Genomic DNA, 72,089 nt, shown 5'->3' with positions numbered 1-72,089 from the left:
AGGGCCATCAACAACATCACTGTAAAGTATAGGCACCCCATTCCTAGACTTGATGATTTTCTTGATGAGTTGCATGGTGCCAATATCTTTTCAAAAATTGATCTTAAAAGTGGTTATCACCAAATCAGGATGAAAAAGGGTGATGAGTGGAAAATCGCTTTCAAGACCAAGTTTGGTTTGTATGAATGGCTAGTGATGCCTTTTGGGCTCACTAATGCACCAAGCACCTTTATGAGGCTTATGCATCATGTCTTAAGGGATTTCATAGATAGATTTGTAGTTCTTTATTTTGATGATATTTTAGTGTATAGTAGGAGCCTAGATGATCACTTGGGACATCTCAGGCAAGTTCTTTCAGTCCTTAGGAAAAACACCCTCTATGCAAATATAGAGAAGTGTATTTTTTGTGTAGATAATATATTTTTCTTAGGGTTTGTAGTTGGTAGAAATGGGGTCCAAGTGGACCCTGAGAAAATCAAGGTCATCCAAGAATGGCCCACCCCAAAAAGTGTGGGAGATATTAGGAGCTTCCATGGGTTAGCAAGCTTCTATAGAAGGTTCGTTCCTAATTTCTCTACAATTGCATCACCTCTCAATGAGCTGGTGAAGAAGAATGTGGCATTTACCTGGGGTGAAAAACAAGAGCAAGCCTTTTCTTTGCTCAAAGAAAAGCTTACTAAGGCACCTGTTCTAGCTCTTCCTAACTTTTCTAAAACTTTGAGCTAGAATGTGATGCCTCTGGAGTGGGAGTTGGAGCTGTATTGTTACAAGGTGGGCACCCTATTGCTTATTTTAGTGAAAAACTTCATAGTGCCACCCTCAACTACCCCACCTATGATAAAGAGCCTTATGCCTTAATAAGAGCCCTCCAAACTTGGGAACATTACCTTGTTTCCAAGGAATTTGTCATTCATTGTGATCATCAATCACTTAAGTACATTAGAGGGCAAAGAAAGTTAAACAAAAGGCATGCAAAATGGGTAGAGTACCTAGAGCAATTTCCTTATGTTATCAAATACAAAAAGGGAAAAACAAATGTGGTAGTTGATACCCTCTCTAGGAGACACATATTGTTTTGCTCCCTAGGAGCTCAAATTTTAGGATTTGATAATATTAGGGACTTGTATGCTTTAGATGAACATTTCTCTCCTATTTATGAGATTTGTGGGAAAAAGGCCCAAGATGGATTCTATTTGGCTGAGGGGTATTTGTTCAAAGAGGGAAAGCTTTGCATACCCCAAGGATCCATTAGGAAATTACTTGTGAAAGAGAGCCATGAGGGTGGGCTCATGTGCCACTTTAGGATAGACAAGAACCTTGTCTTACTCAAAGAAAAGTTTTATTGGCCCCATATGAAGAAAGATGTCCATAAGCATTGCACTAGGTGTGTGGCTTGTTTACAAGCCAAGTCTAGGGTGATGCCTCATGGGCTATACACACCCTTACCCATCCCTTCTACACCTTGGGTAGACATTAGTATGGACTTTGTCCTTGGGCTTCCTAGAACCCAAAGAGGTGTAGACTCTATCTTTGTGGTGGTGGATAGGTTTAGCAAGATGGCACACTTTATACCATGCCACAAGGTGGATGATGCTTCCCATATCTCAAAACTCTTTTTCAGGGAAGTTGTGAGACTCCATGGTTTGCCTAGGACCATTGTGTCAGATAGAGATGCTAAGTTCCTTAGCCACTTTTGGAAAACCTTATGGGCTAAGCTAGGAACTAAACTTTTTTTCTCTACCACTTGTCATCCACAAACTGATGGGCAAACAGAGGTAGTGAGTAGGTCTTTATCCACCCTTTTAAGGGTTGTTCTGAAAGGCAACCATAAGTCTTGGGATGAGTATCTTCCTCATGTAGAATTTGCCTACAACAGGGGGGTTCATAGAACCACCAAGCAGTCCCCTTTTGAGGTTGTCTATGGGTTTAATCCCCTGACACCATTAGATCTCATTCCCCTCCCACTGGACACTTCTTTTATACATAAAGAAGAGGAATCTATGTCAGAGTTTGTAAAGAAGTTGCATTAGAGGGTTAAGAACCAAATAGAGAACCAAACAAAGGTGTATTCAACTAAAGGCAATAAAGGAAGAAAAGAGCTAGTTCTTAATGAGGGTGACTGGGTTTGGCTCTATCTTAGGAAGGATAGATTCCCTACTAAAAGGAAATCCAAGCTTAGCCCTAGAGGGGATGAACCTTTTCAAGTTTTGGAGAGGATCAATAACAATGCCTATAGGTTGGACCTTCCATAAAAGTATGGAGTCAGCACCACTTTTAACATTTCTGATTTAATTCCTTTTGTAGGTGGAGCTGATATTGAGGAGGAGGAACTAACAGATTTGAGGTCAAATTCTCTTCAAGGGGGGGGGGGATGATGCAATCCTCCCTAGGAAGGGACCAGTCACTAGAGTCATGAGCAAGAGGCTCCAAGAGGATTGGGCTAGAGCTGCTGAAGAAGGCCCTAGGGTTCTCATAAGCCTTAGGGTAGATTTCTGAGTCCATGGACCAAGGTTGGGTCCAATTATCTTTGTACATATTAGACTAGGATGTCATTATATTTGGTCCTTGTATTTAGGGCTCCATAATGTAGGTAGGGTACCCTAAAAATATAGGATTTTTCAGCCCTTGTATTTGAGGGCACCTAGACTAGTTTTTGTATTAGGGGTATTTTTGTAATTACATGTGCACTAAGTGAATATTTGATGTGTGTGTTGGGAAATAAATTTAATTGAATTGGTAAAAGCCCAATACAATTAAATTTTAGAGGGGGAGGTGAGCATTTGCTTACTACACCCTATTGCCACATCATATAGTCACACTTTGTGCATGTCCTTCATGCTTTACATGCCTCAAGACACCTAAGCACACTTAGTGGAGAATCTTGGAATTGATATTGGATTAGTGGGGTGAACCATAACTAAAATTCACTAATCATAATTAGTGAAATTTTGGCTCCACAAATTCAATTTCAAATTCAAGTGAAATTTGAATTGAAATTCAAATTTCCCTCCAATTTTGTGTGACACTTAGACTATAAATAAAGGTCATGTGTGTGCATTTTTTCAACTTTGATCATTTGAAAATTAAACTTCAGATTTCAAAGCTCTTTTAGAGCACAAAATTTTGTGCTCTTCTCTTCCTCTCCCTTTATTCATCTCCTTCTTCCTCCAAGCTCTTATCCATGGCCTCCTATGGTGGTGAGCTTCTTCTAGACTCATCTTCTCCTTGAAGTGGTGTCTCCTATCTCTCTCTCTTCCTTCTCCATTCTGCAGCCATTCATCTTCCAAGAAGCAAAGGAATCCATTGATGAAGAAGATCCTAGGCCTACAAGCTCTAATGGAGCTTACATCATGAACTCCTCCATGCTGATAATGGGCTGATGCTGAGCCAAGTCATGGATACTCTGCATCACCAGGCATAAGCCATGGTGGAGGCTCTGTAGCATCGGCATCAGGACGTTTATGCTCTGAGTGGAGGTGCCGAAGGGTGCTAGAGGTGTAGGAATAGGATCTGGTGGTGGTGGAGCTGATGTAGAAGCTGGAGCAGGGGTAGAAGTGGAAGAAGCAGAAGCGTCTGAGGGTCCTCGAGACCTAGCCTTGCGGGTCCTCGAAAAAGTAATCATGAGATCATTCGGGTTCCAGTAGTTCTTTCTAATATATGCCAAATTAATGGCAGGGCTAAGGGACTCGAAGGTCAATGAGTCTGGGACAACTCCTCTGGCGATGCATAAAGTAGTGATGAGGGCAGGGAAGCCAAGCCGAGAGGAGTTGGACTAGGCCATCTGAGAAATCTGGCCTGAAATAAAAGAGCCCACGTCCATGTCCATCTTTGTCACCAGACCGTACACTAATCTCGCCCTGTCTATATTAAGATCGGATGTATGAGAGGTGGGGGCAAGGTTAAAATAGGATAAAATGCTCCAGGTCTGTGCCAGGGTAGTGAGGTCCTTCCTCAGGAGCTTCTAGGGCGCTCCTTTAGCGTTTAAAACAAAACCACGCCCTAGAATACAGAGCTTGGAAGCAAGCTCTTGAGGATCTGGGTGTGTATGGCAGAACCTGGAGAAGGCAGAGTAGTGCTCCCCTGGCTCCAAAACCACTAGGGTCTCCAGAAAAGCGTTAAGCGTCTCCCCATCAAACTTTATCAGCTTTCCTCTCACCCTAACCTACCTTGGTGATTTGTCGTCTGGGTCATATAAATTTGCATAAAACTCCTTGACCAGGGCCACATTAATGCGACCATCAGGCTGCCTAGTCAAGGCTTTATGCCACCGCCTCCTTTCGAGCTCCCTTTAGAACTCGTCATACTCTGTCACATATAAAGTAACGTTTCTCTCCAGGAGGATGTTCTTGGAGTGAATGTTTTGTTCATAACGTTCCCATGCGACCTCTGAAATGAATCTAGTCGTGTCGTAGGGTTCTTGAGGTTTGGAGGCGGTTACTTTCCTTTTTCTAGAGGCCATCTACATCAAAATAATCACAAAGAAGAAAATTAGATAAGTTTTATTCAAGACTGAAAGTAGAAAATTGAAACAGAAAAAAAGGACTGGGCGCTTAGCGAGATTGGCTCGCTTAGCAAGCCTTAGGAAAATGACATGATACGCTTAACGCACAGGGCGCGCTTAGTGCGGCTACCGAAAAATAAAGACTCTGGCTAAGCGAGACACCCTCGCTTAGCTGAAGCAACATAGTGGCTAAGCGAGCATGGCTCGCTAAGCCTTATTCTCCAACAGAGAGCTAATTGCACTTAGCGAGACAGACTTGCTTAGCGCGACACACGATACAGGCTTAGCACCAGTAGGTGCTTAGAATGACTTGACCACTGGAACATAATTGGCTTAGCAAGCAGACTCACTAAGCCTTATTCAAAAATAGAGAAGAAATTGCGCTTAGCAAGCACGACTCGCTTAGCGCATGAATAAAATTTCAGAACAACTAAATTGCCTTGGGCTTATCGAGATTGACTCGCTTAGCCCAGGCTTATTCAAACATCAGAGGCATGGTGGCTTAGTGAGTGTGGCTCGCTTAGCCATGACCAGAATACCAATAGCCTCTATGACTTAGACCTAACTAAACTGACTCGCTAAGCGCGACATGCCGGCTTAGGAGTTCATACAAACTCAGAAATTAAAAACTTTTGAATTTATATACTCGCTATGCCTTAGTGCAGTGGCTTAGAGAGTTCATACATATAAGCATAAATTTAAACAAAAATGATGAACACGCTTAGCGGGACAGGACTAGCTTAGCGAGTTCATCAGAAAACCCAAAAATTCATCCAAAATGGATGAACTCGCTTAGCGAGTACATCGAAATTTCCAGAAAAATTAGGGCTTCGAAGCCTTAACTCCCTAGCCACTTTCAGGCATAGGAAATCTAAGCAAAACCCATCAAATGAACCTACATTATATGCTAAACTAAAGCCCTAACAACATACAATCAAACAACTAACTAATCAACAGCAACATCTGTGGAAGCAAAGCTTCCAAGCTTATTTTGATGATGCCAAAGACTCAAGTCAAGAATCAAGATTCAAGCAAGTTTCAAGAATCAAAGATACATTCAAACAAGATTAAAGAAATCAAGAAGATTCAAGTGAAGATTCAAGAGAAGACTTAAGATATACAAGAATCTCAAGAAAAACAGCATGATAAGTATAAAAAAAAAATTTCAAAGAAAAGATTGAATAGCACAATTTGTCCAAAAGAATTTTTCAAAGAAAAATCTTTTATTAGAGTTTTTACTACCTGGTAATCGATTACCATAAGGCAGTAATCAATTACCAGAAGCCCAAAACAGTTTTATAACTGTTTTACAAAGTAGTAACCGATTACCATGGGCGTGTAATCGATTACCAATGTTTTTTAACGTTGAATTTCAAATCTCAAGAGTCACAACTTGTGACAAAATATTTTCAAAATAGTGTAATCGATTACACAATATTTGTAATCGATTACCAGTGGTTTTTGAACGTTGGATTTCAAACCTCAACATGAAGAGTCACAACTTTTGATAAAATAAAGTGTGTAATCGATTACACCATTATGATAATCGATTACCAGTGACTGGTTTTGGAAAATAAATTGCCAAAGAGTCACAACTTTTAAAGTGATTAGTTTTTGCCAAGAGTCATAACTTTTAAGGTGACTGGTTTTTGAAGAAATTGCCAAGAGTCACAACTTTTTTAAAGTGACTGGTTTTGAAGAAATTGTCAACAGTCACAACTTTTAACATGGTTTCTTCAAGAGCCATCAAATGGCTATAAATATGTGACCATGACACAAATTTCAAGATGATCATTCATAACATCTTTCTAAGAGTTTTTGTTCAAACACTTGCTTTGTCAAGACAAGTTCATTGGGCAAAAACTTGTGCTATTCTATTTTCTTTCTCTCCTCCATTCTTACAAAAAAATTTTCAAGAGACCTACTCTTGGTGACTGTTTTCAAGAGAAGGTCTTCTTGGTTGCAAACACTGAACACAAGGGACCAACGTTCCTTGGGTTCATTGCAAGAAGCAGGATTTGCTTCTTGGTTGATCACTAGACACAAAAGACCAACGTCTTTTGGGTTCATTACAAGAAGTGGGTATAACTTCTTGGTTGTTATCACTGGACACAAGGGACCAATGTTCCTTAGGGTTCATTGCAAGAAGTTGGAATAACTTCTCGGTTGTAATCACTGAACACAAAGGAGGGAAGTCCTTTGTGTTTCATTGCTTGTAAAGGATTTTACAAGGATAGTGGAAATCTCAAGCAGGTTGCTTGGGGACTGGACATAGGCACGGGTTGTGGCCGAACCAATATAAATTCGGTTTTGCATTCTCTCTTCCCTTGATCTCTTTTACTTTCTGTTGTGTTTATATTTCTTTAAGTTTACTTCTCCTTATTTGTTATTCGAGTAACTTACAATTAAAGAAATAATTGAATCTAGGGAGTATCTAAGAAAGGGAAATTTTCAATTAGGAATAGTCAACAAAATCTTAATTCAACCCCCCTTTCTTAAAATTTCTGAGGCCACTTGTCCAACAACATCAACACAAAATCAAAAATCATAGAGAAAGAAAATGGCTTCTACCCTAGGGTTCAAAAACAAAATTAAAAAGAAAATAAATGGGTACTTACTTGGATTGTAGAGAAGTTACAAGCAAGACGGAGACAAAGAAGCAGAGAACACGAAAGCACAGTGCAGATGAATGCCAAAGTATTGCAAGGTATGTGTGTGGGAAGGTTATAATGTTGCACAAAAGTAACTACCTAAGGCAGTTATGTTTTATTTTTGGCAGTTTCAACTGTCTCGCTTAACGGGAGTGACTCGCTAAGTGAGCACTCAGTGACTTTTGTATTTTTAGATTTCAAACTCATGCACTTAGCGGGACAGACTCGCTTAGCCCAATTCAAGAATTAGAAAACCCGAGAAGGTTTTGGGCTTAGCACATAGGTGCGCGCTTAGCGAGTTATGCAGCTTTGATTGGTCTGCAACTTCCGCTAAGCTGAACATGGCTGGCTTATCGAATTAAATGCCTCAAGATGTAGTAGTGGGGTAGCACTTAGCGAGATGGTCTTGCTTAGCCCAATGCCATTCCAGAGAGAGATTTGGGCTTAGTGGGTATGACCCGCTTAGCCCAATTGACATGGGGGTCCAGGCAGAGAGTGATTTGTGCTTAGCGCATAGATGCGCTTAGTGAGCTGGCCCACTTAGCCCTATTCCATTAATTGCAATTCCAGAGAACTTTTTTGGGCTTAGTGCAACTGTCTCGCTTAGCGAGACCCCTTCAGCCAATGGGTGGGGGTTGGCGCACTTAGCGCAAGGTGCTACTTGCTCAGCTCATAAGGTAAGACTCGCTTTGCACATAGGGCACGCTGAGCGAGTGGATGACTGAAAAAAATTTCTAAGTTCTTTCCTCATCCAATGCTTTAGAGAAGCTTTTGCCAACCCCTCTATCATACAAAAACATGTTGATTATGACTTTAACAATCACAAATAAGTTGAAACCTAGCTATATGCAATGATGCACAGAAAATAATGACTAAGAAAAAAAAGAAAAAGCTGGGTTGCCTCCCAGTAAGCGCTTCTTTAACATCACTAGCTTGATGCATGTTACCTCTAAGGGTCTTGTAATTGCAGAATGGTGGTCAGTCTCTCAATGTTCCCACCATGGTATAGCTTTAATCTCTGACCATTTACTATCCATGTTCTATCCGGAGTTTCTGACTGAGGGTCAAATAATTCCACTGCTCTATATGGCCTGACTTCCTTGATGGTGAATGGTCCAGAGCATTTGGATTTTAACTTTCCTGGAAAGAACTTCAATCTTGAGTTGAACAGCAGCACTTGTTGTCCTGGCCTAAATTCCTTTTTTAGCAGCTTCTTATCATGATAAGCCTTCACTTTTTCTTTGTACAGTCTTGAAGACTCATAAGCATTCAATCTCATCTCTTCCAGCTCCAAGAGTTGCAAATTCCCATTTCCACTGACAAGTAGCAGGCTTTGCTGTAAACCATTTGGAACAGAAATAGGCCTATAGGGGTCTTGAAGGAAGTTCTGTAAGCCCAAAGTGCATCATCCAGCTTGCTTGACCAATCCTTCCGAGTGGTGGCCACAGTTTTCTCCAACATCTTCTTCAATTCCCTGTTAGAAACTTCAGCTTGGCCATTTGTTTGTGAGTGATATGGTGAGGCTACTTTATGTGTGACATGATAGTGGCCTAGCACCTTTTGCAGTTGGCTGTTACAAAAGTGAGAGCCCCCATCATTGATTAGGACCCTAGGTACCCCAAAGCGAGCAAAAATATTCTTCTTCAAGAACTTCACTATAGTTTTGGCACCATTCTTTGGGGCAGCCACTGCTTCAACCCATTTGGAGACATAATCCACAGCTACAAGAATATATTCATTGCCAAAGGGTGGAGGAAGAGGACCTACAAAGTCAATTCCCCAACAGTCAAAGACTTCCACCTCCATTATATTCTGCAAGGGCATTTCACTTCTTCTAGAGATTCCTCCTATTCGCTGACATTGATCACATTGAGTGGCATGTTCATGAGCATCTTTGAAGAGTGTTGGCCAAAAGAATCCAGAGTGTAGGACTTTGGCTGCTATTTTGTCTCCACTGTAGTGGCCTGCGCATGGTGAGTTGTGACAATGCCACAGTATGCTCTTGGCTTCTTCCTTTGTTACACACCTTCTTAGAAGGTTGTCAACACCAATTTTAAACAAATATGGGTCATCCCAAACATAAAATCGAGCATCATGCAAGAATTTCTTACTTTGCTGCCAAGTCAAATCTTTGGGAATGATTCCAGCTACCTTGAAGTTAGCCAAATCAGGGAACCATGGTCTTTCATTTACCATGAACAACGATTCATTAAGGAATTCATTTCTTATTTCTAACTCTTTCAAAGTTACCTCTTCATTGACTAGTCTTGCCAAGTGGTCAGCTACTAGATTTTCAGATCCTTTCTTGTCTTGAATCACTAGATCAAATTCTTGAAGCAACAAAATCCACCTGATTAATCGAGGCTTGGAGTCAGCTTTATTCAGCAAATACTTAATGGCTGCATGGTCAGTATAAACTATGACTTTCGATCCCACTAGGTATAATCTGAATTTTTCCAACGCATAAACAATTGCAAGCATTTCCTTCTCTGTGGTAGCATAATTAATCTGAGCATCATTTAAAACTTTGTTGGCATAGTAAATAGCATGGAAGACTCTGCCTTTCCTCTGGCCCAATACAACACCTACAACATAATCACTTGCATCACACATTAGCTCAAATTCTTGACCCCAATCTGGTGTTGTTATGACGGGAGCGGACACTAGATTGGTCTTTAAAGTGTTGAATGCCTTTAAACATTCTTCATTAAATAAAAACACAACATCCTTGTTGAGAAAATTGCTGAGTGGTTTTGAAAAGTCTTTTATAAATCACCTGTAGAACCCAGCATGCCCTAAAAAGCTTTTAACTCCCTTGACATTCACTAGAGGAGGTAGCTTCTAACTCCAAAGATGGAGAAGTCATACATAAACACTTCGATACATTTCTCCACCATGTCAGCAAATATTGCCATCATACATCTCTGAAAAGTTGCAGGAGTGTTGCAAAGACCGAAGGGCATTCGCCTATAAGCAAACACACCAAAAGGACAAGTGAATGCTGTCTTTTCTTGATCATTTAGGTCCACAACAATCTGATTGTAGCCAGAGTATCCATCTAAAGAGCAATAGAATGATTTTCCTACCAGCCTTTCAAGCATTTGATCCCTGAAGGGAAGTGGGTAATGATCCTTTCTGGTGGCATCATTCAATTTTCTATAATCAATACACATCCTCCAGCCTGTGATGATTCTTGTGGGAATCAAATCATTCTTCTCATTCTTGATTACCATCATGCCTCCTTTCTTGGGAACCACCCGCACAGGGCTAACCCACGCACTATCTGAAATAGGATAAATGAGGCATGCTTCTAGCGGTTTAGGTACTTCCTTTTGTACTTCTTCCTTCATAACCGGATTCAATCTTTTTTGTGGCTATCTTACAGGCTTATAATCAGCTTCCATGTCGATCTTATGCATGCAGTAAGAAGGGCTGATTCCTTTGAAATCAGAAATATGCCATCCAATAGCTGCTTTGTGTTTCTTCAGAATTTCCACTAGCTAAGATTCCTCCTCCTCCTTCAAGGAATTGTTAATAATCACTGAACTTGCTTTGTTTTCTCCCAAGAACACATACTTCAGATATGCTGGAAGAGTTTTCAACTCCATTTTTGCATTTTTTGCTGGAATGTCCTTCTTCAATTCTTCAAACACAACTTTTCCATAAGGATTTTCTTCTAAACCCTCCAATTCTTCTAAACAGTTCTACAATTCTTTTTCTTCCTCCATTGTCAAACACTCCATAGTATTAGTCAGTTCTTTTTCAAGTGGGGACTGTAGTACCATGGCTCTAGCTACCATGTTTATCTCATGTTCCACCTTTTCTACTATAAAGCATGCCTTGTGGTCACTTGGGTGCTTCATGGCTTCAAATAGATTAAATGTAACCTTTTGGTCATCCATGCTCATTTCAAGATTACCTTTCCCCATATCCACCACACAATTGGCTAATAACATGAAGGGACGGCCTATAGTCAATAGGATTTCAGCATCCTCTTCGATGTCCATGATCACAAAATCTGCAGGGAAAGTGAATTGCCGCACTTTGACCAAAACATCTTCTACCACTCCATAAAGCCTTGTAATAGACCGATCTACCAACTGCAATGTCATTCTTGTTGGCATGATTTCCAGCTCTCCAATCCTTTTGCACATGGATAGAGGCATCAAGTTAATGTTGGGCCCTAAGTCAATAAGGGCTTTTCCAACTGACATAGCACCAATTGAGCAAGGGATTGTGACACTCCTTGGATCCTTGTGTTTTGGTGGGAGAATTCTCTAAATAACAGCACTGCAGTTTCTCTCCACCATAATGTTATCATTATGGATATATTTGCTCTTCTTAGTCAGCAGATCCTTGAGAAATTTAGAGTAGAGTGACATTTGTTGCAAGGCTTCTCCAAATGGGATAGTTATCTCCAATTTCTTGAAGATATCAAGGAAACGAGCAAAGTGTCATTCCTTGTCTTTCTTAAACGGCACCAAAGGGTATGGTGCTTCCTTCCCTGTACATGGAACAACCTCCATATTCTTTTCTCTGACCAACTCACTCTTTGTCTTTTTCTCTTCCTCATCTTCTTTTTTTTTCATTTTTTCCATTTTTTTCTTCTTTCTCTTCATTATTTATTTTTTTCTCCCTCATCTGATCTTCTTCTTTTTCTTTTTCTTCTTCAACCTCCAACTCCTTCTCATCACTACTCCTCCTCTCATCTTCCACCATGGTCTCCCTCTTACTTCTAGTTATGACAGCCTTACATTCTTCTTTGGGATTTTTCTCTGTATTAGCCCCAAAACCTCTAGAAGAATTCTCAGCTATTTGCTTAGCTAGCTATCCCACTTGGATCTCCAGGTTCTTGATGGATGACTCAATGCTCTTATGGTTGGACGTGGAAACTTGCATGAACTGAGCTACGTCTCTTCCAGCTTGGTGGTCCTCTCGTATAGGCTAGGCCCTTGATTCTGAGGTCTATTGGATGGTCCTCCTTGGTCTTTATTGAACTAATTTCCTGAGTGAGACCTTCATCCTTGCCCTTGATTCTGATTAAAATTTGCACCTTGCTAGTAACCTGAAAAACCTCCTGCATTGAATCCCTATATGTTCTGATTCCCCATATAATTCACTTCCTTTATAGCATCATCTAGGGGTATACAACAACCAGATTCATGAGCTCCTCCACATATGTTGCAACCTTCAACCTGCATTACTGCTAAATAGGAAGGTTGAGCCACTTGTAACTGTGTTGGCAACTTGCAAAGTGTTTCTGTAAGTGATTCCAGCTGCTTAGCTAGCAGCTTGTTTTGTGCCAACAGTGCATCTTGTGAAGAAATCTCTAGCAGGCTTCTCTTTGTGGGTACATGAGTTCTATCACACAGAATGGCATGATCACTAGTAGCCATATTCTCAATAAGTTTTGTTGCTTCTTCAAGAGTCTTCAATTTAATTTTTCCTCTAGCAGAAGCATCCGATAATTGCTTGGACTGCGGCCTCAAACCATCAATGAAAATGTTCAGTTGAATCGGCTCGGAGAATCCATGAGTTGGTGTCTTCCGCAGCAAGCTACAAAATCTTTCAAGAGCTTCACTCAAGGATTCATCTGGGAACTGATGGAATGAGGAAATAGTTGTCTTGCCTTCAGCTGTCTTTGATTCTAGGAATTATTTCTTCAGAAATTTCTCTACTACCTCTTCCTAAGTCTTCAAGTTGTTCCCTTTGAAAGAATGCAACCACCTCTTGGCTTCTCCAGCCAAATAAAATGAAAATAAGCTAAGCCTCACTGCATCTTCCAGCACGCCTGCAATTTTCACTATGTTGTAGATTTCTATGTATGTAGCAAGGTGTGCGTAAGGGTCTTCATTCGACAAACCATGAAACAAATTTCCTTGAATCAGCTGGATCAAGGAATGAGGATATGTGATGTTGTGAGCTTGAACCTCCGGCCGTGCAATACTTGTGAAGAATTGCGGCACGGTAGAGCTAGAATAGTCCTCAAGAGTCACCCTCTGCAATTGATCTTCATCCATGATATGTGCTTAAGAAGCACCAACTTCATATTCCCTTAAGTCTGCTGAAAATGCTGAAGATGATTCAGACGAATGAGCTCCCTTCGAGCTTGGCTTTGTTGTCCTCTCTTGCAAATCTCTTTTCCTCCTTTCTACGTTGTTTCTCCTACAAGTAGCTTCAATCTCCAAATCTAATGGAGCTAAATTCCCTGTTGAAGAATTACCTCGCATACAAGAAGCACTGAACAGAGCAGCAGTTAACCAAGTCAAGGAATGAAAAAAAAAAGAATTCTAACTATCTATTCACGAAATCAATCAAAGAATAATAAATAAATGTTTACAAACTGAATAATACTCTCTAAGTGGAAAGAAATTCCCCGGCAACGACGCCAAAAACTTTTTCATGTGTTGGCAAGTGTACCGATTCGCACAAGTAGTATATTAAAACGGTAAAACCGAGTGTTGAGTCCACAGGGAATTTGTTTCACTCAGAAACTGTACATCCAGTATGAAAACATTTGTATAAACTAAAAGCAAAGTAAATATCAAGTTGCATTCGGTACTAGTCTCTATGAATAAAAACTAAATATCTAGAAACTTAGGGGTGAAAACAGTCAAGTAAAAGCGTCGGGTTATTCTACTGAATTTTCCTTGATGTTATTATGTATTTTTCTCTATTTAATGTTATCCTAGTGTTCTTATGCTGAGAAATTACTCAAAGCAAGATCCCTCTAGTGAATGAGCCTAACTCTCGTTAAACCTCGTCCTTGATCCCTCAACAAACTCAGCCTAAAAGAGTAGCATTAAGTCTACAACATAATATGAACTAGATCATTGCACTCCATTCCTAGGCATACAGATTTCTAGCTTGCTCTACCAAGTTCTAAGGCTTTAAAGCATTTCCCAATGCTGAAAATCCTAACTATACACATAAATGGGTGATCAAGCCATAAGCATGCAAAAATGAGCATAGATAGAAGCAATGAACATAGAAAAACAACATTAAATAGATAGTGAAATAGTATTACATCAAGGGTTTCGCAGAACTTCCCAACCAAGAGGCTTAGCCTTCCATTACAAGAAATATGCTCTCAATACAAGAAGGAAAAAAGTTTGGTGAAAGAAAAAGGCAAAGAATGATTGAGGATGTCTCCTCTAACCTCTAAAACCCTAGTTTCACTCCTCTAACCTAAACTCTCTTAGCTGCTTTCTCTTTGTCACTTCAGCTTCCCTTTGTGCTTTGTTTATCTACTCCTCTTTTAGTTTCTGCCAACTTCAGTGTTTTAAAGGCTCTTAGATGTTTTAGCTTCTGAAGACTCGCTTAGCGAGACTGACTCGTTAAGCAAGAGTAAGTGAATTTTGGCTTAGCGAGCTAGGCGCTCTAAGCGCGAGAAGGGACAACAACCTCACTGGGCGGGCTTGCGGCACGCTGGGCAAGCACATCTCTGACTGATCCTCTTCTAGGGTTTCCCAACCCGCTAAGTGAGTTGTATGCCTCGCTTAGCAGATGCTACTCGCTAAGCGGATCTGCCTCGCTTAGCGAGTCATCAGCTACTTGAACCTTCTCTTCTTTTAGCCTGAAACTGAAGTGGTTTCAACATTAATTCACAAAATGAGAGTATCTACTATATAAAATCACACTAAACATGAAAATATGTACAATTCCTACAAAAAGAACCATAAATTGGAGGTAAGACACTAATTTCGTGCAAATATTCAATACAAAACTAAGTCGTGAATAACGACTAACATATTGCAGGCTGAATTTGATATTTCTGAAGCACTCATTTTGAGGACGAAGAAAAAAAATACTTTAGACCGTAGGAGAGCAGTGGAGGGAGTTTAAGTCATATTTGACCTCCAAATGGGCTCTGGCAGATGACAAGGAGGGCGAGGATGATAAAGTATGTGAAAAGTATGACATAAGTAAAGAGAAGTGAAACCAGTTTTGTTATAGCCGTATAGACCCTTCATAGGAGGTTAGTTGATTTTCATTTTTTTTAAACTTCATATTTATGCATTATTGTCAAGCGTATAAAATTAGCCTTATGTGTAATTGTTACAGGATGTTTGAAAGATGGCACATGCAATTCTGAAACAAAACACTGCCTCTCACATGTTGTCTCATGAGGGTTATGATTTTCTAGAAGAAAAGTTGATGGAGGACAAGAAAAAGAAACAATTGGAGGAAGCAACCCAATTCGGGAGCACCGACATAAACATTGATCCTCCATCTCCTATAGACGACATGTGAAGTACAACATGGCCCGCATGAAAAAATCTAGTCAAATGACATCCGAGGCAACAAAGGAAATTGCAAATAGGATTATAAGTGACTCTCATTTGTCAATGGTCATTTTTTATAATAATTCTTGGATCAACAAACCAAATTTGTTTCATCTTTTGACAACAGGATTCCCTAGAAGAGTAGGTCTCACAAGGAAGATTTGTCGTCCATGGACGTCAGCATGTATTGACTGCTGCCATTGGGCGACCAGAGCACCCTGGTTGTGTTTGTGCTACTGAATCCTGTGTCATGATCAAACAATACTTTGGATCGACTTTAAGGAGCTCCCATACATCTATGTCCACGGTTCCTGAAGACCTGGAGCAGCTAACACAAAAAATTAGGGACCGACTGAAGTATTCGATTACAGAAAAAGTGACTCGACAACTAATGTTGTCCTACAGCCAGATGTAGTCGTGATGCAATCACAGGGACTCACATTACCTCCTGAGTCTAAGGTTGGTCCTTCTGTTATTCATGTCAGCATAAAAGAAAGTTGTGTCGACCCCTCGGGGTAGGACCCAGATACGGGTGACTCAGAGAAATGTGGGTTGTATGTCGATGAGATTCCTCCCCGCCTGGTTGCCCTTGGAAGAGTTTATGAGAGGTCAACGACCATCCATAGCGTCCCTTTGGGCAATGATCAAATGAAGGTTGGTGTTGAGGAAGTTGGAGATGTTGATGCTTGCATTCCTGTACCCACTAAAGAGGTTCAGTTAGTGGGGCAAGCACTTAACACCTTCCTTGCTTAGCCGACACATCTTGTAAAGCCTTTTTCAAGATAGGTATTTCATTTTTGTTGTTTTTCAGAATTATTAAAAAAGGATTTGTTACAAATAAAGTGGTGGTTGTCATTCACTTATGTTTATTAACTGTGTAGGATAAACAAGGAGCTGAGGGATCGACAAAACCTTTAGATAAGCCGGATCCTAATGTCGATCCCCTATACCTGATGGCATTGACCATCCCACAGTTTTTCCTCAAGTCGTTGCAAGTGTCGTGGGATGCTACCATGTTTGGGGTGTATAATGATAACTTTCTCTTGTACATAAAGCATGAAGATCTTTTTGAAATAGCACATAGTGGTCAATGTCTTAGCATTTCTGTTATACAATTGTGGATTTTGTAAGTCACTTTTCATTATTGTATATTAGCTAATTTATTGTTTTAAATTCATACATAATTTACTTTATTTTAATGACAATAGGCATTTGATTAAGACAAGTATGTGAGCAGGGAATGCCATTGTGTATGTTGGATCAAGTGGCCTCAGAATAATTAAGAAGGGGGGGTTGAATTAATTATTCCTAAACCTTTACTAATTAAAAATTTACTCTTCTAAGACTTTTACTATGTTGTTAAGTGAATAAGTAGTAGAAGAGAAACTTAACCGAAAGTAAAAGCGGAAATTAAAATGCATAGTGGAAATTAAAAGAGTAGGGAAGAAGGAGACAAACACAGAAGAGTTTTTATACTGGTTCGGCAACAACCCGTGCCTACATCCAGTCCCCAAGCAACCTGTGGTCCTTGAGATTTCTTTTCCAACCTTGTAAAAATCCTTTTACAAGCAAAGATCCACAAGGGATGTACCCTCCCTTGTTCTTTTTAAAAACCTAGTGGATGTACCCTCCACTAGAACTGATCCACAAGAGATGTACCCTCTCTTGTTCACAGTCAAACCCAAGTAGATGTACCCTCTACTTGTACCACAAAGGATGTACCCTCCAATGTGTTAAGACAAAGATCTCAGGCGGTTAAACCTTTGAAACTTTGTGAATGGGGATACAAAAGAATTCTCAGGCGGTTAGTCCTTTGAAATCTTTTGTATAAGGGAAAGGGAAGAATCAAAAGAATTCTCAGACTGTGTCTTTTTGAATTCTTTGACAAGGGAGAAGGGAGACACAAAAGAATTCAAGCGGTTAGTCCTTTGTTCTTTTTGGAAAAGGGAAAAGAGAGACACAAAAAGAATTCAGGCGGTTAGTCCTTGGCGAATTCTTTTTGGCAAAGGGAGAAGAGAATGAAAAGAATGAATAGCACAAGTTTTCAAGGTTTAGAAAAAACAGAAAACTTTGGAAAGCTTTTGGCACAAGGAAGAAGAAGAATTTGAAAGAGATTCAAAGATTGAAAAGGATTGTATTGTAAAGGTTGTTCAAGATTGATAGAGATGATTGTAAAATGCAAAACAAAGCCTTGCTTTTATAGACTCTTCATGTCTGGTCAAGAGAACCATTAGAAGAGTTATGACTTTTAGAAAAAACTTAAAACCAATTTGAAAAAGTCAAAAACCAATTGAAGAGTTACATCTTTTGATTTATTCAGAAATTAACACTGGTAATCGATTACCAAATCAGTGTAATCGATTACACAAAGCCTTTTTGTGAAAAAATGTGACTCTTCACATTTGAATTTGAATTTCAACGTTCAAGCACACTGGTGATCGATTACCAAAACATTGTAATCAATTACAGCTTTTTGAAATCAATTGGAACATTTTAAATTCAGTTGAAAACTTTTTCAAATCCATTTTGCTACTGGTAATCGATTACAATAATTTGGTAATCGATTACCAGAGAGTAAAAACTCTTTGGTAAACAGGTTTTGAGAAAAATTCATGTGCTACTCAGTTTTTGAAAAATCTTTTTCATACTTATCTTGATTAAGTCTTCTCTTGATTCTTGAATCTTGAGTCTTGAATCTTGATCTTGATTCTTGGAAGCAAATTTTCTCTTGAACCTTGAAGTGTTCTTGATTCAATCTTGAACATCTTGAACTTATTCCTTGTTATCATGAAGTGTTCTTGACCTTTGAGCTTTTTGTCATCACCTTTGTTATCATCAAAACTTCTTTGAATCAACCTTGATTCATCATGAAGCTTGCTTCTACAGTGTATGGATTCCTCGAGCCATAGTCCAAACAAAGATATGGGCAATCACAATTTGAATCAGAAGATTATATTAAGAAATGAATGTAAAATTCATAGAGAAATCTCTACCTAGGAACCTACTTGAATGAGTAAGTTAAACTAAAAAAAATTAACTTAAATAATGTATGCACTATAATAACTTAATGTTCTCCAATGCAGTGCACATTGGCAAATGATCATATTTCCTAAGGACAATGTTGTAATTTGGTTTTGTTCCTTGCACAATAGGTCCGACAACTACTTGAAAGGAATTATTAACAGACCAGTTCTATTTTGTTATACGTTTACTTTATGATTAGTATTTGACATCAATATTTTAATTGTACAATACGCATGCATGTTTCTCTTAATCAGTGCTTTGAAGGGATTCAACGATAGTCAAGGAAGTAAATCCAAGGCTGCTGCTAGATGAATTGTAGTTAAAGTAAGTCATTTAAACAATGTTTAATGCCTTAAAAATTAAATTTCATTACTTTGTGCACTAATTTTCGGTTAACTTTGAATATCTGAATATCCTATTCAATTTAGTGTAATAAGCAAAAAGGAAACACTGAGTGCGGGTACTACGTAATGCATTGGATGTCAACAATAGTCCTAGGAGGTTTCAAGGATAATTGGAAAACGTTAACCATTTACTTCATAACTAATTCAATTTGTTATAGTTTTATTATTTATACTTATTAACTTATGTTTTATTATACCATGCAATATTTTACTGATCTAAGACCATTGGAACCAGAGACAATGAAGGCAATTCGCATTCAGTGGGCAATATATTATCTAAAAGTTAAAAATGAAATACTAGGTGTTTAAATAATTTTAGAATTGTAGTTATGTTAATTTAGTTTATTAGGTTACAAATGATTTTATGTATTGACTTTCATTACTTTAAATGTTTCTTTGTCTAAAATTTGTCTGGATTGGTTCTATTTTTCAATTTGCAGATTAATTTGGGGTAATTAAAAAAATAGACAGGATATTAAAAAAAATTCAAAAAACAACATCGGTTTTTTTTCTAAAAACCGATGTTGTCGTCAATTCACAACATAGGTTTTTAGAAAAACCGATATTGTTAATTAACCACAACATCAATATTTCTAAAAACCAATGTTAGCATTGATACTCTTATGTTGAAAGTCTTAAATAACTAATGTTAAAAGTCTATTTTCTAGTAGTGAGAAATTGAGTAATCCATCTATCTCATTATAATTGTCATGTATGGAAATAAATATCCCAAAATAATTGTCATTTTAACTTTTTAATATCAAATTAATTACTATTTTTCAATTATATACAAAATCTAGAAAGAATTAATGATGATGTAAAGTTAATTTTGTAAAATTATTACTCTTTTTATCTATTTATTATTATTTCTTTATCTGTGTACAACAATATAAGATGATAATTATTTTAGGATGGAGGGAGTAATGTATTAATGATGAGTCAATTGAAAAATATTTGATAGGTATCACATGATCTACATATTATAGAGACGAAAAGGAAAAAAAATAGATATATTAACAGGACTAAAATAAAAGAACAAGAATCAATTTTTTTTGTTTTATTAGAGGTTCAACATAAAAGGAAAAATTCTTAGGGACTAAGAAAAAATCGTTAATTTATTAAAACCTAAAACATATATAAGCCTATTTTAAAATCATTATCATAACTTCATTGTAGGTTTTGAAATTATAAAAAAATGTAAAAAAAGAAATTATAAAAACTTTAATGAAAATTTGATGGAATAAATACTCGTCTTAGTCCTTGAAAGCAGGCATGGCAGTGGAATCCAATCCCGTGGGAACCAAATCGAACTTGCCCCAACTTTGATGGAGAAAAACCGCGTTGATCGGGTTCGGGGTCGGATTCAGATTTTCCCTGATAACCTAAAACGGGGGTGGGGGTGGGTATAGGATTACTGATATAAGCCCCGACCCTGAACCCACCCCAGAATTATAGTGTATTAAATATTACTATTCGAAAGTCGAAACCTAATTCCTAAAACCTAATCTGAGCCACGGCTCCTCAGTCCTCACTCTACCTACCTCTCTCACAAATTCACTAGTTTGGGATTTAGAGTTGCCGATTTGGAGTTTCCACTCCTCTGCTTTGATCTCCTCTTCGATCTTAATTCCACCATCAACGAGGACACCAAGGTCTCTCTCTCTCTCTCTCTCTCTCTCTCTCTCTCTCTCTCTCTCTCTCTCTCTCTCTCTCTCTTAACCATCCATCGCATTGCACTGGATCATTTTTTCTTCTTCTTTGCTTGTTTGTTTTTCTACATTATTTTGTTCATTCAATATTTGATTTGATTTAGAATGTTGCTAATTTACTTCTTTTCTTTTCTTTGTTTGTATTCGTTCACGAATCTTTCTGTCTAGTAGATTAAGTTTGAGATTCAGAAACGTATTAGAGTCTAATTTCACTAGCTAGAAAGTTGCTTGAACTTTACATTTTGGAGAGCAATATTTGTGGTTTTGTTTGGAATAAAGTTTCATGTGTTTATTGAAGTGATTGCTTTTATTAAAATGCATCCAACCTAGGGAATAGGATCAAACGTTTGTGAAGACAACATATGGGAATGAAAGCAAGGTGAAACTTTTGTATTTTTTACTGAAAACATATTAATGAAAAATAAAAAGGAAAACAAACTAAACACTCCATTTTCCTGGAGTTTTTACCAGGAGCAACTGATGGAATTTTTTTGTGTATGTGAGAAGTTTCATTAACATGTATCAGTAAAACATTTATTATATTGTATTGTATGTATGTGATAACATTTGCTTTTACTGGAGTTTAAGATTGCTGAAGTGTTTGACCTTTTTTGTGCAAATCTCTACTTATTTCTATTCCTCAGGATATCCCCTTGAAAAGGCTGAGGCATATGCTACTTTAAGAAAGTAAGCTTGTTTATTTACCTTCTTTATTTGATTTGAATGTTGTATATATGTTTTGTTACTCATCATCCTATATGTAAGATTGTCAAAACATTGAATTATGAAACACTAAAATGTTCCAGAATTACATATAGGGCCATGATCAATTACACTCATGATGGCCAAAATTCTTGTATAAATATAATAGGACAATACATGTATATTGGCTTATTGACAATCATCTTATAAAAAAACCTTTGCTCATAGGTTATGATAATCATAGTGGGTGTGTGCATACATTGATCCCTCTACCTCTCAAACTTTTTCTTCCTCACTGTTTCTTCCTTATAAAACATTTGCTAAAGTAGTTGTTTGCATATCAAGTGTATTTAATTTAGTTTACTACCATGTTGATTTTATCAGCAAAGGTAAATAATAGATATTAAAATGATATAAGGGGTGTCAAAAATCCATACACAGAGACAAAAAACTAGACATATTCTTGTTGTGTCTTCCCTTGGTTAATTGCTATGTTATATTGCTAGTGAATATAAATAAAGAGTATGTAAGCATGTTTACAAAAAGAGGAAAGTTATCCTTGTTTACCTTACATTGCCATAAACAACATGTTAGTGCTAAAAAAACTACTCCACTTCTTATCCTAATAAAACACCATAAAAGACTAGAAAAAATTATAAAAAGATAAATAAGATAAATTTCAGATTTTTTCATTGATTGATTTCCTAAAAGAAAAATGTATTTATATCGATTAGCCAGACTAAATCATTCTTATTTAATTGGTGTTAATGTTGAATCAATGGGCTATTGCTCAAATTTACTGCATATATTGCATGTTGCATTGGTTTTTGTTTCTCAGTCAATGGTGAAGCTCAATTAAAATATTTGCACTCACAATAAGTTCTTAAATTGATAAAGGTAGGTGGTAAAGGTAGACATTCCAAGAAAATGAGAATAAGAGTAAGATAGCTAGAGAAAACAAAGAATAAGGTAGGTGTTACAGGTAGCCATTCCAAGCTTAATTCATTATAATTTAAAAAATTAAAAAATGGAGCTTAATTCTGGTGTATAATTAAAAAATATACTTGTTTATCATACTACTTTTAGCATTTATCATACTACTTCTTGTTTGGAAAAACTTTTTATTATATTAGTGTTTTTTCTTTCCAGGAAAGTAATGGAAGATATTAGTTTTTCACTGAAAGGAATTTGTCCTATTCCTTCACCAATTGATCAATCTCCTTCACCTTCACCAATTGATCAGACTCCTTCACCTGTTCAAGCTGATCTTACACCTTCTCTTTCACCTATTAATGTTGATCCTAATCCTTCACCTCATGAAGATGAAGTTAAAAATGTAGAGGCGCAAGGAGGAATATGTAGGCTGAAAAGTAAGATTTGGTAGCATTTTAAAAAAATTAAAGCCAATGATTTGGACAAGGTTGAATGCAAGTATTGTAAGAAACTTCTTGGTGGAAAATAAAAAAAATGGAACCAAGCATTTGTGGCAGCATAATGAGATTTGTGTTCAGTACAAGATTTTTATGAGAGGGATGAAGGGATAAACATTTCTTACACCTAAGGTCGTGCAAAGAAAGCACGAGTTGGGTGCGGGAACTTATGATGCAGAATGTGCAAGGGGAGAGCTAGCAAAAGCAATTATTATGCACGAGTATCCACTATCAATTATGGACCACCTTGGCTTTAGGAGATACTCTGCTGCCCTCCAACCCGTGTTTCAGGTTCCTACTAGAAACACAATTAAGAAAGAGATAATGAAAATCTATGAGAATGAATGAGCAACAACTTTGAAGTTGTTGGATAGTCTTGATGGAAGAGTGGTCATTACATCAGACATGTGGACTTCAACCAATCAGAAAAGGGGGTATATGACTATTACAACTCATTAAGTTGATGGTTATTGGAACTTACAAAGTCAAATTTTGAGGTAATAAAATGATTTGAACTTTTTTATATTATTAGGCCTTTTATTTTATAAAATGATTGAATATGATTATATTATATCTCTTTTTTTGGTTGTTTTTTATATCATGTCTCAATTTCTATGTTAGGTTCATTTATGTTCTTGCTCCTCATACAAGTGATAGACTTTGCAATGTATTGATTGACTGTTTGATGGATTGGAATATTGACACAAAAGTGTCCACTATCACCCTAGATAATTGTACCACAAATGATGCTATGATTGATAAAATTAAGGATAAATTGCACTTAGGTAGTATGCTTAGGGATGGGTCTTTACTTCACATGCATTGTTGTGCACACATCCTTAACTTGATAGTAAAAGATGGGTTGGAAGTGGTGAAAGAAGGTGTAGAAAAGATTTGGGATAGTGTGGCATATTGGACAACAACACCTAAGAGGAAGGAAAAATTTGAGGAAATGGCTAAATAGTTGAGAATCCCTTACACAAAGAATTTGGCCTTAGATTGTCCAACTAGGTGGAACTCAACTTACAAAATGCTTGAAATTTCCATAGGATATAAGGATGTATTTTGTCGATTAAAGCAACAAGAGTCTCAATATACTTGTTTTCCAAGTACTTTACAGTGACAATTTGCAAAGGATGTGAGTGGGAGATTGAAGTTGTTCAATACTATCACTGAATTATTTTCTTTTACTAAACATCCAACTGCTAATTTGTATTTTCCAAAAAATATATGTGAGATTAAGTTGGCAATCAAACAATGGATTACCTCTTCTAACCCAATGATTCAACAAATGGCAAAAAACATGATGATCAAATTTGATAAATATTGGGGTGTGATTCATAATGTGATGGGATTTTCCACTGTTTTAGATCCTAGGTACAAGATGGAGTTGCTTGAGTATTATTATGAAAAATTGTATGAACATGACTCTTTTACTCAAGTGAGATGCATTCAACAACTGTGTTATGACTTAGTTTTTGATTACCAAATGAAAATGAACAAAGACTCTTTTGGTTGTAATGTTGGTGATGTTATTGGTAGTAAAGTTGTTGGTGATGCATTATCTGAGTATGATAGATTTATTATAAGGAACAAAGGGCTAGAAGTTCTTATGTTAAAGTAGAGTTGGACCACTATTTAGAAGAAGAGGTTTTATCAAGAGCTGTTGACTTTGATATTTTGATGTGATGGAAGTTTAATGGTGTCAAGTATCCAACACTTCAGCAATTGCTAAGGATATATTAGTTATTTCGGTATCTACCGTAGCTTCAAAATCCACATTTAGCATCGGCGGTCAAATTTTAAGCCCACATCTTAGTCAACTTCAATGGACTACTTTAGAGGCTTTAATGTGTGCTAGAAGTTGGTTGTGGAGTGCTAAAAACGATGGGTCCTAGTGTCACTAATTTAGAGGAATGATCAACATTTATTTGTTGAACAGTTTAAGTTGTTTCTTTTTTTATTATGTAATTTGAAAGAACAAAATATGTTTAAGTTGTTGAATTAGAACTTCAAGGACAACCAACATAGTATATTAGTATCTCTTTTTTTGCTAAACAGAATCATATGTTACTTATTGTTAGGACAACCAACCTAGTATATTAGTATCTCTTTTTTTGCTAAACAAAATCATACGCTACTTATTGTTGGGACATATATATTTAGATGATACTGTATTTTGGGAGAAATTAAATATGCATGTTATTAATTCCTCATGCAATACTCAAATTTTATGATTTTAATTGAATTGATTGATTTGTTTTAGTAATTTTTTAAATTATGATAATGATCCCATATTTTGAATTTGGTTTTTTTATTGTTTTTTCTTTGCTACATAATTGCCTTTTAGCCCCTTTTTTTTCAATAAGTTACAATATTTTTCTCTTCTCTTTTTTTTGAAAAAAAATTTTAATCAATACTAACGTGTGCGGGACGGAAAATCCCACTCCGAACAGGAACGCGGATGAGTGCATATTTTTTAATCCCGGCGGAAATGAGGCGGGAGTGGGAAATGCAATATTTGTTCCGGTCTCGCCTCGTTTGCCATGCTTACTTAAAAGATTTTAATTAGTTCATATTTCATGATGCATGATGAGTGTATATGTGTTGCTTGGCAGCTATACAATTGGAGACGACACATGACTAGAATGGACTCATTTGTCACTTAAAACTTTATGGAAAAATTTGTCACTAATTCGCATTTCTTTTTCCTTTTTTCCCTCTATTCCCTGTATGCCCTCTCCCCCTTCCCTTCCCCTTCCAACCCACCCGCATATAGAGAACCCATAGTGGCGCGCGAGGCTGCTGACGACACTGCTGGTGGTGCCCAGTTCGTCGCCACCAACTTCGGCTAACTAACGAAGCTTCTATGGTTTATTGTGTATTGGTAATTTGTGCTTGAACTAACGAAGCTTTTATGGTTCATTGTGCGTGTATAGGCACTTGCAATTAAAATGGCTTTGGATGCAAATGGCCTCTCTTCAAATGTCTATGTTGGGATGTTATACTGCACTGAAGAAGCAATTCAGCAAGTAAGTTCTCATGCTTTTTGGACAAATGTAGCCTTTCTGCTTCATTCTCATCATACATCCATTTTCTCCTTTCTTAATTAAATGACATACGTGACAATTAATCGTGAAATATATTATTTATTATGAGCTCCTCTATATCACCTTAGACTTGGTCTAAAATCAAAAAGCTTGTCTTGTGTGACAAATTAAGAGGGATGAAATAACAAGGCTTGTGGTACTATTCCTTTATCCCCAGTTTTCTATATCCACAACTGGGTCAAGCATCCGTGTTCTTGAGCATATATTCAAGTAGTGCATATTGGCACTTTTGTGAATACTCTTAGGTGATTCAAGGATTACTCTTATTCAATTAATATCATTTAATTGTCAGGGAAGATGTCTTTTTGTCTAAGCTTCCTGTTTCCATTATAAACATTGTTTCGTCAAAGTTGGTGGCAATGAACTTGACGCCACTGGCAGTGTCGTCGACGGCCTCACGCGCCACTATGGGTTTCTCCAGATGCGGGTGGGTAGGTGGATGGGGAAGGGGAGGGCAGAGGGCAAAATGGAAAAGAGGAAAAAGAGAAAAAAGATATGCATAGTAACAAATTAGTTCATCGACCTTTGGCTGATAAATAAATTCATCCACTCATCTGCTCAATTATATAATTAAGTAGCACAAATGTACATTTCTTGTGATAATTTGGTCCAAAAGCATTAAGTAAGCAAAAACCGTGAAGCTTAACAGTGAAAAGTTAACTGTAAGATCACCTTGTCACACTTTTTTAACATTTAGATCTAAATTTTAATTTTTATCTTTCTCGAAATGTCAGTCCTTGAAATTTACTTTCAAGCTGAAATAGATATTAATCCAATTTGATGAAAGTATCGACTATAGAGTCATAGAGTCCTGCGCATTAATTTAAACTAGAGATCGCAGTGAATTTAAATTAAATGCTGAGATGTGGCAAACTGTGAGTCTCATTGAACTTGTTGGACCTAGTGTTCATAGATTCATAGTTCCGTCGATGATTGAGAAAGTGAACATGGTCTGTAGCAAGAACAACAGAACAGAACCAACCATACATACATAACATAGCTGTTCTATTACTTAAAGACAAAAGGCACTAACACAAGGGCTTCATCTTTCTGTTTGTGTGGTTGTAAAGTCAACGTCACCAACTCAGATCCAAACTGCGCCCAAAGTTAACTTCCCAACGACAACGTCATCTTATCAATTTTCCTTCTTTTTGGACCACTAAATGCTCGACTCACCCTAATGTATCTCTAACGATGAAGAGAACAACCTCATGTCTGGTCGTTTTGCTAATTCCATACTTCGCCTTGTACCAGGTCAGTGATGAGTGAGTGTTCCTCTACTTCACTCACACTTAAATTCGGTTTACAGCTTCTAATCATTCCTTTCTTTTACTATTTTTTCCTTCATTTTTTCAATTCGAGTATGTGGAGAACACTTCTTTGTTCTGATACATGGGGATTGTACTCTGATTCTTATAGGAAAATCAGCTAGTATTACCCTTTTCACCTTCTAAGGTTTAAAATTATGAATTTACTGTGATTAATTTGTAGGTCTAATGTTAAAGTTAGTTAATGTAGAAGCAAGATAGTGAAATGAGTAAGAGATGGGAGGGGTGGCTTGTGTGGTATCGGCTTTTAGCACTGCTTACAATTTAATCTTGCAATGAAGACGATACATGTTATTGTCACTGGCGAAATAGATATTGTGGGTAAACTTTTTATGTATGAACCATCAAATAAGGATCTTGAGAATTCATAGCTTTCACACAAATATAATGGGTTGAAATACTAACTTTTTATCCATGATTAAAGTTGATGCCTTGAATCTTGAAGAACTTGCTATGAACAATAGAAACTCTTCTCTATCTTTTTTTCCTTTCTTTCTTATGGCTCTCTTAATGATGGAAATATATAGTTATACGTCTGTAGGCAGAAATAGGAACTGTTCCAATTTCCTTTTGCACACACATATACTACTATTTTCAGGTTTTCTAATAACTCCTTGCATTTAAAGTAGATGTTTGTGACATATTTTAATTGGGTTATTGGGTCTCAATGGGTTTCATTTTGTTAATTGCAATTTCCAGCATGATTTTGGAGATATAAAGGAAGAGAAAATGAGAATGAGGAACCTATACAGGAAAGCAACTACTTTACGTTGCTATGCAGGGAGCAGATGCTATTCTGCATCGGCTGTGATATGGAGCTTGTTAGGGTGCTTGCTTTTGTTTCATCTATATTCCAATATTCATCACAAACACAAGGAAGGTAGAGAAGTGCCATTGCATGTGACTAATCATCCTCAGTCACGTGAACTCCAACAAGTGGAAGGGGAGATCATCCGACTCCAACCAAAGGGGAAGAGGTCCCCTCGGGCAGCAAAATGCAGACATAAGCAGGTAACCCCACTGGTTGATGAGTGAAGATTCCCGACTGAGACATGTTTTCTTCCCTGGTAACAAGAGTGCTATTGATCCAATGAAGGTCACAGGAAATGGTAGTTATTACTACTACCCTGGGAGAATTTGGTTGGATACTGATGGAAATCCTATTCAAGCTCATGGACGGGGCATTCTATATGATGAAAGATCAAGAACATACTATTGGTATGGTGAATATAAAGATGGGCCCACGTACCATGCTCACAAGAGAGCATCTGCTCGGGTAAGTCATTTCAATTGAAACTATTATTGTTTTAACCATTAGTCAATAATTGTCCTGATGGCTATGGGAGTTTATTTAGTTTTTTCTATTTCATCAAATAAATTTAATTGTTGTTGATAGCAGGCTGATTATCAAGCAGGTCTATGTTTATAAGAAATAAAATTGGGCCAAGGGAGGGATAGGACAATTAGTAACTAACTAACTGATTGAATGTAAGTAGTTATAGGACTTGGTATAAATAGGCCATTGTAAATAAGAGGGGTGGAAAAGTAATTGTAATGTGGAAAGGTGCTGATGTACTCTCGAATTAACCTCAGAAGTGTATTCGACTATACTGTACAGTGATGAGATGGAGGCAAATTAATAAAAAGTCCCTCAGTTGTTTGAGTATCTGTCGTTTTCCTTTTTCTTTTATGAGTTTGGTCTACCATTTGTCAATGGCTAGCTTCTTTTTATGTTGGTGCAAATTTCTTGTTGTTGCATGGCATCCTTTGTTTATTAAAAAAAGAAAAGAAATCAATAAGATGATTTTCTAGTGAGAAAAAATTTACTGAATTGACTAGATTAACGATGCACATTTGACTTTCATATATGCATTGATCATTCTATGCCCCTAGCTACCTTTTTAGAGTCTTAGGCATGTGTTTAACTGTTCTTATTGTTCAATAAGTGTTCTTATGCTCCCAGCCTATTTATATAACTCATATACCTTGAGTTCTTACATTCTTATTATCATCATTATTAATTGAAGTCTTTGGCAGAGGAATTATATTTGTTTCATATGTCGATTTAGTTCTTGAGATGTTAATGTTGGAATAATATTTCCACATTCTTGTAATCTTGTTACTCCATGAAAAGGGGATATATAAAAACAAAATAGCTAATATAGTCTTTTCAGTTTGGATAAAATGCAAATACTAACATAATAACTAGCTGATAGCTTCTACCAAAAGAAAGAAGATCATACTGAGAGATTTAGGCCTTAATATAATGATATCTTTTTAAAAAGCAGAGATGACATTTTGTAGTTTTGATGAACAACATGACAGGAATGGACATAGAAATATTGTAATGGAATGCGTCACTATCTGTTTCTTACAATCTTACTCTTCCATGGCAATAGAACCACAGCCCAAATGGTGTCAGACAAATCCTTCACCTCACGGTGAACACAGTCACCATCAAATATGCCTTGCCTAGGAGCCCCATTTGGATCTCAAAGTGTGCAAAACATCTCAACTGGCTGTCCTTGGAGGATGTTAGCTGACTCACCAGTCATCACACTAAGAGAGAAAGCTCTGTCAAGGCTTGTGTGACTGCAAGTTAATTATGTTTCCCAACCAGTTTTCTTAACAGTTTTGCATCTGTAAGAGTATTTCCATCATCTTCTGCAAGTTTCACAGTAGGGTTTGTTGGGATCTAAAATGTCTTAGCTTCCAGTAAACCAGTTTCACCTATCAAATGAATGATATACCTTGTTTGAGAGAGGATACACTTCAACTTTGATTGACAAAGTTGGGCTGAATCCAATGATGAGTAAGTACTTTCCCAAGATGAGACCTTCTGCCATGGCTGAAACTTGCCTAACTTTTCTTCACCGATCTCAGGCTCAATTACTTTCATTATACTTCACAGCTCACATGTCCCATCAAAGCTTAGAAATCCACTGAATATAGGTTCTTTTCTTATTACTGAACAATATGTTTTTACTGCCAAGACATAAGTTTTCTGAAATGCTGATGATCCGTCAAAAACTTGTTTCTCCTAAATTCTCCAATCCCTTTGAATTCTTACACAGGTCCAAGAAGAACTTACATGGCATTATATTAAAAGAAATAATAAAGGAAAAGATTTTGGCCCTTTTGACCTTCCACATGTCAATAGCAAGTTCATATATGAAGTGACCTAGGAAAACTTTCATTTCTGCAACAAAATAACTTGGACACTCTTTTATTTTTTATTTTTTTATATATATTCTATATGGTAAAACTAGTGAGTTTGTTGCAGAATGTTTTGGTCCCATGTCAACTGTCAATTATACTACTGTCTTTTAATCTGTGCTTTTTTTCTTCTATCCTCATACTTTATGGACATGAAGTAAACTTGTTTCTCCAACATTAGCATATTCTTGGTTACTGCAAGATTTACAGGTAACTGTTTTCAAGGCAGTTTTGTGATAGTATTGATATTATTACTACGTTATGAGCCTATGCCCTACTGTTATAACTTATAATCTCATTTTCTAATAGCTTCCAAGGGATTTTTTTTTCAACGAAGCAATGAAGCATCATTATTTACGTAGCTGCATACCCTAGTGACAGAACTCTTAGAGTTTATCTCTCTTTCTTTCCATCAGGTGGACATCATAGGAGTTGGTTTCTATTCTTCTAAGGACTTGTGGACCTGGAAAAATGGAGGTATTGTACTATTGGCAGCTGAGGAAACGAATGTAACCCATGACCTGTACAAGTCTAATGTGCTTGAGAGGCCAAAAGTAATTTACAACGAGAAAACCAGAAAGTATGTGATGTGGATGCACATCGACGATGCCAATTATACAAAAGCTGCTGTTGGCAAAGCAATTAGTGATACACCTGATGGTGCATTTGAATATCTTGGTAGCCAAAGGCCCCACAGATATGAAAGCAGGGATATGACAGTTTTCAAAGATGAGGATGGTGTGGCATACCTTATCTACTCTTCTGAAGAAAACAACGTGCTACACATTGGACCCCTGACTGAAGATTATCTGAATGTGATTCCTGTCATGAGAAGACTTTTTGTGGGACAGCGCAGAGAAGCACCACCTGTGTTCAAGCACCAGGGCACGTATTACATGATCACATCAGGCTGCACGGGATGGGTCCCAAATGAAGCGCTGGTTCATGCAGCTGAGTCAATCCTGGGGCCTTGGGAAACAATGGGAAATCCATGTGTTGGAGGGAACAAAATGTTTCAAATTGTTACCTTTCTTGCTCAAAGCACTTTTGTGCTTCCTCTGCCTGGGTTCCCGGGTTCATTTATTTTCATGGCTGATAGATGGAATCCAGCTGACTTAAGGGACTCGAGATATGTTTGGTTGCCTTTGATAGTGGAAGGACCTACTGATCAAGCACTGGAGTACAGTTCTGGATTACCATTGTGGTCAAGAGTTTCTATCTATTGGCATAGAAAATGGAGGCTGCCTCGGGTGGAGCACATTCAAGTAATTCTTGTTGTACATTTGTTTTTTATAAACATTGTTGTGCATTTGTGGTCATCAAAGAAGTACTGATTCTTCAGACTTTACAAATATGAGAAATGATAGTAACTCTCACTCCAACACACTCTTTAATATATTCTCTACAATTGACTAAAATTTATTGGAGATCACAAAATTTTGTAGATTTTATTAATTTAATGAGTCTCATGATTTTATAGTTTTCAATATATTTTAACAAATAATAGAGGGTCTTAAAAAGAGGATATTAGAGAGTGTAACATCTCCTTTTTCGTAAAATAAATTAAAAATGAGTTTATTTAAAATAAATAGAATTTTAGAAAAATAATGAGTTTTTTGTAATGACATAAATAAGAGAAATAGTTTTATTAATTAAAATAATAGTTTTAAGGTAAATAAAATGATAAAATAAAAAAAATAGAGTAAATAATAGACCCAGAGTATCCTAGCTATAAATAGAGACGTAATAGGTCACTTAGGTCACTTTTTACATTTACAGCATGTCTCTACGCTCTCTCTTCTTCTCAGTTTTTTTTTCTTCCTTTTCCAAAATCCTCTCTTTTTCCCGTATACACTCAAACTTGTCTCAGTAAAACAACGATTCCGAACTCGTTAATTGTTGGATTGTCGTGAAATTTGAACACGAGGTTCGGAACTTATTTTCACACACAACCACCGTTGGGATTTTTGAGATAATGTCTATGGTGGAAGAAATATCCCTTGTACTGAGCTTTCTTTTTTCCTGCATACATCCAAACCTGTCACAGTAAAACTATGATCCGAGACTCATTAACCATTTGGATAGTCGTGAAATTTGGACACCACCTTTGGAATTCATTTTCGCACATTCTCAACGTTGAGATTTGCGAAATGATGTTTTTGCAGAGAGAAATTAGTCTTGCACGTTGACAGTGAAATGAATGCTATAATCTCTTTTCCTTTTTTGAAACACTTGGAAATCCTAATAGAACAATTAGAAAAAAAAACTCCAGGAGTCTCACGGAACTGCTAGAGATGCCCCTGTCAGTACCAGCCTACACCCGTGAGCCCGCTTAGAGGTAAGGGATAAATTTATCGTAATTGGGGTTAGAATGAGCATATGTAGGGTTCCTTAGAGGATCAAATTGAGATTTATTTTATGATGTTTATTGTATTGTAATTCTTCCTATATGATTATGTAAAATTGTGTTGAGGGGTTTTATTCCCCGTGTTGTGAGAAACATGTTTGTATAATTTGTTTGTGTTTTCTATAAGATTAGCATGATAAATAGTTATATTGGGATCACAAAATTGTGATTGCAATTGTGTATAAGTGATAAATTGAATATTTGATGAATTGTGGGATAACATGTTGCTTTGAGATTATAACATTGTTATTAAGATTGAGTATAAGTGTAAAGTTGAATATGTGTTAATTTTCGATATACACGTAAACATGTGATGGTGTATTGTGACATTGTGAGATGTTAAAATTGTGGACATGAAATTTGGTTGTGAATAAGTGAGTGGTATAAGTGAGTGGTTAACACTTGATGTGACAATACTTGTGTTGTGAGCTGTGAATTATACAATAACCCAACTGGTGTTTATCTCGAGAAAAATGTTTATGCACAGTGTTAAAGTGAATGTGTAGGATTCCTAGTTAGGAACTTAAAGTGTTAAATTATAGTGCAATGTGTTAAACGTATTTGAAACACGAGTGTGAGGTCGTTGGTATTGTATAATTCATGAGCAGTGTCTGCGTGCAAAAATTATTTTAGGGGTTGGACCTAATAAATTCTTCGGAGTCTAGGCCTTAGGGATAAAAACATTTGGTTTAAGTGCTCCTTTAAACCTATGTTGATCACATATAGTTAGAGCATTCTCACAAAATAGAATGACCCTGACTGGTCACCTTATGATTTTACTTAGTGAGAGTGACCTCACATATCCATTGTGTGGTGTGTGTGATTTTTCACTGACATGATATCACATTGCATATAGACTTGAGTCTAGTATAATTATTGCACAATGCCTGCTAATTATTTATTATGAAATTGATGAATTTTATTACGTCTTGACCCGAGTGTGTAATTCATGTGTAATGTGATTGATGATTGAAAAATAAATTTTAAATGATAGTGATAAAATGACGTGGATTGTATTAAGTGGAGCTATGTTATAAATACTTCTATAATTTATTTTGATCATGTCTTTGTTTATTTGTATTTTTTTTAGAAAAGTGATAACTCACTCCTTGTGTAATATTTGTGTTTGGATCCTGTGATGATCTTGAACCTTGTATTCATGGAAGCAAACAACTAGATGAATGACTTTAAAGAACCTCGTGCGCTAGAGGACGCTGGGACACAATGTTCTGTGGTAGGATGTGACATTGGGGATGAGTTTTATTTTAATTGCATGATGTTATTTTATTTTATTTTACCTTACTAATTTAACACAATTTCTTTTGTAAACTTTAATGGTCTTGTTTTAAGTCGGATATGTTTTTAATAAATTTTATTTGATAATAGTGAAGTGAATGTGAACTTTTTACCCATACGAATTTGTTTATTTGTATTTTTATATGTTTTATTTATTTATATGTATGTCAGGGTAGAGAGTGTGTTACTATCACTTCTCTTACAGATATTTATTTCAGATACTCTTAGACTACATTTTATAATTTTATTTTATTTTTTTGAATTTTTATGAGTACAAATGAAAATACTAGATTAGATAAATGATAGTGTTTTATTATGTCTACAATATTCTACAGTCATTTATGTGTCCTAAATATTTTGCATTTATTATATTTTCATATTTAGATTGTATTATATCTATGTCCCATGTCATGTGTATAACTTTTAGCTTGTCATAAAAGAAGATCCATTATACATCTTACCAAGTTGCATATACTTGATAGAAAGTCCACTCACTCTTTTGAGGTCTTGGACATAGAAATTCAGTCTCAAGAACATGCAGTGCACTTGACATCTTTCAATTAAAGGAAAGGAAATTAGTTCGAGGGAGCCTATGTAGACAGAGAAAGATTATCCACTGATATGGATTTTGCTAAGAATTTTTTAACTATAATAATCTAGCATTGTTGATCAGCTACGTTATGACCTTATGTGTAGTTAGTTGTGTGTGTGATTCTGTTGTGTTACTGTATGTTGACTTTTTATTATTTGGGTTGACCAGCTATTCTTTCTGCAGTTGCTTAAATTGCAGTAGGGATGTTCAATGTATGGTAGTTTTCTCGAGATTCATAAGATTATAAGAACACGTTTTGATTTGACAAAATCTGGTTGACAAAACTCAAATTAAAAAAAGGCCAAATTACACCTTCGGCTAGTGTTTAGCTTAGTTTGTTAATTTAACTTCTCATTGCCTTAAATAAAGAAGTTGAATCGAACACATTCTGAAAATTTCTTTTCAAAAATTAAAGGAGCTTATTTTTAATATAAAAAGAAAAGAAGGAAAAAATAGTTTTTTTAAAGTTATCTGAAATATCTTTTAAAAATAAACTGTGCATATTAACCTGTCTTTTTCATCTTGAAGTAATCTATGTGGAAAAAAGAAAATAAAAATTTTAATTTTAAAAGAACTTTTAAACTAAATTTATCAAATAATTTTTACTATATTTTTAAAGTTCTTATTTCAAGTTTTAACTTTAAATTTTTTTTAGAGCCATACAAATTAGGTCAAATATAACCTTAGTCTTTTATGTTTATTATTTGGAGGTGGGATGAGGATCAATGTATTTATTTAAAGATTCAGCTTAATTCTATCTTTTTTTCTCTCTTTTATTTGGTATTTTTTTCACTTTTTTTTTTGTTGTAACGTCTTTCTTTCTTTCTTCTTTTTTTTTCAATAAAGTGGACTAGATTCCGTAGTATCTTTCTTTCTATTAATTGTAGTGATTTTTATTAGTATAAAAAATATTTTTTAACTCGAGTGAAAGGAAAATGTGGCAACTAAAAATTGATAGTGTGGATCAAATTGAGGGGTGAATAAAAAATAAACCGAGATTTTAAATAAACATAGGGAATGAAAGGTGTAATTTGACCTAATAACATCAAAGAAGCTATTTATTTTTATTGCTCATAAAGAAGTTGGAAACAGAGATTGTCATCAGCAATCCAAGGTTCGGGTCGAGCTTTTCTTTATTTAAACAATTTGAGTTCAGATCTGCTTAATATTTTTCTACAAACAAATATAAATATTAATGATTATATAATTTTGTTTTATTTGGGTGCCATATTATGTTCTATTATTGGTGACCAGTTCTGCAAACAAATTATTGATTTATTTCTCTTGTCCAAAAGAAATTTGGGCCAAGTTTTGTTAAACTAAGATATGCTGAGGTGATTTTAGGCAGGCCTTATAGTGGGCCTAGTTATGGGTAGCAAGTAGGGTGTTTTCCAAGTAACATACCCTAGATCTGTTGTGGGCTCTTCAACTACATAAAGCCATAGCTACGCAAGGATTCCAATGTGATCCAAAAATCAGCAAGATATGTCACATCAATATATTTTCAATTGGAAGTCACAAATCCCAACCCTCCACCTTTTTTTTTAAGTCCGAGTTTTATCCCTAATTTCTTTCTTGTTCATTATTGCTGAGCTGTTCTATTATTGAATTAGCAATATAAAAGTATTCTATTATTGTCGGAAAGAAAACATATATAGCTTCAAGGAGCTGGTAGAATGAAACAAAACAAGATTTTACATTTAACATATTGTAGGTTTAAATCTTCATTCGTTTTTTTTTAAAGTGATGTAAATATAAATACTTTTATAAGTGTTTTGAGCCTGAAGAATTTTCCACCTTAGATCGGAATATCATCTCCTCCCTCTAAATTTATGTAACAAAAAAAAAAAGAACTATAGGGGTTTTGTTTCAAAATGGAAAATAAAGACAGAGGGACAAAATCCTGAAGTACTATGAGTTGGAAATTAAGCTTAAGTTAGCTTTCTACTTGAACCTGGTCCCATAGAAACACAAAAGAGGCGTAAGCTGGTCGTTGTCAATTCTTTAGAAAAGGAGACTAAAGCTTAAACATGCAGAAGGTATGGGCCAGCATCAAACTCTCTTTAAGTAAACACTGAACGAAAGCATCTACAATTCTTTATAACTCAAAGAGGAAAAGGGTGCAAAAGGGAGGATAGTTGATATGTTATAAGTTGGAGGGGGCAAGTACCATCATATAAGTTTAATAAGATACACAAACCTAAAAAGATGAACCCAACAATATTAATATATACATATATTTTTCATTGTTTATGTACTTAGAATAGATTGGCTTTCATGAGCACAAGATACCTCCTATATATGAACCCTTGCCTTCATGAAAAAAGGGTCAGGTTTATGTGTGGGGGGCATAAGAGGGTAAAAGCTGAAATGTTTGTCAAATATAAAGATGATATACTTTAGACTTTGAGTATAGAAAATGGGGAAGAATGGAAAAAAGAAAAAGAAGGCCATGCATCTCAGACATAACGTGCTGCCCACTAAAACCCTTAAAGCCACTAATCACTGTACGCCTTTTAATGGATTCCCCAAAGTATAACCTAAGTCGCGGTGGCCGTGCTACTTCCTAAGATTTGGTGGTCCCCAAATCCCAAACTTTGATTATTTATTAAACTCCTAATATCCTTGAAGATTATACTAGTATAATCATATATATATATCGTATTGACGCAACACAAACCAAACTCAGTTTTATTTTGGAGGCATCTGTGGAAAGAAAAATTTAAATCATTATGGCGGGATAAGACAAATCACTAAAAAATGATATTGAATGTTGTCAAAATACAAGATAATAAGAGCAATTGGCCAGCTCAAGTAGGTTTTGCAGTTAGCTAAGGACACAAACAATTATGCACCTTATCTCTGGTCAAATTGGGACCAGAACCACCTGTAAGGAAAACGCTACCTGAACTAAGTCAATAAGCTTCAATATCTTACGTCCATTATAGAATATACTAGTGGTTTCCGATATTAAAAGTAAACAAAGTAATTTTTCTTTAAACTTACTAATATTTTAAAACCATCAGAGTAAACAATGAAAATGATAAAACTTGGGGCGAAACTATATATGAACGAATGTGAAATATGAACAACATGTTTCATAAAGCAAGTTAAATATTATCATGCTAAAAGTGGCGATGTCTTGTCCCAACTAATAATTAATTTTCTGAAATGTTTTCTTTACTGTAACTTTTGTTTCAATTGGCATCTTTTTTGATTTTGAGAGAGAATATTTTTAAAATAGTAGTGAATAAAAAATAAGTGCAAATAAAGATAAAAACACACACAATTTTGCATACATTATTAATTATTTAATGTTCAAATAATTTTCATGACACTTGATGGATGATACAAACATATACATACATTGAAACAAAAACATGTCAATCAATTACTTTATATAAATATATAGTTCATACAAATATCGATCCAAAGCCACAGGCTATTCTTTGGTAAACAAAAAAAAAATCAATCATAAAATGTTAACAAAAAAATAATTTACTTAGTTCCTTTTTCAACACAAGCCAACGCCCATGAATCCCGGTGTCTTACCAAACTTATATATATTTAACCAAAAGAACAAAATAGGAAATAAAGCCCAATAATTAATAATACTGAAAAGAAAAAAAAAAAACTCCATCAATATATATCCTTCCGCACGTGCCAAAAAAACCGAGAACACGTGCGAGGCATTCACCCATGTCAAAGCCACATGATACTATTACGATACGATCGTTATGGCCTCCATGCACTGGCCCACACCACCGGCGTGTCCTTCCACGAGAGGAATATTCCGGCATCGGAGCACGCCGCCATCGACCACCCTTCCCTGTACCTCCTCAACAGCGCCCTCACGTCGTCACAAACCTCCTCGCTAAACGGCGCCGCCTTCAGCCCTCCGTTGTGAAGCCTCGCCACCCACCGCGCCGCCGTCTCGCGGCGCTCCACGGACTCCGCCGTCGAGCACGCCACCAGGTCCACCACCGCCCTCCCTGCCGCTCGCTCCAGCATCAGCCTCTCGTTGCTCGTCTTCACAAAACTCTCGTCCAAAGCATCGAAGTAAACCCTAAACCACCTCAAACATTCCTCAAAGCCTTTCACGAACTCGTAACCGTCGATCCCAACGTCCAAATCAGCCTCCTCCTCCACCACCGTCACAATCCGCGGCTGCAACGCTTGCAACGACGATATCAACGCGTCGCGGTTGTTTCCTACGGCGGAAACCGAATGCAGCCTGTTCACACAATTCACAGCCAAAGCTTCATCCTCTTTGATATCAAGTTCGTTGAAATTGAACTCGGAGAGATCTCCGTAATGATGAATGACGTTGAACTTAAACGGAACGCCCATGAGCCTCGCGAATTTCTCCATCCGCGTTCCGATTTCCTTCATTACGCGCTGAACGGAATTACTCGTTCTACCCGTGACAACGGTGGTCAAGCGCAGATGCGGTGTTTCATCGCTCCGTGTGGCCAACGCTTCCAGAAGCGTTGGCCACTGGGTGCAATAAGTGTTGCTGATGTCTAGTATGTGCAATTTGGGGTTTCCCTCCAAGGCTTCCAAGATGGCGCCATTGGATGCCACGTGTCCGAAGGTAGTCCAAGGGCTAACTTCTTGGAATTTCAGGACCGTTTTTCTTGTTGACTCGAAAGAGCATGTTTTCTCGGACGCCGAGGCTAAGGTTCCGTAGGTTCGGTCGCCGGCTTCGGTGACGCGGCTGAACAGGGCTTGGAGGAAATACGCGGCAAGTTTTTGGTCGGTGTCGCCGTAGGGGGAGCTGAGCTCGTTGAGCATCCAGAGGAGGTGATGGAGGCGCGTGGAGTTGTTGTCGGCGACGGCGCGTGCGGATTCCAGGAGGAGGTTGTGGGACCAGTTGGGGGAGAATTCGAAGTTGAAGTCTTGAACTTGTGGGGTGGGGGAGAAGGAGTAGGAGTAATCGGTGTTGGGGGTGGTGCTGAAGGTGTTTGTAGAAATGTTGGATACGTTGTGTTGTTGTTGTTGTTGTTGTTGGTGATGGGGTTGGTAAGGGTAGTAGTATTTGGAAGAAGACGAGGATAAGTCTTCTTCATCCATGTAAAAGTTGAAGCATTCTTCTTCTTCTTGATAGGAAGAATAAGGGTAGTAGTTTTGTCTGGAGGATCTGGAGCTGCTGGAGGTTCTGCTGGTCGTGGAGTTGAGGGAGGGATCGGGTTGTTGTTGTTGATGAAAACTTACTAGTCTAAACAAGGTATCCATTTAACCTACATCAAATAAACAAATGTGAGTGAGTGAGTCTCTCTTAGGTAGCTGCTTCTCAGCATGAGCTCACGACCAAACGTGTTTTTAACAGTGGGAATTGGGGCACTGTTGAGGAATGATTGGGGGAACAACTTGGTCAATTTAGTTAGATTCTACTTACCTTATCAGACTAGGTTAATTTTTTTCTTCTAAATATATATAAAAAGTAGATAGTAGTGGTGAAGGGGTTTAGGACTTTAGGTGTCACCCAACCTTAGATGGAAACAAAATTATATTTAATCAACTTGGTTAACTTACAAGATTGATAACTTTTTTTTCTTCTCTAAGGATATCGATATTTTTATTATATTGGTATTTTTACGAGATTAATCTTTAATTCCAACATTAATCTTTAATTCGAAGTTATACTTAAATTTTTTTTATTTAAGGTTAATTTGATTTTACTAAAAAAGCGTTTTTATGATTTATTTTATATGTATTTCAATTTTATGGTACGGTATAATTTGGATTGGTTTGCCTTTTTTGTTTGAGTAATCGACGTGCGTGGGAATGGAAGTGGGGTTGGGATTATTATGCTAGGTAATTCTTTTTATTGGGAGAGGATGGAGGATTGACTGAGGTGAGCATGTTGGTCCATAGCTTGAAAAATCAAGTAGGGTCTTGGACTAGCTAGGTGATGCTTAGAATATAATTCTCTCTGACAAAAGATGAAAAATTAAGAAAGTGTGAGAAAAAGCAAGGGGGAAGAGATAGTGGGCTAGCTTTTCATTCTTTTTTAGAGAGAAAGAAGAAAAATAAATTAAACACAAAAAAATATATAGAGAGAGGAATTACGAGTATTAGATGGGTGGGAGCAGGCGTGCCCAACTGCCAATTAGGGTTTGAGAGGTAGAGAGAGAGGGAGAGAGGGGTAAAAGCTGCCGGCGTGAGTCATCATCATCAAACCCACTATCATCTCGTAGCAGTAGCACAACCCACTCACGTTCCTTGCCTCCTAATCACTCTCCAAACTCTGCCAAATTTCCAATCCCACTTTTTTCTTTTCTTACTTACCTACTCTAACAAAGAACCTCTTACACTTACATCAAAAGTAAGCAAATCTAGGATTTCATATTGTAAAATCCAGAAGAATAATATTTGATGAACACCAAAAAGTTATTTAATATTTAGAGAGAGAAAAAATAATTAAAAAAATATAATTATGATAAAATTTATGACATGATAAAAAAAATAAAGAAAAATGAGAAATATTAATATAATATTTAAAATAAATGGTAATTCTTCTTATATCAACAAAAAAAAAATAGATATTATTGTACTTGAAAAAATTATATTATGGACTCTAGTCTTTCATATGTCCAGAAAGATAAATTCATCCTTTTCAAATTATAGCATTATTATATTAATATCTATTAAATCAATTTAAAAAAACAATAGTATTTGGACACCTATAATTTCATTTATTAATAATTTCATATATTACATAATATATTTATATTTCTCTAGTCTCTCATAGATGTCAAATAGTATGTGTTATGAGTGTTCAAAAACAATTTTAGTTTTTAAAAACATTTTTCTTGCTTAAATAGAGTCCAAAAGGCCAAGAAAAAACATAAAATGTTCACAAAATGATACTATTACACATGCCTTTTAAAGAACTAGTTGAAAAACAAGTGCCTTGTATCTTAACTGTCTATTTATCTTTAAGTTAGATATAGTTGTAATGACTTGTCGCGTTGAAAAATTATTAGACAATAATTATTTGTGATTGTAATTGTGTTTGAATTTTAAAAGTAGTTAAAGGATAAATTAGAAATAACAAATGTGTACACCAAAATGAAATAATTGTTTTCATAGAATAAAATAGTAACATGAAAAATAGTAATTATTTTATATTTTAAATTATTATTTATAAGCATTTTTTATTTCAATTAATAAACGTTTTACAAAGATAATTGTCTGACATGACAATGTTAATACTGACACATTGATGTTTTAAAGATAAATTAAAGATTTATACCTTTGAAAAAATCCCACACATAATGATAATGTTGTATTGTACTAATACAAAGTGTTCCCCTTCTCCAAATTCTAGGGTGGCATGCCTTCTTACTTTTTCACCACTCCTATTTCATGCCAATGGTTTTACAAGTACCACGCACTCAATCCTCGGCTAGCACCAAAACTCTATGATTTCTTTGAATTTTGAATACCAAGGCAACTCAACAGTGCTCTCATCCCATGCCATAATCTCGAAATGTTTGTATCCAACCTGATCTCCAGCTGTTTTACGTATACCTATATTCCCTAAAATCTAAAGCCTATTTCTCATAATCATATATAGCTTCTACCGATCATGTGATGTAATTCAATTAGTTAAATGAATAAAATATATAAATTATTATAAATCTTTTGATAATATCTTTAATTTTTATTGATTAAAAAATATATATTGCTTCTACCAAAATCTATGCTTCATTTTTGGTAACTTAGTCTACATCCCCTAAAAATTAGAATAATTCCCCCCCCTGGCCTAGACTATATCCCATCACCACAACCACAAATTATTGTCCCAAATTCTTTTGGAGTTTAATTAATTTTCTTAATGATGCATTTAATTCATGCTAATTGATTACTGAGATTAGTATATCTTGGTTGGAATTGTTAAGTGCTTCTTTGTTTCCCTTCATCAATCATTGGGCAAAATCCATGTTTGAAACTCTTTGTCCCCATGTCTTGAAATGGGCCTAGAAGTTGAATCCATATTCTTAATTTGCTTCTAAGACTGATTGATCCCAGACAGGATGAGACAGGTTATTACGGCCATACTGAAACTCATGGCCTTTCTTTCTTTCATCTTGCTTTTCTTGTTCTGCTTTTTCCATCTTCTCTTTTCTTACTTCCCCTGTTTTGTGGGGATGGTGGGTGAGACTGAAAGGGATCCACAGTTTGCTTTGATGTTCAACTAAGAAGTAGTGAAGAGTTCCCAATTAGCACCCATCAGCTGAACTATATTTTAATTCACCTCGTGGGTTTAACTACTAGTATTAAGGTTCCTTGCTTAGTATCTATGTTTTGTAATTGTAAAAATATTTACATTAACCATCAATCAATAACAAATCATGACAAATATGTTTTTTTTTCCAAATAATTATCATAAAAATCAGTAAATTAGTTATACGTAAGTGATTGAATAGTAATATAAATATATTTTACATTATTACTGTATATACTATTTATCTTGTTTCAATTAATAAATTAATTAAAAAGATAAGACATTAACGTTCATAACTTTGGTGACTTTACTTTTGTTTTCTTTGTTGAGCTGAGTTGTGACTCTTGTGCCCCATTCTATTTTATTCAATATAGAAAGGATATACAGTTGAAGTGTCAATGCCTCAGCTCCTTGCAATAATATTGGGTATTTTCATATGGACCGTACGTTGCCACCCACATATTCAAACACGTTTATCTCTCACTAATAATAATACCCATCAATGTGATGTACCATCTTAAAATTAAAGTGCACATATGACACTAATAATGAACCAAATTATCATAAACAGCTGATTCACTATCTATTAAAAAAAATAACTTATGAATAAATATTATTATCTAATTATAAATGATTATGTATATATTTGATTATCTGTTTGGTGTGCACCGTGGACAGACATTTGCAGAAAGAATTTGGATTCAACATACTTTGAGGAACTTGTCAATGATTTTTCAAACATAATCTATGTATGCTAAGTTATAATAATCATCTTTAAAACCATACTAACAACGATTTTTATTAATTAACAGTATAAAATTATTTATATCAACCATGCTCTATCATTAAACTCATTCTATCATGGTTTGATTTATTTTCTAGTTTTCTATCTGTATTATGCTGAAGCTCATCATATTAAAAGCACTAGAACTCTAGAAGTCCTAAAACTCTGAAATTAAAAGCATGCCAAATATGGGAAGGATAAATCCATGTAGAAAAAAACCATTATATAATTCTATTTTGGGGTGTAATTATTAACACTAAAAAAGAAAGCTAACTAGGGTAGCTGAGTTGAAGACAAGCTTGCCGGAATCTAGTATTCACGCCAGACAAGTGAGCAGGAATCGAAGGGAAAAAAAATTCTCTGAAGGCATAAATCGATTGGATTGGTAACGCCCCAGAAAGCGAGGAGCAGCAGACTGCGGTTAAAAGATAGTATATTTGCATACTGGTAAACTTTAATCTCTGCTATTCAAACCAATAAAGTTGAAAGGGTTTCTAATACTATTGTGAGAAGCCATTCCATCAATTATGTTCTCAGAAGCAAATTATGAAATTCTGACAAGCCAGCAACATAACATGATTGCAACCTGCGATCTCCTGTGGGGAGGTCAGAGGGATGGAGAACACACCTTGGACAATATGATTCACGTAAAAGCATAACATTCTTGTTTTTCTTTTTAATAATAGATTGTGTTTTATAGCGTGTGTTTGCATGACATGACAGTTATTGATTTTAAAATAATGTAATTTATGTTCGTATATTTTTATTATAAAATTAAGTTAAAAAATAAAATTTAATATAAAATTTTAGTATTTAAACATAAATTATTTAAACTTATATAAATTAAAATTAATTTTAATTTTTTTAACGTGAAATTAAACATATAAAAAATTGTTAACATGAAAATATACACGCACTGTATGAATGTGTCTAATCACAAATTACTATGAGCTTAATATTTTTATAACTTCTTAAACTTAAATAATACCAATTAATAATAATTATTAAATTTTTTTAGAGTCCTACTAACTAGTGTTATAAAAATATGTTAAAAAATAAAAAAAATATTAAAAATTGTATAAATCACATTTAAAAGTCATAAGAGAACGTATTTTTATGCATTTCAACAAAAAAAAAAACATTTCTCATCCTAGTTCTTAATTGGTGTCCTTAGAAGTTAGTTAACAATCGGCAAAGTTGTATAACGATAATACACGTTTAATAAGCTTTAAATACTTTTATTTTTTTACTAAAAACTTTTAAAGACACTATAATAATATCCGCCTTAATTAAATACACTTGGGTTATTTTTTTTTATCAAATATTGTACAGATCTTGCATGACATAAAAAGAAGAGGCACAGATTATTTTTTACTTTTTTACTGTTTGTCATATTTTCCGATGTAAAGATAATAATAATAAAAGAAACCTAGAACCCTTTTATTTAGATATGGTACAAGATTGGGTTCCTACCATGGAAAATAATCTTAAAATTGATGATTCTCCCTTTTAATTTCATCCCTACTAGCAGTGTACTCGAGTCAACATTAGCATATTCCGCTTTGGGCATTCCTAGTTTTCAAGTATTTCGCCACCAGACATGCACACAGATTCAGACGTTAATTTCAACACACCAGCATTGCAATACTGTGATGTGTGAACCAACCCTATCATCAATGGTAAAACAACATAATTTCATGGGACTAATGAAAAAATATTATTGTAAAAGAACAGCAGAGACATGCATCTCAAAATTAATCATCCACATTCCTCCTCTGTCTTGCATTTTCTTCTCTTCTTCCCTCATCTGGTTTTTCCGTGTAAGTTTGACAAAATTAAGCTGAGATGATAAAGTTATCTATCCTCCTCCTCTTGCAAGACAGAGAGATATGTAGAGAACACAAGGCATTGTTTTCAAGTGGGAGAATGGCACAAATATTGATAATGGATAACTCGAAAGACATTGATTGTTCCAGCAAGCATTCTTACTTAGATTAAGTTCGGGAGAAGTTATTTATAATAAACTTTTAAAAATAACTTATGATATAACAGCTTATAATTAGGTTATTTGAAAATAGTTTAACTTTTTGGTAAACTTGGAGTATCTTCTAACCATAGAGATTAATCTTTCGAAATACTTTAACATTTTTTAACATATGCTCCTTCATATATATAGATTTTGATATCCAATTTTTTACTATATATTAAGAGGATGATTGTCTTATGATACTCTAATGGGCGTGTTAAAAAGTGTGGTAGATATTTATGTAAAAAAAAATTCAGTATTCACAACAACAAAAAACATACTTTTCTATAAACAAACCTACATTTTGTGATATAATATATATTTGTTATTCCAATAATGAAAAAAATATATTTGTCACTCAGGCTGCAAATTAATACATTTTGAGAATAATAAAATTAAATAAAGCTAATTACTAAAAAAATAAGACTTAACTAATTACTAAAAAAATGACATGTATATATAATTTGTCTAAGAAAAAAGTTAACCATTAATATTGCAGGTATTAATTCTTAGTATAGTACATCATATTAATTAATAAAAAAATGTTGATATATATTATTAATATTTTAAATATTGTATAATCTTTTTGACGGTAAATATTAGTGTATGATATATTATATTATTAGTGTAAACTCATAATATTTATAATAATAATTTAATTTCTATACCAACACAAAAAACCTAATGCTTAACATTTTTCTCATTAATTAATCAGTAAATGACATTTTCTTGCAATTAATAAATATGTTGATGATTCTCATAAATTGCATTGCAAGTTGGGAATCCTTTCCACTAGCGAATAACTGCATGTATATATCTTTGAAGTTCAATTCAAATAACCTGCAGACTTGTATAAAGTAAAAAATTGGAAATCATTAATGTGTGGGCCATGCTAGCAACACCCCTTCCAAAGTGAATTAATTTATAGTTGGTCTTGAAAAGTCTTTCCTCATTTTGATCACTTCCCTTTACTTGTACCAACAAGATCACCACCTATTGTATTATAAAGTCCCTGCATAAAATTGATGATCAGATATCTATAAATGAGTCTAGAATTATTCTAGGGAGAATATAATGAAGGAGTAAGGTTATGATCCACACCCTGTAGCAAAGTTGCCATCATACTGATGTTCCGCTAAAAGAAATTCCATTATTGTGTCACAAAATATGATAAAGTTCTATCCTGTGACGTGTCCCTGCATCACAATGCAGATGAATGTTCACATCATCATGTGTTTAATGCAACACTCATATTCGAATTCAACTTTAATATTATCTAGCAATGTTTAAGTAGAAAAAAAAAACTGAAAAGCAACACTAGTTCGTATTAAAATGGCATTTTTTCCTGAATTAGAGGATTTCAAATAAATTGATAGGACTTTAATTATTTACACATTTATTTTTCTAGTTTGAATTTTGTGTGCATATATGTTTTTGATTCTCGTATTTTGTTAGCCATTTTTAAGTCTTATTTTTAAAACCAAGCAAAATTGGTTCCTCTATCAATTTTCTTCTATTTATAATCTTCAAATAATCATTTTCTATTCAAATATTTGAGATTTATGATTGATTTAAGATATAAAATAATTTTAAATGTTTAAAAATTAGAAATTTAGTGAAATTTTGAATGATTTTGTAGAATGTGAGATTAGGGTTCAAGAAAAAAAACATTTGAAATTATTTTTATATCTTAAACCCTTTGCATGTGTGCTGAAGTAGACGCAGCATCTTCATTAATTAATAATGCTTAATTCTTAAAGGGCTTTGGCCTAACCATTTGAATTTGGTATCCCTTTAATGAACACGCCACCTTACAGCTAATATGACATGATGTGCAACATTAGCCCTTTCTTTTTGGGTCTTGCTGTTGGGGACTTCAATTGATTTTCATTATGGACAATATATAAGGCTAGGCTAATCTCTCAAATTAAATTCTCTTGCACATATCTCATGTAAGAAGTAATGTTTATTTTTCATTTATTATAATAAACTATTAATTTAATTTATTTGTGCAAGGGATATGATTAATTGACAATGTACATTGAGTTTAAGAGAAAGATTTCGTTCAACTTTTACAAAACGCACATTAAGTTAGCACTGTAATTAAAACCTGCAGGGTAGAATAGTCTTATAGTCACCCTAAGAATTGAATCTTACAGGAATACCTCTTATGCCAGAAACAACTAAAGGCCTTAAGTACAATGATTAAAAAAATAGTTCTAAATGTATAGAAATTTTTCTGGAAACATAAATGCATAGAAATGTTTAGTCTTCAAAATTAATGTCAATTTAATCTGTTAATACAATACATCAAAATAGATCTTTAAGTAAAATAAGTCTTGGTATAAAAATTAACAAAACTAAATTAAGAACATTATTTATATGCCTTTTCAATGTAATTCTTTTTACACAAACATTCAATGAAATTTGATAATTTTATTTTATCATTCTTTTCATTAATATGATGTAGCAACAAATAGAATTCTCATCTATGTAGAAATTGTTTACACTCGCAAATGCTAACCAATTAGAAAAAATTACACTGTCATTTCTTTTGGTTTGTTCGAAATTCACATTATACCTATGCCTTGTTTTCCCTACAATAATTCTATTACGTAATTGTTTAAAATTCATTACATTAATGACACTTTATGTTACTAAAAAAAAATTCTTTAATGCAAAAACAATCATATTATGTACTCATAAATATTACTGCAAAGTTTAACAAATAAAAATATCGTGTAAATTTCAAAAAAAAAAATCATAGATTGTATAATTTTCTCAATAACTAAACTTGTTAAAATAACACTACTTGTTGAAACAAAGGCAACTTTTTTTTTTTTACAGAACAAAGTCGGCCTTTTAAGAACCAGAAATAGTAATATTTTAATTCGTGATGATAGATGATTCGTAAATGCATGATATCTATTTTTCTTAACAATAGAAAGGATATTCATAATATTTAGTTAGGTTATATTTATTTTTAGTTTTTCAAATTTTTGCTGAGTTTGCTTTTGGATACTCAAATTTAAAATTGAACTTTTTTTTATCCAAACTAGAAATAGGTCAAGTTTCACCCATACGTTAAATAATTGACTAGTTAATTACTAACATGACTAATGCATTGCTACTTCGTCTTCCACCACGTGTTATTTCCTTTTTATGTGACCTAATGATATCACGCCAAAGGGATTAAAAGTAGACCTTTACATTTATAAAGACTGAAAGTGAACTTTAACATAGTGGGGAGACTAAAGTCAAACTTTTACATATTTAGATGGACTAACAACATTTTATTATATCTATATAATTAATCCTTTGGTAAAACAAGCAGAGAAGACTCATGATTGTATTAATGTTAATATTAACATTTACAACATAAATTATTAATTTAAAAAGAAATTCTCAAATTTATTACAGTTATGTAACAGCACTCTTTGGCAAAATAAAGAAAGCAAATCAATATACCTTAATAGAGAAGGGAAATAACTTACTAACTAGAACATACCAACATAGGAGAGGGCTTTGCTAACCCACTTCTTGATCTTGATTTTTTTTCCTACCAATTTATTGCAATTTACATTTTTTATTTATCTCAAAGAAGAGGAGAAAAGATAGATGAAACTTTCCTCTTGGATGAAGAATATCTAAAAGAAAGGTAAAGAAATATTTGTTTTGAGATCATAAAAGGGCTTAAGATTATTTTGTCAGGAAGGGAAGATAGTTGTATTAGTTTGTAGTTTTTTTTAAGAGAATGAATTATTGCTAGGAAAGAGGATAAGCATAAACTAAGATAGGGTGTAAAGGCTTATGATGATGAATATTTCCTAAATCTAATAGCCAATTAATGTTCCTTGGGATGGTATTATTTGGTCTCCCAATCCTCTTGTGAATTAATATCATCTAGTGCGACATAATAAGCATATTATCCATCATTTGTTTATTCTTTGATTGCTTATTTGGAAAAGAAGATTTTATGCTCAACATTACTAATGCAATTATGGCATTATTTAGCCGATAAGGTGTGCGATGCATTGTGTTTGTGTAATGAAATGATAAAGAGCTTGAATATGACAAATTTTTTGTGAGAAGTATACCATGGGTCAACTGAAAGTTGAAAGGGAACCCTCCAATAGATGATTAATGGTTTCAAAAGTAAATCTCTATGCAACTTACTAGCTAAGTTGATGTTTACAACATTTTATATGAGTTTAGTTCATTTTAAATATGTAAAAGTTGAATTTTAGTTTCTCTAACACGTCTGAATTTTACTTTTAGTTCCTATAAAATATAAAAGTGTGATTTTAGTCTCTATGATATGGCACCGTTAATTCACAGAACGAAAATAACATGACAAATGATGAAGTGATAATTCATTAGCCACATTAATAATTAACCAAAAGTTTTTAGTGAGAGATGAAATGCGTCTTCTTTTTTTTCTTTTTTTACCAAAAGTTGTTGGACTAAAAACAGAAAATACTGTTCAGCTTTTAATTGGGTCAAAAAAAGGAGTTTTCAAAAGCCTAAATAAAAAAAATAAATCAAAGTTGTTGATTCCAAACTGGGCCTAACAATCCATAGCCTGAAGAAAGCCCAATAATTTCGTGCAGACCCTGCTTACTGAAGCGATGATGGTGTTCTTCCTGTGTTGAAGGAAACGTCGAAACCTTAAAGCGAACCATGCCAGAAGGAGAACCCACCAATGGTTACTGCAGCAGCAGCAGCGGCGAAGAAGACGGTGACGCCGCTTGGAGAGCAGCCATCGATTCCATTGCTCAAACCACCACCTATGTCTCTTCCACCACCAAACACACTCACCCTAATCATGATGATGATGATGATTACGATGGCCACAAACCCAAAACACGACAACTTAAGCACTACCAACTCAAGGTGTCACTCTCAATTTCTCATTTTTCTGTTTCTAGGTTTGTGTGTGTGTGTGTGAGAGAGAGAGAGAGTGAGTTTATTGAAGTTGTCAATTAGTATTTTTAAAAATTAAAAAATTGGGAATATGCCCTTTACTCTGATTAGCCATGCCCACAACACAAAATGTGGATTTGTTTACAAAGTTTGCATCTTTTTTCAAATGGGGTAACAATTAGTTTCATGGGTCGGTTCAATTTCTGAACATGTGGTCTGCTTTGTTGCAGTTGCACAACTTTTTTTTTTTCTGATTCAAATTTTTGTTCATCATTTCGTTACTACTTTACAATCTCGCTTGGACTTTTGCTATGTAGCTCTGATTGTGTGGTGTACCTTTGTCCCCATTTCTTTCTCTCTCTCTCTCTCTCTTTTTTTTTTTTTTTTTTCTGGTCTTTCGTTTTGATGATATGTATGTGTGTATATATACTGTGGATGTTCTTGACAGGCACAAAACCTTCTGAATGAAATATTGGAAAATTCAATAGAGATAGTGAGAAAACCTGTCCCTGTCGTGGATGAGGATCCCGAGAGCAATGAATGCGGCATTCGCTTGTTTAAACATGCTCAGCCAGGAATAGTGTTTGATCACGTAGGTAAGTAAGTGTGTGGTACCATCTTTGGCTTAACTTAAGATATATCTGTTGCAATTGATTGTTATGCCTATAAAAGGGTTGATTTTAAGATTTGGGGTAGTTTTGTTGGCTTTTACTTTGCTATGGTAAGTTGGCTTTTATGTGGTAGTGTTGTTGGTGGCAGTAGGTCACTAGTCACCATTGTTCTTGACTTGAACATGAAAAATTTGAGAACTTCTCTGAAATATGAAAAAAGCTGCATTGTGGTAAAAGCAGCTTCTGGTGCTGGTAGCTTGGTGTTAGGAAAAAGTACTACCTTTTCAGAATAGTGCACACGCACCCACCCAGCGCCAGTTGTTAAGAAAGTGGAGCCCAGATCAGCATGCCATGCATCTCTTTTTCGACTCTGCAATCTTTTGTTGACATCAGAGAAATTCAGATGATTAGAGTTATTTTTAGCACTGCTTTGTGTGTGATACTGCATTGCAATAATCCACTTGTTAGGTCGTTAAGCACTGAGAAATTTGTCAGTCGTTGTGGGCTAGTCAACTAGCCATAGAGCAGCATGCTTGGGCCTCTGCCATGACTTGTGGTAATGGCACTTTGGTCTTTCTCAGATGGTTGGCCAACTGAACCAGAATTACTGGTCCAGGTTATCAAGTGGACCATGTAATTATGAAGTATGAAGAAATTCAGAGTCATACTAGCACATGTTTATAAACAAACCATTGTAGTTGAGTAAAGTAGTAAAAAATTGGTTTACTGGTTGTGAATTGTGATATCTTCTCACAAATTATTGGTTCGAGGAACTAAACAGTAAACACATCCTAGGTTGAATTCAATGCCACATCTTGCCATGATGTGGTGTCCGACCTGGACTGGAGCAACACTGATTTTTATTTTTGAGATTCACATCCATTAAATGAGTTTAATGATTGAAATTCAAAATAGTCCATTAGAAATAAAAATTGCACAAAAGGGTTAAAAAATTATTAACTCTTGTGATGTTACCGAATTGCATTTGTATGTGTGGCTTAGGCTTTTACATTATATGGCTGCAGATGAACCTCAACCACCAAGGAAACGGCCTAGAATACTTCCTGGAGGGGATATTGATGAGAAATCAAAGAAGGTCTAATAGTTAATCTAAAACTGGTTTTGTGCATATTGTTTCTTTTTTGTATATATATATTTGGTTATTTTCTTAATGATTATGTGCTACCTCAGCAGTTTAGAAAACAGATTAGATCTGTTGCTGTTAATGGTATAGAAATAATAGCTGCAGCAAACGATGCATACAAGAAGTCATTAGCTAGACTAGAAGCTAAAGATGCAGCAGCAAAAGCTAAAGCCAAGAGAGAAGATGAAAGAGTTGAAAATTTGAAAAAGATTAGGGGAGAAAGGTGGCTACCTTCCATGGCCCAGGAGATGCAGGTTAAAATTCGACACTGATTTTTGTCTTTCATTCTCTTAACTTCAATTCTAGTTTTATGTGTAACTAGATGATTGATTAGCTTTGTTGATTTGGTAGTGGAGCTGGTTGTACCCTAAAAAATATAGTTATGGGATTATAGTTTAGTTGTGAAAAGCTTTTTTTTTTTTTTTTCACTATTCTGTTACAACACTCTTCACAAGTTCACATATTGAAATTTCCGAAAATGTAAATCAGTTGCTATGTATGAGGACCAAGGCTCTTTGTTTTGGGTCTTCCAACCAATACACTTGAAACGTTTATCTCTCGGCTTTTACTTCCTGCACCTCCAAAATGGCTCCAACAGACAAACATACCCTTCACCATACTCCCCTACCACCACTACGCCGCACCTCCATAACCACCACACCCAGTGAAACCATCACATTTCCATAATTAACATATCAATTAGATCACATGCAAAATGAAGGATAAGGACGAGCTTTCGACCATGATCGTGGGCATCATCTCTCTCCATTGGTCTGGCACTTGCAATTCCCTTTCCAATGACATCCACTCTCGCATCTGCTGGTCAAGTCTCTCAATACTTGCCATCGATGATACCCACGTTTGTGCTATCGAGGTGGGTGATGGCACGATGTGGTGCTGGAGAATTGGTGACACATTTATGTGTTGAACTCAACTTGGTTTTTGGAGGAAGTAGTGTTTTGGGCATCTTGATTATCCTCAAGGTGGGGTTTGAGTATTTTGGGTTAGCACGAGGAGCTGTGCCTGGTTGTGCGATTAAAGGGTCGAATGGTTCGGTTGTGTGTTGGGCTAACAATGGGCAATTCTCGATGGCACCTTGTATTTCAAAATGATCATTTTGGAAGTATATCCTATTCCGAAATAGCTATTTTAGAGTAGTAGTTTTTTATACTTTAGAATAGGAGTTTGAATCACCAATCCTATTTTGCAACTAGTTTTTTTGGAGGTGCAAGAAGCAAAAAGGGGATGCAAGAAGTAAGAGCCTTATTTCTATCTTCTATGAGAATGAGGGATTGCCTTATAAGTTTGTTGAGCATTTGTGTTTGGGACACCCATTATTATCTTTTGAAAAATAATCACTTTTTAAATCATTTAATTCATGGATAATCTTAAAATAAAATTATGATAAATAATCAATCTAACCACTATTACTGGTCTTGATGAATTAAGACATTAGGCATTTGTTTCTTATATATAAGATTAAATGTAGTCTTATTTTAGTGGAAATATAAGGTTAACTTTGTGGTGAAGGAATAGGATACGGAGGAGAGATGGTGAGTTCGAATTTTCCTACTAACAAAAATTAACATTTGTTGATAAAAATATGCATTATGGGTGCTACTATTTTCTATGCCTTATTAATTAATTTAATTGATTTATTCTTGAGAATAAATATCAAACAATTTTGTGTTTTGAGTATCCTCGACTTTTATATGAATGTGATTTTGTTTTATGATTTGTAACATAATCACATTTTGATTTTGTTCTTGGAAAAAAGAAATGTACAATAGAATCACACTTCCATTGTACATTTTTTTCTCCAAAAAAATATTAAATGAAAGTGTGATTATGTTGTACATTGTTTTTAATGGAATCACATTTTCGTTGTACATTTTTTTTTCCAGAATTTTAAAAAGTCTATAGAAATGACATGTATTGCATACAATTTCATAGAAATGTCAACTATTGAGGTTCACATCTATAAAAATAATGGAATACACATTCAACATTTGCCATGAACAAAATGTCTACTACATATTTTAAGAAAGGTCTACTATATATTAATACTACATATTTCAATCCTTAGAAAGGTCTACTACATATTGAGATCCCCTAACTAATAGAAATTGCATTGAGTTAAAAGCTTGTATGTGTTGATTGTAAGGCATTTGCCATGAGTGAGTTTCGAGTGTACAATAGGTTCTCCATTGTGGTACAACATGAGACAATGGACAATAATCCTTTAAAAAAATCATTATCATATCATACATACAAAAGATGAAGTTAGCAAAAAAAATCAATATTAGCTTACAAAGATAAATGATATGTTTAATAGATATTATATACTTGCACAAAGCCATTTTCATTGACAAGTCCAATGGAAATGGGATGAGACTTTGCTAGCAAGGGACTCTTAAGTGGAAAGAAGGGTGAACTCTACAACCTAGATAAGTGGACCAATACAACATTATACTGACTAGCAATGACATAACCTATGTTGGGAATGGTCATCCACATCTCATAGGACACTGGACTACATTCTACATACAAAGAGGTTATTAATTCCAATAGTCTCTCTTCTGAGGCAAATAATTGAACATAGACAGAGTGTTATGTATGAAGTTCCAGAATCAAATCTTGGTGAACAAAAAACCAAACTCCTGACCTTGGCCTAGCGCAACTGCAATTACCCTGGAACCACATTTTTCATTCACTTGGACATCAACAATGTTCAAAATGTATTCTTGCAATTCATCGGAAAATTCATCCATATAATTGTCCATTTTTTTCTTCTAGTTCTCACGTTCACCCTTGCGAGCAATAGTTGGAGTTCTTGAACTACCAACCATTGTATTCATTTCATTGACATGCTCACACATTGAAGGTTCACGCTTGGTAGATTTCATAGACTTTGGTGAACCCTTTGTTTTTATCTTTGTTGCAGGGGGACACATCGAAGTGATATCCGGAAATGCAAATTCACTGACTTTAGTCTTCAAGGTGATTTTACCAGACACGTTTAGTTGTGAAAATCTCTTAAACAATGCATCAACCTCGTGTGTCAGAGTTAAGTCCCCCTAAGAGTCAATTGTATTGTCTAAACTATGAATGGATAACATCTTTCAATGTACATGAATGCTCTTCAAGGGAATGCAACCATATATACAGATAAATTCAATAAGCTCACAAGCACATGGTAGACCGTGAGTAACTTTAAGTGTGCAACCACAAACATAACTATCAATACCTATGGTGTCAACCCGTTGCAACTCATGGAAAATTAGGTCTTGTGCTTCTCTTGATACAAAGCCACACAACTTTTTATACACCAGAGTAATAAACATATGCTCGACCACATTTATGCTTTTCTGAAACGAAGCCTTAATCGATGTATGTTGCAAGACAAACATGTTATTCATTGTATCCCAACAATTATACAAATCTCCCATGCTATCATGAAACAACTTCAATATTGCATGTGTGCCTTCAACCTTATGCTGTAATAAAATGAAATGTGAATAATTCTCTTGATTTAACAAAATAAAACTTAAGCAAAAAAAAATAATGTCAAATAATTTATGTACCTATTTGTTGTTATGTTTCCAAGATGCATGACCTGATCAGCTCATATTTGTACAAACTTCTCTTTGAAAGGTGTTAACCATGTTTGTTGGACATGGTCAACAAATGTTTTATAACGTGCGTACCAATTTGTAAAGCTCTTAAAGGGCGCAATGTCACACCAGTGTGATCTATATATTATTCAATCATGTAATGTCACGTGAGTTGCATTTTCACATCAGACATTCATTTAATCAAATTTAAGAAAATATTATCTAATCAATTTTAAATTTATCTAATAAAATAATATGATCTAATTATATATAATAAGTTGATTTTGTAATTATCTTTTATCCAACATTAGAACAAATATATCTTTTATTAAGATTAGAACAAGTATATTTAAATAAAATTATGAAATATATATTTATTTTATCTTTATCTTGATTTTCTTTATAGTAAACAAGTTAGAGAGGAAAATATTATGCATTTGATAGAAAAAATTGTAATTTTTTTTACTATTTTTAAGTTCATAAAAATCATTTAATTATGTAATTATATTTAATTAATTATATTTAATGTGATACTAATTATTTATAATTACCTTGATTAAAACTTATACACGTGTGATGATAATTAATTTATTCAAATTTTAAATATGAAGATATACTTGTTCTAATTACCTTAATTATATTTAAATGATCTTTATGAACTAAAAAATAGAAAAAATATGGAGTGCATAATATTTTCTCTTTAACTTCTATAAAGAAAATCAAGGTAAAGATAAAATAAATATATTTTTGAAAATTTTATTAGATATACTAGTTCTAATTTTGATTAAAGATATATTTGTTCCAATGTTGGATAAAAGATAATAACGAGATCAATTTATTAGATGTAATTAGATTATATTATTTTATTAGATAAATTTCAAATTTATTAGATGATATGTAATTACAATTGATTAATTTAAAATTGATTAGATAATATTTTATTTAATTTGATTAGATGAATACAAAACTAATTAGATAATATTTTATTAAATTTGATTAAATGAATTGTCTTATGTGGCAATATAATCACTTGACATTACATGATTGGGTAATACATAAGTCACATTGAAGTAAAAACCAAAAAATTAATGTCAAATAATTTATGTACCTATTTGTTGTTGCCTTTCTAAGATGCATGACCCGATCAACTCATGCTTGTACAAACTTTTCCTTGAAAGGCATCAACCATGTTTGTTGGACATAGTCAACAAATGTTTTATAATGTGCGCAGTAGGTTATAAAGCTCTTAAAGCGTGCATTATATGATATTTTATCAAGAGGCTGCAACAATAGTTCCTAAGCATCCATGATATTTTGTCATTCTTCACCTTTATCCATGATGATTTTGCATTTCACGTTGACATTCTTTGTAATGTGAAACATACATAACAAGTTGGTTCAAGAAGGAAACACATTCTCCAATGCATTCATGAAAGCAAGATCCATATCACTGACAATAACTTGAGGCAACACATTATCTTTCACTTTATGGTTATGGAAACCACATTCAACAGTAAGTCTTCACCCTATGGTTCCTCCCTTTTAATTTAAAAGGACACCTATATTTTTTGGTTCTCATGAACTTGCGCTCTAACTTGTCCATGTATTGTTTGTACTTCTTTCCCCTCTTTTCACAACCCATTATAACATGTTTTTTTTTTACTTACTTCTGACTTATGAATGACAATCACAAACTCGTGCTTCTTTTCCACATGTTGAGCCTAATTTAACAAATCATCATGCTCTTGAAAAATCTAAAAGAATTAAAAAAATTATTTAGTAACAAAACACAAAACACATACAAATAAAAGTCTAATGAAATATACCTTATCAGTCATGAAATAGCTAGAAAAATCAAGATAACTAGGTTGTGTCTGCATATCAGAGTCTTCACCACCCACATTTTCATCATTATTATCCCCCATGCCATAAGCTCCACACAAAAAGTCAGACTGATAAAAGAATTGGCTTTCATTATCCATATTTTCCCATCTAACTGGCATTATAACCTCTTCTAATATAAACGTATTTCGATCCATTGACCTACATAATCAATACAAAAATATAATTATTTCTAAAAAAATGCGTAACAAAAAAATGCATAACGTGTTTCGATCCATTGACCTACACTATACTAACAAAAATATAATTATTTCTAAAAAAATGCATAACGGAATCATGAATGAGTGAAGAAAAGGAAAGAGGGAGAGGAGAATGAAGATAGGGTTGTTAGTATAGAGCAATAAGAAGAAGAGAAAGGAATAATGAGAAGAGAGAGAAGACAAAGTTTTAACGTGGTTCGACCATGTATGTACCTACGTCCACAACTACACTAAGAAAACTTTCTTGTTACTTGCACATTTTAAAGCTTATACAAGGTGTCTCTATATATAACACTAATGAGACACAAGTTTTTACAAACCAAGCGATGTGGGGCAAAGGAACTAAGACCACAAAACTCTAACAATTCTCCCACTTGGGGTCTAAGTTCCAAACTCTAGCAGGTCCTTATAAGCAATGAGTTCATCGACTCTTTACCTAGTGTAGCACCTTCATCTTTAATTATCCTCGAAGGCTACTAAGGCAATGCAAAGCCTCAGCTTGTCAGTTGTAACAACTTTAGTCAACATATCTGTTGGATTCTCTGATCCTAAGATCTTCAGCAAATATAAGTCTCCATCATTTATCAACTCCGTGATAAAATGGTATCTTAATTGAATATGCTTGCATCTAGAATGGAAGGCTGGATTCTTAGCAAGACTTATAGCACTTTGACTGTCATTGAACATTGAAGCATTATCTTGTTCTTTCCCTAATTCATTGAGAAAATTCTTTAGCCAAATCATCTCCTTAGTTGTTTCTGAGATAGCTATGTACTCGGCTTCCGTGGTTGAGAGAGCAACTCTATGTTGAAGTTTAGACTTCCAACTCACAGTAGTACCTCCCAAAGTAAAAATGTAGCCTGTGGTGCTTTTCTTGGTATCAAAATCTCCTCCTAAGTCTGCATATGAAAATCCCTGTAAAGTGAGATTGCTTTTTCTGAAGCACAAATACATCCCTGAAGTACCCTTCAGATATTTGAGTATCCACTTTACGCCTTCCCAATGCTCCTTTGCTAGATTTGATAGGAACCTATTGACAACTCCTACTGCATGTGCTATGTCAGGTCTGGTACACACCATAGCATACATCAAACTCCCGGCTGCTGATGCATATGGTACTCTTGACATGTAACATTTTTCTTCATCTATCTGCAAAGATTGCTTCTTTGAAAACTTCAAATGAGATCCCAAAGGGGTATTCCTGGTGTTAGAATCTTCAAGGTAAAACCTGTCAAACAACTTATGTATATATTTCTCCTGAGACAGCTTCAAAATTCCTTCTGATCTGTTTCTAAGAATTCTCATACCAAATATTTGTTTAGCTGAACCAAGATCCTTCATTTCAAAGTTTTCTGTCAACTGCTGCTTCAACCTGTTAATTTCTGCCATACTAGATCCTGCAATCAACATGTCATTAACATACTTGGCAAGGATAACATAGCTATTAGTATATTTCTTAACGTAGTAGCAATGGTTCATGCCACATCTGTTGAATCCTAAGTTGCTCATAAACTCATTAAACTTCTTGTACCACTGCCTCGGTGCTTGTTTCAAGCCATATAAACTTTTATGAAGCTTGCACAAAGATTCTCCTTGCCTGACACTTCAAAATCTTTTGGTTGGGCCATATAAATGTCTTCCTCTAAATCCCCATGCAAGAATGCAGTTTTAACATCTAACTGTTCCAAGTGAAGATTCTCTGCAGCCACAATGCTCAGAATAACTTTTGATGGTAGTCATCTTTGCAACTAGAGAGAAGATCTCTGTGAAATCAATTCCTTGTTTCTGCTGAAATCCTTTCACCACAAGTCTCGCCTTGTATCTTCTTCTACCATCAGATTCTTCCTTTAGCCTATAGACCCACTTATTATGTAAAACTTTCTTTCCTTTTGGCAATTTAATTAAAGACCACGTCTTATTCTTTTGAAGGGATGTCATCTCATCTTTCATTGCTAGCTCTCACTCAATAGAGTCATTCCCTTGCATAGCCTCACTGTAACATTCTGGCTCACCAGCACTAGTTAACAACAAATAATACAATGAAAAGGAATACCTATCTGGTAGTACTGAAATTCTGCTAGATTTTCTTGGAGGAGTTGATGGTTTTGGTTCAGACTGAACTTCTACGCATGTACTCTGGTTTCTATTAGCTACATCACTTTCTGAAATTTCTTCAAGTGTTGTTTTCTCAGAACTTTCTGACAGTTTACTTGCACTACAGAAAATTTGTCCTTATAAAATAAGTTCTCATTAAAAGTGACATTCCTGCTTCTGATAACTTTCTTGTTTTGGTCATCCCAAAACATGTAGCCATACATGTCATATCCATAACCAATAAAATAACACTTCCTTGCCTTGAGATCCAATTTATCTCTACTATTAGAGTTTATCGGTATATATGAAACACAACAAAAAAATTCTCAAATGTGAAATTTTTACCTCCTTTCTAGACCATACTTCTTCGGACAACTGATAATTCAAAGGAACTGATGATCCTTTATTAATGAGATATATTTGTTTGTTTATTGCTTCTGCCTAGAATGCTTTAGGCAAGCCAGATTGGATCCGCAAACACCTCGCTCTCTCGTTCAAGGTTCTATTCATCCTTTCTACAACACCGTTTGACTTAGGTGTTCCTAGTATTGTTTTAATCATTCTGATCCCATGTTTTGAACATAAGTCCTTAAACTCCTGATTATCATACTCCCCGCCATTGTCAGATTTCAGCATTTTAACCTTTAGACTTGTCTGATTTTAAACTTCTGTTTTTCACTTTTTAAACACAGAAAACACATCAAATTTATTTTTAAGAAAATAAACACATACCTTTCTGGTAGAGTCGTCGATAAAGGTGACATAATAGCATGAGTTTCCAATAGATTTCATTGGGGGCTAGCCCCCAAACATCTGTGTGCACCAATTCTAGCTTTTCAACTTTAGGGGTCTTCTCTGCCCTTGAGAAGCTAACCTTTTTCTGCTTTTCAAAGATACAGTGTTCACAAACACCAACATCTAGATGCTTCATGCTTGATAGCTTACCCTTTGCCGCCATAAGCTTCATTTATTTTTCACTCATGTGTCCAAGTCTTTGATGCCATAGGGTTGAATTATTGACAGCCTCAGTAACTGCTACCATATCCTCATCTGCAATCATGTAAAGAGATTCTCGCTTCTTTCCATGAGCCACAACGAGATTGCCTTTTGTTACCTTCCAAGCTCCATCTCCAAAAGTGGTGTAAAGTCCCTCATCATCCAACTATCCTATAGATATTAAATTTCTCTTTAAGGCAAAAATATGTCTGACATTGTGCAATGTCCATAGGAATCCACTGGAGGTCTTGATGTCAATATCACCTCTTTCGACAATGTCAAGAGATTTTCCATTTGCAAGGTAAACTTTCCCAAACCTTCCAGAAATATAGTTAGACAATAAATCGTTAGAGGGAGTAGTGTGGAATGACGCACTTGAGTCCATAACCCATGAATCAACAGGACTATCCAAGCTGCAAATTAATGCATCATCAAATTTATCAATTGCTGCATTTGCGGATTCATCATCATCACGCTTCTTATTTTTGTGAGTCTTATTCTTCTTTGGTGCCTTGCACTAATTGGTAAAGTGACCTCTCTTGTCACAATTCCAGTAGATAATGTCACTTCGAAATTTTGTCTGACCTTTCCCTCTTGACTTTGATCTGCCTCGACCATTCTGACCCTTATGGGTAGTCCTTCCTTTGCCTTCAGTATTCAATGCTGAATTGGAAACATGACTAGAAGATTCTCGGGAATCTCTCTTGTGAACATCTTCGCTTAAGATCAAGTCACGGATGTGACTAAGCTTTAATGTGTCCTCCCTTGTAGAACTACTAACTGTAGTAACAGTTGCAACCCAACTATACGGTAGTGATGACAATAAAATCAATGCCGTCACCTCATCCTCAAATTTAATCTGCACTGACTCCAATTGGGCAATAATAGTATTAAATTCATTAATATGATCAGTTACAGAGTTACCTTCTCCCATCTAGAGGTTGAACAACCGACGCATCTAGTATACGTTGTTGGCTGCAGACGGCTTCTCGTACATATCTGATAACACCTTCATTAAGCCTGCAGTAGTCTTCTCGTTTACGATGTTGAATGCGATATTCTTGGCTAATGTCAATATGATCACGCCAAGAGCTTGTCGATCTAGCAAGTTCCATTCTTCTTGCCTCATATCGTTTGGCTTATCCCTTGATAAGGGTTGATATAGCTTCTTCTGATATAGATAATCCTCTATCTGCATCTTCCAAAAGCTGAAATCTTTGCCATCGAATTTCTCGATCTTCACCTTCCCCTCTTTTAATGCCATTGCTCCCACTACCTCCTCTAAACTGAGAAGACTCTCACTAATTCCTCTAAACTAAGGAAATCCCGTGGAGTAACCAAAAGCTCTTGATACCAGATGTTAGTATAGAGCAATAAGAAGAGAAATGAATAAGGAGAAGAGAGAGAAGACACAAAGTTTTAACGTGGTTCGACACACAATGTATGTACCTACGTCCATGGCTACACTAAGAAAACTTTCTTGTTACTTGCACATTTTAAAGCTTACAAGGTGTCTCTATATATAACACTAATGAGACACAAGTTTTACAAACCAAGCGATGTGGGACAAAGGAAGTAAAACCACAAAACTCTAACAAGGGGAGGTGGAGAAGGGTGGGGCGCTAATTGCTCTTGATTGGTAGAGGCCAAAAACAATTTTATTAGGGCCAATAGTAACCCCCCCCCCCCCCCCCAAAAAAAAAATACCTGGCAGTGTGAGTGCAGAGCGGGAACAAAGGGAAAGAGAAAAAAGAAAAAATGAATGAAGAAAGGGAAAAAGGGAGATGATAATGAAGATAGGGGAGATGGGGAAGGGTAGTCTAATAATTGTTAGAACAATTTTATTGGGGCCAATAGTAATCCCCATTTTTTTTTGCCAATTTTTTTTTGGACTCGGTCTAGTTTGACCCATCTGACCTACCTATTTTCCTAGAGCTCTGAAAGGTAAAATAGTAGAGAGATATATTTAAAAATTCATAAATAATTCAAAGACTTATGAAATAATTTAACCAAAAAATATTTATACAAACCAATGATTAAATAACATTTTTAAAGAAATATGTAACATTTCGTGGAACAACCATGGGTACCAAACTAGTTTATATGGACTAGCAGAAACACAGGCATTGTCGCGCCTGTGTGCCCTCATTTCTATTGTACTATTATATTTTATTGTACAAAAATTTATATATTGAAATAATATCTCTTATTATATGTAAATTGATGTGCATATTAGTTTTAGTTTAATATATTTTGTAATGTATACATAATTTTACTTTCTACACATACTTTTTTATATTTACTTATATATTTACCCATTCTCTTATTTTTCTCTTCACCATATATCTTTGACATAGATAAAAGAAATCCTTAGAATGGAAGTATATGCACCCTAAGAGAAAAGATAGTTAAAGACCAAAATAAGAAGAAAAAAATTCCAACAGGTGACATAATAATGTTACCATTTCAATATTTAACAAATGCATTTATCAAATTGAATGATATTTAAGTATGTACCTCAAATGGTTTCGTCAAATATGTATAGATAAGACATGTATTTACAAACATAACATATTAATTTATCATGTTATCATAGCAAACAAAGAGACATAAGAAGTAAAATACATATTAAACTAAAACTAATATGCACTTTAATTTACATATAATGAGAGATATTATTTCAATATATAATTTTTTGCACAATAAAATATAATAGTACAATAGAAATGCGGACACATAGGCACGACGATGCCTGTGTTTTCGCTAGTTGCAATTAGGGATTTCAAAAAAATTGAAGGATAAAGTCGTGTTGTAAATAAAGTGACCAAAAGTTATCCCCAAATTGTGTATCAATAGTACCAAAGACAATTGTTTCCTAGCTCATTGAACCTGTATATGATTATACACGAACTATTTTCGGACATAAAGTACATTTTTATATTATCTAATTTCGTATTTTTATTGCTCAAAATTGGATATATATATATTAATTTATTTTTTACCAACCACATGTTTATTTTTTCTCATTTGAGTCATTTCACTTAATTTGGTATTGAATTTGAAAGGGAGCTTCTACTAACACAATTATGCTTTATATATGGTAACAATGTTACAATTTTAGGTATTAATAAGTATGTAAGCAACTTTTTCGAAATACTTAGTGATTTTTATCTTTGAGGTGCTTTGGAAAGAGATACTTGTCAATGTTACCTTTTTCATCCAGCTTAGTCTAATTATGATGTTTCCAAATTGTCACTTATCTAAATGTTGGAGAGTTTATATATAACTTAAAATCTTTTTCAACAATGGATCCACACGTGTATACCAAACCATCAAATATTGTGTGTATTTTACGACTTTTTTCTATAATAAGTTGCTTTATATATATGTCCCATGAATAAATTTTACTACTATGAATTCCTGATGAAGGAATATATGGCAATGCTTGTGCTAGTCATAAGCTTTTGTCTATGTTTTATATTTATAACTACTGATAGAAAAAATTGATGGAACTGTTGTTGCATAACACTATATACATGTATGAGATGTTGGTAAGTAAATGGTCGAAGGTCAAGTGTCGTGCTAGTTGGAGGGGGAACAAAGACAAGGGAAGAATTCCTAAATAGGAGGTGCACTCGGTGGAAGCATGTTTCTTGCAAAGACTTTGGTTATTGTGTCTTTATTTTTTCTTTGGAAAGGACCGTTACTATTAGATAAATGCTTTTGTTTTGGAATTTATGCTATATCATTTGCGTTAACAAGTTAGAAGGAGTAGTGACTTGGTTACTTGATATTTATTGTGTTGTGTGATAACCTTAGACACCCTCTTGTGATTCTTATAACCTGATGGTATTACTAGTACCTTACCTTATCACACTCACACACACACACACACACACACATACACACACACACACACACACACACACACACACACACATGTTCACACACACACACACACACACACACACACACATGTTCTTTGCCTCTGGTGAAGGGCTCTCTAGGGGACATTCAAGTCTTATCTTTCTTTCAGTTGCATCAATCATGATCCTCTCATAAATACACACCATAGTCTAAATTACAATGAGTAAATTTTTTTTAAAGAATAGAAAAAAGAGTTGCATATACCTCTCAATGGATTTTCCAACTTCATGACTTCATCCACCCCATATTTTATATGTTGCAGTCATGTCTCCCATAGTCGATAATTGACTCTACGTGTGTGCCACTGAAAATAATTATAATCAATCAATTAAAATTTCAGCGCATTTTCACTGACAGATCAAGAAAGAATAAGATCACCAAATTTTACTTTCAATTTGAAATTCAATCAATTTTATGTGCATTCAACGAAATCGAAGAATCGAACATAACTAAATTAGGATAAGAGAGAGATGTTAAAGTCGACAAAGGGAAGGAAAAAAAAAGATTCTATTTTGAAGGTTGAGACACATTCCAATATTTTAAGATTTTCCATCTTCTTTAGTTTTATCAGATTCTTTCAAGGTTTTTCATTCTGAAGTATAACATTCAACATATTATTTCAACAATTGTAGTTTTTGTCTACATAAAATTGAAACATAGAAGGCTAACAGTTAGTTCTTCCACTTTTCATTTGAATATAAAAAAAAATCATTAAATGGGAATGAATTGAATTTGAAAAAATTAACAAAGAAAAAGACAAGAGGTTAAAAGAAAAAAATAAAAAATCATCACTTACTCTTACAACTTTAGAAAAAAGAAAGCAAAAAGTTTATGGTAAGAGAGATAAAATAAAGTAACAATAGGAAAGAGATTTCACGTAAGTGTGACAAAGGTAGCAGTTAAATTTGATAGGAGAGGTAAAAGTTACGTTAGGAAGGGTGAGATAATGGAAATCAAAGAATTTTAGTTGTAACGCTATAATAATGAGAACCAAAAGATGAGAGAGTATGTAATTACCAAATATAAGAAGATGGGGAGCGTATAGTTATTCAGTTTTAAAGTATGTTTTAACAAATTAAAAGTTACAAATTTAAACATCACTCACATAAAATAATGTAGGCAAAATTGCACTTTTGGTCCCCCACTTTAGCTCCAATTTTGCATTTGGTTCCCCAGTAATTTAATTCACAAATTTGGTCCCCCTGTTTTATAAAATCCTATAATGTTGATCCGGGACACCTTAATTGGACGTTGACCGTTAAGCAGTAACGTTGACTGTCATGTGTTAACGTCTGAGAGCACCTTGAATTGCATATTTTAACCCATCTGTGGTAAAAAAAATTTACCCTGAAAAAAACCCTAAAACCCATCTGAGAGGCACCAAACACAAGACAATGTCACCGCTCACTAGAGAGAGAGAGGGCATTTCAGGTGAGAATCCACCTACTTGTTGCTATCACTCTCACGCTTCCTCTATCACAAATCTTCATCTTCTTCCCTAATCTCCTGCAATTTCACCCAAAAGCTCATCCCTTTCAACATCACCTACACCAAAATCCCCCTCCAACACACCCCACCCTTCTTTCTCCAACCTTATTGCATGGTCTAAGGAGCATGAACTGTAAATACACTCACACTGCACCGTACCGCACGACTCCCGATCCTACCTAAACCCAACATACTCAACGACAAGAATTTGGATCCATCGCAGGAGATTCCGCTGCTACCAGAGAAGCTGGAGCCCGATGATTGTTGCCACACCAATTGCGTCCAATGCGTCTGGGTTGTTCAAAGGGGTTTCTAGAAAGTCATACTATGACCTACCCAAGTTCGATTCGAATCTGGTGATGCCAAAATTATTTGTAGCTCCAAATTGGTATTGAGTTCGCCGGAGTTGGTGGCGGTTGAGGAGTTCATTGTTGACGTTGCTGTCATTTTAAACCTTACTTTGTGACCCTTTTCTGTAGAGGGATCTTGATAATCATGTACTTACTTTGTAAAAGCCTGATGTGGTTTCTATGAGAAGAGACACATTTTGTGCTATTATCTTCTATATTTTTTCAATAAATTGATTTTGGTTTAGCATTTTGGTTTAATTACTTTTGTTCAATTCTCAATCATTAGTTGAGTGGGGGTTTATGTTATCAGTATTCGAAAATGTTTTATGTAGGTAGTTGAAGTGAAAAGCTCAAACAATCAAGTTGATATGCTGGAATGGGGATAGTAGTTTATGTATTTGGATACACTTAGGTCCTCTATACTAGATGTTTTGGCTTCTGATCAATCCAAACTTTTATGAATAAAATTCTCATTGGTTTTCCAAAAGAAAGAAAAATAAATTATGTGATTGATGATTCTTGAATTCTAGTGTCATTGGCATGTTAATCTAAGTACACAATCACTTAAAAAACCTTTTCACTCTCACTATCTAACAATTTAGTGAACGACAGCATTGGCTTTAGGGTTTTTTTTAGGGTAATTTTTTTTTTACCACAGATGGGTTAAAAAATGCAATTCAAGGTGCTCTCAGACGTTGACATGTGACAGTTGTAACATCCCAATTTTTCGTAAATAAATTTAAAAAGCTTTTTAGTAAAAATAAATAAATAAATAAATATAGAGCAAATAATAGGCTGAGTACCCTAGGTATAAATAGTTATGATAAGTCAGCTGCCTCCTTTTTGGTCTCATTTTCGTTTTTCCCTTTCTCCTCTCAAAACCCTTTCGTTTTTCCGCAGCCCACTAAACCTGTCTCAGAAAAACGACGATCTCGAACCCGTTCACCGTTGGATCGTCGTGAAATTTGAGTATCATGTTCGCAACCCAATTCCGAACATTCTCACCGTTGAGAATTTCAAAATCATATCTGAGCTTAGAGGAAAACCCTTCGCATTGTATCATTTTAATTTCCCGCAGAAACCCAAAACTGTCTCGGTAAAACTGCAATCCCGGTTTCGTTAGCCGTTGGATTTTCATGAAATTTGGATATGTTGTTCGAAATTCAATTCTGCACGCTTTCACCGTTGGGATTTGCGAGATAATATTTGTGGAGGGAGAAAAAGGAATCGCATGAAGACAGTACAAGTGGAGGTTTCAATTTCTTCTCCGTCTCTCTGACGTTTGGGAATTCTATCGGAGCAGTCGGATGAATAATTGAAAGAATTTCAGGGAACCGCTAGAGATGTTGCTATCGCTGGCTGAAGACACGTGAGTCCGCTCAAAGGTAAGGGATGAGTTATTCACAGTTGGGGATTAGTGAGAACATATGTAGGGATCCTTAGAAGATTAAATTGGGGTTTTATTTTGAGATGTTTATTAAATTGCAATTTTTCCTTTATGATTATAAATAAAATATTGATGTCCTAATGAAAATTGCTTGATAAATTGTGCTCTTGATATTTGTATATTTCGACCTATAATTTTGATATAATTGTGTAATTTTATTTAATGAGTTTTAGTCCTAATGTTGTGATAGTCTTTTATATAAATTGTTATATTGAGGATATGAAATGATGATTCAAATTGTGAGTATGTGATGAATTGTAGAAGAACATGTTGCTTTGAGATTATAATATTGTTATTGAGATTGAGTATAAGTGTAAAGTTCAACATGTGTTAATTTGTGAGATACGTGTAAACATGTGATGGTGAATTGTGATACTATGAGATGTGAAATTGTGAATGAGTTGTAGTTGTGGATAAGTGTGTAGTTAACACTTGATGTGAAATTACTTGTGTTGTAAGCTATGAATTGTACAATAACCCGACCAGCGTTATCTTGAGAAAAACGTTGATGCACAGTGTTAAAGAGAAAATGTAGGTTTCTTATTTAGGAACCAGTGTTAAATCGTAGCGCAATTGTGTTGAACGTGTTTAAAACACGACTGTAAGGTCGTGGGTATTGTATAATTCATGAGCAGTGTCTGCATGTAAAAAAAATTATTTTAGGGGTTGGACCTGAATTAGGAGGGAGAGGCCCTGACGAACTCTTCGGAGTGTAGGCCTTGGGGGTCACCGGGTTTGAGTGCTCCTTTAAGCCTATGCTGATCCCATAAGGTTGGAGCATTCTCGCAAAACATCGTGACCCTGACTGGTCTCCCTATGATCTTACTTAGTGAGAGTGACCTGACAAACCCATTGTGTGGTGTGTCTTGTTATGTACTCCTAAGCGCCCCAGGGTGGTTTTTCACTGACATGGTACCACATTGCATATATGATTGAGTCTTAGCATAACTATTGCATATGCTTGCTAATTGATGTGTTATTATATCTTGATCGAAGTGTGGGATTCTTGTGTAATGTGATTGATAATTGAAAAGTGAATTTTGAATGATGAAGTGGTGAAGTTACGTGAGCTGTGTTTAAGCAAGTGGTATCTCATTTATATAATATGTATATTTAATTGTCTTGTTTCTCTATTAGCTAGGAATGTGATAACTCACTCCCTGTATGTTGTTGTGTTTGGATCCTGTGATGATCTTGAACTTGTGTTCGGGGGAGCAGATGAATAGGTAGATGATTATGAAGAATCTCATGCTAGAGGACACGGGAACACAACGCTCTGATAGGATGTGACATTAGGATATAGGTTCTATATTAATTGTATGAAGCTTAGACGACCTTGTTGAGTCGAGAATACTTTATTATTTATTTGGACAAGTTTGGATATGATGTAGAAGAAAATGAATTTGAGCCTTTTTCCCCTTTGAAAGACTTGTTTAAAAAAAAAATGTTTTAAAAATACTTTTAATTAATATTTGAATTTTTTTATTCCTTATTAGTATATATGTGAGGGGTAGAGGGTGTCACAACAGTCAACGTTACTGCTTAACGGTCAACGTCCAATTGATGCGTCCCAGACCAATATTGCAAAATTTTATAAAACAGGGGATCAAATTTGTGAATTAAATTACTGGGGGACTAAATGCGAAATTAGAGATAAAGTGAGGGACGAAAAGTACAATTTTGCCAATAATGTATAAAATTCTCGTATCATTTTAGGGTAAAGATGTCTAAAAAAAAGTAAAAATTAAGCAAAAGATATTCTTTTTATTTATTGTTATGATATTGATGAACGGCGTCGGCACCCATCCTTTGTAGTTACGCAGACGCAAGCACAAAACTTTACTCTTCTGATTTGGTAATTCTCGTTTTGCATTCCCCTTCTCCTATACACACGTACGATATGGTTAACTGCTCCTGTCCCCACTTTGCTCTGCCTGTCACTGATTTTCAAAATCCAACGTTTCGTTAAATAAGATAAAACCTAGGAAACATCGCGGAAGCAACCGTCTCTTTTTATCTGCGGCAAGTTTCCAAAGCAGCAAACAACAAACCCACAATTCTTCTTCTTCACTTCCCTCAGCATTGCCGTTCTCAAAGATGGCACATTTGCTGGCAATGGTGGTGGAAGGTGTTGGAGGCTTCGTCAAAACGCTTTGGGCTCTTCAAGAACGGCGTTGGTCCTACACCTTCGACGCTGTGGCCTCTGCTGCGGTGTCCGTGACCATGGCATTGGTGCTCTGCTTGTTGTCTATTCGTACTAGTTATAGACATAGACGAGGTGATATGTTGTTTGCCTCTTTCTGATGTAACTACTGTGTGTTTCTCTTCTTATCCGTTCAGCAATTTTTATCAAAATTCTGAATTATGATATCTTGGTTGCCACGCAGAACATCAATAAAGAAGGATTAGCCGTGTTTTTATTCATCATTGTAGTAAGCACACTTCTGTATTATTAGTTTGGCTAATTGAGATTTCTTATTATGGGCAAATGTAGATTTGCAACACCGTATAGATATCACGTCATTAACTTTGCTCTTTAGTTATTCTTCATCTAATATCCACGGCATGAACAATGGATAAAAGACAGTGGTTGGTGAAAGTTCATATTCGGAAGTTTAATTATCATCGAATAAGGGAAGATGGTAGAGTACGGGATGAATAATTATGGAAGTGTTTCTAGTTAATCCTGCGCATTTGCTAGGCCGGTGCGCACTCAATTTTCTCTTTCTTCTGGATAAAGTGAACTAAGCAGAAAACTAACAAAGCATTTAACTTGCAACTCCCTTCCATTTTTTCTAAATTAAATAGTCAAATGCCGACTAAATTCGTTGCATTATCTCACACTTTCAATTATCAATGAGCACAGAGGGCCTTGGAAATGGAAGACATGAACCCAGATATCATTGTGCAGTTCTTTTATTCAGATCGTGCTCTACTTTTTAACAGATTGCTATCAGTGTAACATCCATTACCTCCTCCCCCATTTTGTCGTCGTCTATTTTTCCCTTCCTATGCTGATTTTGCTTTTCCTGGACAGACTACTTCCTGCTGTTCAAACTTCATTTATCACTAGCCAAGAACCTAAAAAGCAACAAGGTTCACCAAACCACAAGTACCCCTGTTCACCATACGTTGGATGCACCTTGAATTTTAATAGCTTGTCAACTATCCCAAGCATAACTCCTCACTTGTAAGTTAAAAGATATGGCTTTCTAGACAAACACTTCTAAATTGCTAAAGTCAACCAACGATCGTTGACTTTGAAGAATTATATCTATATTTACTGGGTCACCTTCATGTTATCCCAAAATGTATATCCCTTGCTGTGCTGACAGAAATGTTGAGAACAAGCACTCCCAGTGTTAATAGTTCCTATTGCGTTTACTTAGGATGACATAGATTTTCACTGGCGCTATACATTCCACAACAACCAATTGTTGGCTATAAGATACAAATTAGATACACTAATAGTAATAATTTCTTCATAGGTGTTGTACCAAGCAGCGCTAACTCCTTAGTCCTTCCTCAAGGCTCTACCCTTTTTATTTTGGCCTAAAGCAGATATGCAGGAAACGATGATTTCCTTACTGCTGGAAGGGAGAAATTATTACATGATTTGAGACTACCATGGTCCCAACTAATCTCCACTTGACATATAGTCGAGTGCTATCTTTTTTTTCTTTTAATTGAAAATG

The 72,089-nt window shown here is 35.0% G+C and overlaps 4 protein-coding genes and 1 pseudogene across 9 annotated transcripts in view; 2 read left to right on the top strand and 3 right to left on the bottom strand.

Moving 5' to 3' along the window:
- Positions 1 to 8,101: 8,101 nt before the first annotated feature.
- On the bottom strand, positions 8,102 to 8,431 carry LOC114411274. Its single transcript, XM_028375006.1, has one exon. The coding sequence runs from the start codon at positions 8,429 to 8,431 to the stop codon at positions 8,102 to 8,104; it is 330 nt and encodes a 109-aa protein (XP_028230807.1).
- A 16,804-nt stretch (positions 8,432 to 25,235) lies between these two features.
- LOC114412482 lies at positions 25,236 to 31,778 on the top strand (annotated as a pseudogene).
- A 6,244-nt stretch (positions 31,779 to 38,022) lies between these two features.
- LOC114412481 (protein SHORT-ROOT-like) lies at positions 38,023 to 40,039 on the bottom strand. The gene has a single exon (XM_028376404.1). It carries the CDS (start codon positions 39,888 to 39,890, stop codon positions 38,391 to 38,393), a length of 1,500 nt encoding a protein of 499 aa, XP_028232205.1. The 5' UTR covers positions 39,891 to 40,039; the 3' UTR covers positions 38,023 to 38,390.
- A 10,230-nt stretch (positions 40,040 to 50,269) lies between these two features.
- On the top strand, positions 50,270 to 52,913 carry LOC114412480. 2 transcript variants are annotated; one of them, XM_028376402.1, is made up of 4 exons: positions 50,270 to 50,591; positions 51,070 to 51,217; positions 52,258 to 52,328; positions 52,424 to 52,913. In XM_028376402.1, the coding sequence occupies exons 1-4, from the start codon at positions 50,379 to 50,381 to the stop codon at positions 52,646 to 52,648; spliced, it is 657 nt and encodes a 218-aa protein (XP_028232203.1). In that variant the 5' UTR covers positions 50,270 to 50,378; the 3' UTR covers positions 52,649 to 52,913. The 2 variants fall into 2 exon arrangements, with proteins under 2 accessions (XP_028232203.1, XP_028232204.1); XM_028376403.1 differs by having other exon boundaries at positions 50,271 to 50,591; positions 52,427 to 52,913.
- An 18,821-nt stretch (positions 52,914 to 71,734) lies between these two features.
- Positions 71,735 to 72,089, bottom strand: part of LOC114412479 (adenylyl-sulfate kinase, chloroplastic-like) — a 4,754-nt gene continuing 4,399 nt past the window's right edge. For all 5 annotated transcript variants that reach the window (XM_028376397.1, XM_028376400.1, XM_028376396.1 and 2 more), the window contains one exon: positions 71,735 to 72,089. This exon is cut by the window's right edge and continues 240 nt beyond it. The gene's annotated coding sequence lies outside the window, so the exon portion shown is untranslated.

This window comes from Glycine soja, chromosome 5 (genome assembly GCF_004193775.1).
Source record: "Glycine soja cultivar W05 chromosome 5, ASM419377v2, whole genome shotgun sequence".
Taxonomy (NCBI): Eukaryota; Viridiplantae; Streptophyta; class Magnoliopsida; order Fabales; family Fabaceae; genus Glycine; species Glycine soja.
The sequence above is the reverse complement of the archived record's forward strand: the minus strand, read 5'-3'. Positions and strand labels throughout refer to the sequence as shown.

Bases quoted from the DNA above. Each gene is read 5' to 3' on its own strand.
- LOC114411274 (XM_028375006.1), bottom strand. From the start codon at position 8,431: ATGAGATTGAATGCTTATGAGTCTTCAAGACTGTACAAAGAAAAAGTG.
- LOC114412481 (XM_028376404.1), bottom strand. From the start codon at position 39,890: ATGGATACCTTGTTTAGACTAGTAAGTTTTCATCAACAACAACAACCC.
- LOC114412480 (XM_028376402.1), top strand. From the start codon at position 50,379: ATGCCAGAAGGAGAACCCACCAATGGTTACTGCAGCAGCAGCAGCGGC. The intron at 51,218-52,257 runs GTAAGTAAGTGT...ATATGGCTGCAG, and splicing joins AATAGTGTTTGATCACGTAG to ATGAACCTCAACCACCAAGG. The intron at 52,329-52,423 runs GTCTAATAGTTA...GTGCTACCTCAG, and splicing joins TTGATGAGAAATCAAAGAAG to CAGTTTAGAAAACAGATTAG.